The following is a 72,089-nucleotide window of genomic DNA, read 5'->3' as shown; positions in this document are numbered from 1 at the left end:
CAGTCTGAACCTGGCACCTGGAGAGAAAGTACCAGTAACAACACACATATGTGGAGGTTTTCAGTTAGAGCGATGCTACCCTGTGTGTACACTATCAGGTTAATGTTTAATACGACGAGAGCTGTGGGAAAAAGAAGGGATGATGTCACACCGGAGTGTTTAGTGGTGACAGCGTTATAGTATTTCACCATAACAAAATCCATTGGGGAGAGCCGGAATCAATCATTAACCGATGATACAGGAGCACAATAATGATAATACTGTTCCTCTGTGACAGTGTGATTTATACATGAGTGCTGGATTGCAGTGGGAGGGACATCCCTACCATATCATTGTGAGGTCCTCCAAAAGGAATGACAACAGAGCAGTTGGTAGAATTTTGGGACCCCAGAAATCAACTTTGTGATGCCAATATGGGCCCTCGTTTACTATAGATGCACTGCAGATGTCCAATGATCAGTCAATGATCCAGCTTTAAAGTTGTTGTAAATTTCAGACATGAAATATGAACAAAGCATATCCTTCTATTGTGTGTACTTGTCCCAATCAAGAGCACTAAGGGGTTTATTTACTAAAGGCAAATGCACTTTGCACTACAAGTGCACTTGCTAATGCATTTGGAAGTGAGGGGGACATGCAAGGAAAATAAAAAACAGCATTTGTGCTAGTACATGATTGGATGATAAAATCAGCAGAGCTTCCCCTCATTTCAGATCTTCCACTCAAATCTACAGCGACTGCACTTCCAAGTGCACTTGTAGTGCAAAGTGGATTTGCCTTTAGTAAATCAACCCCTAAGTGTAATTTCTGTCTGCTGCTTCATTGCTCTGCTATCAAGCTTCTGACAAGTTTTCCTGACACCAAGAGAAAACTAATATACACTAATATACATGCAGGACACGGGACACATGCATTTCAATTTTTTTTATTTTTTTTAGCACATGATTAAAGCCTGAGGCTCGGCTCCAATTGGCTTCAAAAATGGATGGGCCCTGAGCCCACCCAGTTGTGTAACAGGAATATTTAAATATTATATAATACAAATATATAGTGCATAAAATAACTGGGTACTAACATTTATAGGTAAAGTTGATCCAGAGATAATCTGATTGCCTCTGGGGAGATCAGGAAGGATTTTTTCCCCTGCTGTAGCAAATTGGATCATGCGCTGCTGGGTTTTTTTTTGCCTTCTTCTGTATCAACTGTGGGTGAAGGATTGTATATATTGGATTTATTTTTTGGGCTGAACTAGATGGACTTTTGTCTTTTTTCAACCTGACTAGCTATGTAATTATATATATATATATACAGTGATGAAAATAAGTATTTGAACACCCTGCTATTTTGCAAGTTCTCCCACTTGGAAATCATGGAGGGGTCTGAAATTGTCATCGTAGGTGCATGTCCACTGTGAGAGACATAATCAAAAAAAAAAATTCCAGAAATCACAATTTATGATTTTTTAACTATTTATTTGTATGATACAGCTGCAAATAAGTATTTGAACACCTGTCTATCAGCTAGAATTCTGACCCTCAAAGACCTGTTAGTCTGCCTTTAAAATGTCCACCTCCACTCCATTTATTATCCTAAATTAGATGCACCTGTTTGAGGTCATTATCTGCATAAACACCTGTCCACCCCATACAATCAGTAAGAATCCAACTACTAACATGGCCAAGACCAAAGAGCTGTCCAAAGACACTAGAGACAAAATTGTACACCTCCACAAGGCTGGAAAGGGCTACGGGGAAATTTCCAAGCAGCTTGGTGAAAAAAGGTCCACTGTTGGAGCAATCATTAGAAAATGGAAGAAGCTAAACATGACTGTCAATCTCCCTCGGACTGGGGCTCCATGCAAAATCTCACCTCGTGGGGTCTCAATGATCCTAAGAAAGGTGAGAAATCAGCCCAGGACTACACGGGAGGAGCTGGTCAATGACCTGAAAAGAGCTGGGACCACCGTTTCCAAGGTTACTGTTGGTAATACACTAAGACGTCATGGTTTGAAATCATGCATGGCACGGAAGGTTCCCCTGCTTAAACCAGCACATGTCAAGGCCCGTCTTAAGTTTGCCAATGACCATTTGGATGATCCAGAGGAGTCATGGGAGAAAGTCATGTGGTCAGATGAGACCAAAATAGAACTTTTTGGTCATAATTCCACTAACCGTGTTTGGAGGAAGAAGAATGATGAGTACCATCCCAAGAACACCATCCCTACTGTGAAGCATGGGGGTGGTAGCATCATGCTTTTGGGGTGTTTTTCTGCACATGGGACAGGGTGACTGCACTGTATTAAGGAGAGGATGACCGGGGCCATGTATTGCGAGATTTTGGGCAACAACCTCCTTCCCTCAGTTAGAGCTTTGAAGATGGGTCGAGGCTGGGTCTTCCAACATGACAATGACCCGAAGCACACAGCCAGGATAACCAAGGAGTGGCTCTGTAAGAAGCATATCAAGGTTCTGGCGTGGCCTAGCCAGTCTCCAGACCTAAACCCAATAGAAAATCTTTGGAGGGAGCTCAAACTCCGTGTTTCTCAGCGACAGCCCAGAAACCTGACTGATCTAGAGAAGATCTGTGTGGAGGAGTGGGCCAAAATCCCTCCTCCAGTGTGTGCAAACCTGGTGAAAAACTACAAGAAACGTTTGACCTCTGTAATTGCAAACAAAGGCTACTGTACCAAATATTAACATTGATTTTCTCAGGTGTTCAAATACTTATTTGCAGCTGTATCATACAAATAAATAGTTAAAAAAAATCATACATTGTGATTTCTGGATTTTTTTTTTTATTATGTCTCTCACAGTGGACATGCACCTACGATAACAATTTCAGACCCCTCCATGATTTCCAAGTGGGAGAACTTGCAAAATAGCAGGGTGTTCAAATACTTATTTTCATCACTGTATAATATATATATATATATGTAAATATATACAGAAGGGCTTTTCTATAGCTGCATAGAATTTGTCCCGCAGAAGGTTTAATACTGTACAAACAGCAGCCAGGAATATATTGTTTTATTGCTCAATCATTTCCAAAACAAACTAGAAACAGGGAAGGCCAAGGCAACACATGACACATGATCATTTTATTATTTACTATGTTACTACCTTTGTAAATTAGGCTTGCGCCACTCATTTCTATTATAGAATCACATACTGGGCTTTGTTGCCCTCTTCTGGAACTGGTGAGGTACAGCAAGCAGTAATTACAGGCATTGCTCACCAGCATGCATAAAGAAAAGCATGTAGGGGGACTGAAGGCGTTTAACAAATGCATCCCAGTTGCCTGACATATATATTACCATTTTAATCTTTTCTGTGAGTAATATGCAATTGTATTCTTAAAGTGCCTGACGCCCACAAGTTAACCCTTTCTCAACAAAATGCAGTTTTGTCTTCCACAGATTGAAATGTGATCAGCTGAACCTAAATGATTTTATGAACATAAACCAAGGCTTCTCTGTAAAGTTTGTAGGCCTGTTAAAGCGACAATCAGTGCTCCATTTAACCGATTGCCGACAAATCACATACCTGGTACGTCATTTGACCTTGAGTGGTCGTACCGGGATGATATGCAGCTGCAGGCTTCACCACGGTACCATTTCTCAGAGCGGGCGGTCGGCTCTCTTGTAATAACAACCATAGCGAGCAACCAGGCGACAAACCCCCCACCACCACCTTCTGCAACTTGTTCTGGCTCTCCCATTCCACCGGGAGACGCGAGCTACCAGCTAACATGATCGCCAGCTAGTCGGAGACCCGAAGATAGCTGGGATCGGCTTTGATCGGGTCTCCACTATGGTCACCCGGAAGCAAACACATGACATAATTTCTGGTTTATCGGCATCTTAACGGCGCAATTTTTTGAACATTAAAAGTATTAAAAAAACAGATCCCTCTATAAAGAGTACCTGTCACTGTCTATTGCTGTCACAAGGATGTTTACATTCCTTGTGACGGCAATAACTATGATAAAAAAAAAAAAGAATATTTTTAAAAAACAGTTTTCTTACCTTTGTTGACTCCCCTAACTAGTGGACCTAGAATACGGGGGGTGGCTGGGTATGTTTTACATAGGATAAGTAGACTTTCTAGTATAACTATTATTAGTTTATTTTAATGAAGGAGGTATATTGAGACCGTATATGTGTGTTGTATATGTGTCTTAAGTATTTATGTATTGTAATGTTAAAAAAGATCAATAAATAAATATGAAAAAATAAATAAAGTGCCCCTGCCCCCCCATGCTAGCGTACGAAGGCAAACATGTGCGTCGATCCAGCATGCACGCAAATCGTGATCATCCCACACATGTGAGGTATCGCGGAGAACAACCACTTTACTGTAATTGTCAATAAAAGCTTTTGACACTTATAAAATGCTTGTAACGCGTGTACAGTATACCATAGTAACATCTGACAAAAAAAAAATGTAAATCTAAAAACACTGAAGTAACAGACTTTGTGAAAATTTTGGCCACGGCTGTATAATAACTCCAACTGTACAGGGTTCCCAACTCCGCCCACACCTGCAGGCATTAGGTGACTTTACACTCTATGAATTTACCTTTTTATATATATATATTAAAAAGGATGAAGTAAGAAAAGGTGTGAATCTTCTGGCTTGTGTTCAGATCTGGATCCTTGCTCTGATGTGTTCTAAAGACAGCAAAGGCCAAATGAGAAATTATCAGAAAAAAATCATTTTAACAACAGGGAAGTTCCATACAAAAGCTTTTATTCAAAGAACATATTGCTTTTTTTTACAACGGAAAGATATTCATTTCAGTCTTTTGGCATAGTATAAAACAATACGGAATGCGGCAGTGACTAAAGCGAGAAAGACCTGAGATAGACATATAGAAAGGGCCACACAAGATACCCAAAGCACTGGCAGCATGGAATGTTCAGGAAACATTGAGGCGTTTATTTGGCCATTGTTTCTAAAATTTGGCCATCCAGAAGAAATCACTCCTTTGTAGCCAGAGCTTAAATGATTGCAGAAACAATAAAGGCATTCAACATTGAAAGTTCTGTTCTCAGGGGTCTGACAGGTGCTCTTCAGTTGGGTTACTTCACAATGAACGGTCGCAGGTGACTGATATGCAATTGATCTCAGAATCTGCAAACACTATGCAGAAATACAGCTTTGCTGCACAGGACGCTGGCTCATATCATCTAAAGTGATTACCTGTGAAACTTCTCTGGGTCTTCTCATCTCCAGGCCTGAAATACACCCAACAGGTCCATTTATGAAAATAAATTCCCCGCGGTGGTAATTACTGACTCCTGTGGCTCATGTCAAACTCCAGTGTTGTTAAGGTAAAAATAAACTTTCCTGAAGAACTCTTATATAAATTCAGAGGATTTCATCTGCTGAAGACTTTCCAAAATCCACTTTACTGTTCATTGATCTTCTGGTTCTCAGGTAACTGCAGACAGCTATCCTGAGAGTCTGCAGGTGCCTGACATTGCGATCTGCTGATCGCGGATGCAATGCTCTGCAGGCTCCTTAGAGAAAGATTTTTTTTTTTTACCTGCAAAAGTGGAACTTACCCTTTAAGCACACTTTGGGATGTCCTAAGTGCTTTTTCATTATTCAGGGCTGGGCGTTCCCATCTTACTATCCTTCCAGTAGGTTTCTATTAAAGTGGAGTTCCACCCAAAAGGGGAAGCTCTGTGTGTTTGCTATCTCCCCCCACCCAGTGCCACATTTGGCACCTTTTGGGGGGAGGGGGAACAGGTACCTGTTTTTGATAGGTACATGTCCCCGCTCCTGGGAGAACTGGCTGCGGTGAGGTTATCCGGAAGTTCGGCCCTCCTCCTCCTTCCTCCGCGCCAGTTAGAAAGTGAAGCACGCTTCACACATGCGCATTAGGGAACCCGCAGTGAAGCCACCCTTACCAAGAATGGCAGCGGCAGCACCGAGAGCCAATCGGAAAATGTGCTGGGGTGCCGACATCGCAAGATCCTTGGACAGGCAAGTGTCCAAATGTAGAGTTAGCAGCAACAGTATTTGAAGCTGTTGACTTAATTTTTGGAAGGTGGGCTGGAGCTCCGCTTTAAGCTTGGTGCTAATATTTGGGAAAAGCATTGAGCTAATTGTAGGAGCAGGGGGATGAGGATTCCGATAACCCCATCTATAAACTGAATACTGCTGTCTGCGTAGCAAGGAAGAGAAATAAGTATCAGCTGGCAGTCATAAAAACTATAAGCAGCTGGCGGCAGACTGAAAACGAAAAGGAATTTCTGAGAATATTAACTTATAAAATGGTAGGAGTGAAACTTTATTTACATTGTATTATGTACATTATTTACAAAAGTAATGCAATTTTTTTTTTTTTAATAAGCCCAGCCTGTAAAGAAAAAGGTTAGTGTCCTACTATTGATCTCTGCTCTCCTAAGAAGCAATAGAGTGTGAGAAAGCCTTTGTATCAGACACACTTCTAGGAGGTTGGGCGTCTGGTTCCTCTAAGCTCTGTGTTCTACCTGTTGGCCACTGCAGTCAAAGTAGCAAAGTATTTTATTGAAAAAAATCTAAGACGACCAAATAGCATATCACATAGCAAGAGTTGACGCGCTTCACACCCATTGGTATGAAATGCGTTAACATTTGCTCTGCGTTATTTGATCTTTTTTGATTATTTTTCAATAAACGTAGGGATCTTAGCAATAATAGTGTGCGGTCATCTACCTGCTAAATGTTCATGTTCTACAATAGGAGCCGGACCGGCCCCCTGTGTTTTTGGGGTTAGAAAGAAGTGGACCAGCCTGGAGTGGTGCGTAGTGTTTTGATAGTAGCAATGTAGGGTTTGGAGCCATTGCATGCTGAGGGGACTAGACACCCAACACACCTAGATGTGTGTATGATACAGAAGTTTTATTAGACTGTACAGCTAAAGAAAGTCAGCACAGGCGGTGGGGCAGGTATTACTACTTTTCTATATCAGCTGGACTTATTTAAAAGATATTCAGCTAGTGATGAAGATGCATTAAAGAAATCCTGAGAATGGGACCTGTTGGATGTATTTGTGGACTTGAGTTTGGAAGCACCTTGTAGAAGTCTCCTATCCTCTCCTCTGATGATTCAAGCAGGTAGTCAGGTGAGGCAATCCACCCAACTCTTCATGGTTGGATAAAGAACATCTCATACAGTAAGTGTAGAAACAGGTTAGTACAAGAGGTAAGTAAGCTCATTCAAATATAAAACTATAAGCCATTTACAGTAATTATACAATGTGAATTGTGCACATATAATATTTATGTCATAGAATAAGTCCTTTAAAGCCCAACTACAGCGAGAAGTAACTGGAGTTGGCCTTAAATGAAAACAGGCTGTGATTGTTACTGGTAGGGATGCGCAAATTACGTTTTATTGTCAGATGTAAAAGCACCAATTAATACGGTACAAATTGACAGGTCAAACCACATGACAAGTCGCAGCGTATTGCCAGCAATGGCACCATTCCAATCCGTGCAACGCCGACTTTGCGGCACTGCACTGATTTGCAAGAGGAGTTCCTGCACTACTTTTGCCAGTTTTTGTGTGCGACTTCAATAGACATCTGTGCATGAAGCCACACAGATAGCTTTCAAGTCAGACCCGAAAATGCAGCTTTTAAAATCGGGCGATTTCAGATGAAGTCGCACGATTTCAAAACAATGTTTATTGTGAACGAGGGCTTAATGTCACTTTAAACATTTAACAGGTTCTAGAACATTTGTAAAGTTTTTTTTGGGAACATGTAAGTGCTAAGGAAACAACTTTTGAAAGCCTGGAAAACACTGGAGGCATTTGGCAACTGAGAGAATGACCCGTAGCCTACCTGATTGCATTCAAATTGAAACTCCTAAGGTTTGAAATCATATTATATGGTTTTGGTAAATCTGAAGTAAAAAATCTACAGAAAATAGGATAGTGTGTATCCTGCTTTAGACCTCAGTAAGGAAGACATAAGAAAAACGTGTCCTTCCTTTCAAACATAAAAATAATAAACTGGAAGAACCAACCAGCATTAATTTTCAGCTAAAACTGAACATTCAGCTACTATGAGATATTCATTTTTGTAGAAGAATGACAGCGATATCAAACTCCAAACTCCTATATATATATAGTGATGGCTCCTTCTGTATCACAGAGGAGTCATATTAAATAATACAGCTTGGAGACAGGTATAAAACAAGTATAAAACACATAAGGGAAATTACACAACATGAGAGAACTAATTAATCAATCAATCAACTGGTAAAAAATGAATTTAAAGGATAATCTAATACACCAGGCTTTTTTTCTCAGAGAATAGGTGCAGGAACTTCTCCCTTCTAAGTCACCCTTGACTGCACCCCCTACCCACCTCTGAGCACCGTTTCTTGTTTCCAACCCTTATCCACCTCCGAGTACCACCCCTTTTAGAGAATGCAGAAACAAGTATCATTTTGTGGTGCCAAGTATTTTGTATAGAATTTGTTAATGACAACAAGAAAGGCAGTCAAATAGCAACAATAGCTTCCCCAGCAACCATCATTAATAGACCCTCCAGCAGCCAGCAGATCCCTCCCAGCATACATTGACCCCCTGCAACATAAGACACCCCCCCAGTAACAATAGACCCCCCCCTGCAAAAATAGATCCCCTCCAGCAACAATAGATTCCCCAGTAGCCAGCGTTAATAGACTCTCCAGCAGCAAGCAACAAAGACCCCTCCCTCAACAATACATCTCTCCTAGCAATGACTGACACCCCCCCCCCCCAGCAACAGATTCCCCACGAGCAACAGAAGAACTCCCCAGCAACAATAGCCCCTCTTCCTTTGCAAAATAGATCCCCTCCAGCAACAATAGATACCCCAGCAGCCAGCATCAATAGACTCTCCAGCACACCCCAGAACCTCTTTTCATTACATACATTTCAGTTCGGGAGGAGCCGGAACTGCATTCCCCCACGTTCCTGCTGGAAAAAAGCCCTGCTAATGAATCCCTCCACCACCCCTGGAGAGAAGTTCACTTGGGATTATGTGGTGAAGTGGATAGCTCTGTAGCCGCACATGGAAGCAGACCCACTAGTATAGTGTATGGCATCTTCAGCCTGGGCTCCAATTAGGCCAGGCTCCAAACTCGTTTCGCTCTACCCCACAGAACTTAATCATGATCAAGCTCTGAGGGGTGGAGCGAAACACATTCAGAGTGTGGCCTGGTTGGAGTCAAGGCTGAGGTTGTCATTCACTATTACTAGGTTGCCATACACTATTACTTGTGTGCAGCTACAGGGGTATCCACCTCACCACATATTGACGTTTGGAGCCAGGATGAGCTCTTTCCCCCCCAACGATACTCACAGCAGTGGACTGAGGACTGGTGCCTGAGCGACTCACAAAAGTTTTTTTGCGTATTTACCTTCAGACCAGTTGCAGTGATCTTCCCACTGACAAGGTCCCTGGCAGTCTCTCTTTATACTGTGCATGCGCGCTGAAGCCCCATTCATTCCTACAAGTAAACTGCATTTATAGTGGCCTAGAAAAACGGCTTACCCACTGGAAGGACTGAGTGTGCATGTGAAGTATAAAGAGGGGCAGGCCTCCTCCTCTTATTTATTCTTTACTCCCCGGGCAGTCAGCACTCTACTCATTTCTCCAATGCCCTTGGTTGTGGGTAGATCCTTGTTCTTAGATACAATACACGACTATTGGCCCTGCATTGTATGCCATGATGTCATAGTGTGACTGTCAGCTAGAGCACCGAAGGCAACAGGTTTTGTGAGGAACGGTTGCAGAGCATGGTGGAGCAAGGAAGGCTGTACATCTTATTCCTCTATGCCTAGACTCAACGGGTGGATGAGGTGTTCATTGCAAGGGATTTTTTTTTTTACAAAAAACTTGCAGTTATGCTGGGTCCACACTGGGGCGATGCGGGAAACCCTGCCAATTCCTGCACCTGAATCGCCGCAATATCAAAACACGCTGTTAAAATGTCAAATCGCACATCAGTGTGTTCAGGTGCCATTCATTTCAATGTGATTCTGCCAGGATTGTCGCACGACCAAATGCTCTGCAATTGCACAAGCCGTGACCCCCAGTTCCAGACTATTTTTTAGGCGATGCGCGATTTGTTGTGACAATCACGCAGAACCGCACTGCCTTTTTATGGTGCAATTGAAATGAATGGCACCTGAACACACTGATGAGCAAGTTGACATTTTAACAGCGTGTTTTGAAACCGCGATTCAAAACACCTATGTGTGAACGGAGCCCAAGGTTACATGTACACTGACCACCCCTAAACGGAACTCTCCTGGCAGCAGAAAAATGCTAAACGTTTGCGTTTTTTTTTCTCAAAATGTTTCCCTCCCGAACGCAATTCATGGGAGGGACATTTAACTGGGGCTTGTGCAAACAAATGCCAAAAGCTCCTAAACTCACGTTTAGAAGCTGTAGTGTACATGAAGCCTAAGGCTGGATTCACGCTTGTGCGTTGCGTTTTTGAGCTCCAGTTTCTTTGCCAAGTTCTCAAACAGTTGTTCAGCGGGTCCTTTCCATTTTAACTGCGGATTTGCTGACCTGGGAGAGGGGAGAGAAGTCCTGCCGCTGTTATCATGAGGGGGAACTCCACGCCAAATTTTAAATAAAAAAACCCTGTTCAGAATGGAACACTTGTGCGAATCAGATGCGTGCCCATAGAAGATAATGGGCCTTAATTTTGCACCTGAGCCACACCGCAATGCCTAGAAAACGCACACGTTTTTTGGGCAATGTGCAGTGCGAATGCATCGCACATATGTGAACCAGTCTCATTAAAATCAATGTATTTTATAATGTTATGCAAATTGGATGCGGTTTAAGCCGCAACCAATTCGCATAGGTGTGAACGGTGCCTAAGAGTGAAGATGTCTTTCAAACTTGTCAAACACAAATCCAACCAATAATGTCTGTTATAGCTACCAACAAGTCAACAACTGTTTCTCTATCACTGTAGGAACTTAACCAAACGCACACAATAAATCAATCGCACTTCCAATAACAATCCTATGAACCTGACCTTTTTTGTTCCCATTAAACAACTTACACACCGTCCAATCCTTGAGGAAGGCTGGTCATCATTATGGAGGGTGCTATCATACCTGGCACCCTTGAAATATCTGAATTTGAACATAAAATAAGTTAAAAGCTTAAAATAAATCGAATTTTAAAATAAATTACAGGCAATCTTTTAGGTTAGAATAATATGATAATTTGTTTGTGAAGGTGAAGGCTCCACGGCTGTTCTCTTGCATTACTCTATAGTGAGTCGCTGACCTGGAACAAGTTATACAGTCAGTGAAATCAGCATTTTATCCTTAATACTTGTTTTTAAAACAGAGACTTAAAAGTATAACTAAAAGCAAAACTTTCTAAGTTATAGACAGAGTGGAGAAGGATTTTATTGCTGTCTGTGGCCCTTTATAGAGATTCACCCGCTCTATTTGTTCCGTTAAAAGTGAAAGTTTAAAAAAATAGGGGAAATCTTCCAATGGAGAAATTAGTGGTGACACGCTGGGATTCCCACTTCCTGTTTTGGTCATGGGACAGGAAGTGAAGGGAATTGTACCCCATCGCAAAAATAAAAACTGTCAGGGGTTATAACCCTACTTACTCTATCCAAAATGGAAAAAAAAATGTTTTGCCTTTAGTTACACTTTAAACAGGGACTAAAACTCCATTCACACCTCTGCAGTTTGCTTTTGAGTGTTTCTGCAGTGTTGTTTTTACCGCAATTGGCGTTTTTATGACAACTTTGTTGTTGGGCAGAATAAAAAATGCAACTCGTGGCAAAAATTCACTACATGCTTTTCTGCAGCTTCTCCATTGAACCAAAAAAAAGCCCCATTTTGCATTTAAAAAAAGTCCCTGACCCTTTCCAAAAACGCAGAGGTACAGAAAATCACTGATGTGAACGTGTTACATAGGAACCCATGTTAAAAATAATGTCCTGCGTTTCTGCAAAAAACATTAAAAAAAAAAAACGCATTGGTGTGAACTGAGCCTTAAAGGGCAGTATTGGGCTGACAGCCGGGAGCCTACACCCTTCAAAACACAATCAAAAGTCAGTCATTTTTCTTTACTCACATGTTCACCTAAAACTTTTTTTTTTTTAAAGGAATAGCTTAGAGAGCGTCAATTTCTCTGATCAGCACTCAGATAAAGAACTACGGCCACCTGAAGAATCTTCATAATCAAGACCAGCCTGGACAGGGAAGGAGGACCCAGACGGAGACTCTCTTTTGATGTTGCTCGGATGAATAAAGTTACCAGCATTTGAATTTTTCCATAGTATAGCTGGTCTTTTCCTTTGGGTTTGTGCAGTTTGTCATGCTAAGGATGGGCCCCTGCTGGCATTCAGCACCTGATCTTCCATAGGGGTTGCTAGATACAGGGCTTGGGAAGCAGTGTACCCCATACTTTTTGTAAATAAACGTAATCTGTACAAATGAAAAAAAAACAACACAGAGCCTGGGAAGTGAGCTGCAGGCAGGCCCAGGGCTCTGGAGAAAATCATTGCCATGTCTACATAACAGCTGTAGCAGAAAAAAAAGTCTCTGAAGACGGCACCTCCAGTTTCATCTCAATAATACCGTAGTAAGCAAGGAAAGAGTGCAAAAGTGATGCATGGACAGTACAAAGTTGGAAGACTTGGAAACAGTCAACAATAAAAAAATAGAGCTTCGTCCTTTCCGAATGGAATACTAAGTGCTGGTTGGAGGGGAGGGTCGGACTGAGATACCCGGGAACAGGTAAAGGTCCTTGCACAGCGTGCTGCAATACTCTGACATCTCTTTGCAGCGGTCAAATTCGGTCCCGGGAGCGTGGCCCTCCCGTTTCTTAATGTAAGCGTTAACCTGTGGGAGAAAATGGTAAAATCCTATTAGAACATGTGATAGTGTGGGGCTGATTTACTAAAACTGGAGCACACAGAATCTGGTGCAGCTGTGCGTGGTAGCCAATCAGCTTCTTCAATTAAAATTTGACAATAAAAACTGGAAGCTGATTGGTTTCTGTGCATCAGATTTTGCACTCTCCAGCTTTAGCAAATCAACCCCTATATTTGAAGTGGAACTCGAGCCAAACAGCTGAAAGCTACATAGGTAGCTGAAATACCGTATTTATCGGCGTATACCGCGCACTATTTTGCCCTGAAAATCAGGGCAAAATCGTGGGTGCGCGATATACGCCGATACCCGCTTTCCCGCCACGAGTTTGAATACTGCGCAGTACACTCGTGAATCTTCGGGCAGTCTCGGCGCCTCTCGCACTGACGTCCTGAGCGTACAGGACGTCAGCGCGACAGTTGCCGAGCCTGCCCGAAGATTCACGAGTGTACTGCGCTCGGTATATGCCGGCGCAGTATTCAAACTCGTGGCGGGAAACGAGCGGGGAGGACGACGCAGAAGGACGCCGGACCCGCCGAAGAGGACACCCGACCCTCCGAAGAGGACCCCCGACCCGCCGAAGAGGACCCCCGACCCGCCGAAGACGGACGCCGGACCCGCCGAAAAGGACACCCGAAGCCGCAGAAGGACGCCGGACCCGACGAGGCCGCCGATGGACGCCGCGCAAGACACCAAAACTGTAAGTACAAAAAAACAAAAAAACTTTTTTTCCACAGGATTGGGGGCCACTTTAGGGGTGCGCGGTATACGCGGGAGCGCGTTATACCGCGATAAATACGGTACATGAACTGGAATTTTTTGATTTAAATTGTTTTAACTTACAAAATATTTGCAACTCTATTCAGCTGCACTAATGACTGAGGCCTCGTACACACGACAGAGATTCTCGGCAGAATTCGCCGAGAAACTCGGTCAAAACCCGGATTCTGCCGAGAATCTCTGTCGTCTGTACAGTTTTGGCTCGATGGAGCCGCCGAGGAGCTCGACGAGAAAATAGAGAACATGTTCTCTATTTTCTCGTTGGCCGCGTTGTTCTATAGGAGAAGGCGGCCCGCCGAGCTCTTCGGCGGCTTCATCCCAAAACGAGACGAGGAACTCGACGTGCCAAGCACGTCGAGTTTCTCTGTCGTGTGTACGAGGCCTCACACACCTGCTGCACTAAATAACCAAAGGGTGGCCCCATTATTCACAAATTCAGCTCTGTACAGCTTCATGTATCATCTAAGGCTGGATTCACATCTATGCACTTTTTGTGCTTTTTGCAGATTTGCCCTACAGAACGTGTTCCATAGGAAACCATGGTAAATGGACAGTAGTGCAAATCTGCAAAAGGCAAAAAGCACCAAAAATGCATAGGTGTGAATCCAGACTTTGCCAGTGTTTCTCAACTTTAGGGATGAGCTCTGCAGCCACGCATTGGGACAATGTCTCCCTGCCTGTGATTAGCGCAGCGCCGTGTTGACTTCCTGGCGGGCTCTGCACGTGGACTGTGCGAACATGCCGGAGCTCATCCCTACTCAAGGCACCCCAACAGGTCATGTTTTCAGGCTGTCCATTATTTTGCTCAGGTGATTTGATCAGTTTCACTGCCTGAGGCTGGGTTCACACTTGTCCGACAAACGGTCCTACATTGGGAGCCTCATGTAGCATGACGTGTGAAAATCAATGTTTCCCTATGAGAGCTGTTTTAACTGGTCCGACACAAGTCGGTCTCCCTGTACTACTTTTGGTCCTACATTGATCCTACTTCAGCCCATTGAATATCATTGAAGTCGGACCAAAGTAGTATCCTGTTCATGAAAGTAGGATGGATGTAGGACCAATGTAGGATAAATGTAGGACCGATGTAGCAGAGCAAAGTAGGATGAAAGTCGTGTAGTATAGTGTGAACCCAGCCTTAGTAAATTACCACAGCCGTTTCATATGAGGGAAATCCTGAAAACATGACCTATTGGGGCACCTTGAGGACTGGAGTTGAGATATGCCAATCTAAGCCCCCTCACACTTGTAATACTATTTAAAGGATGAGTTGCAAATAAAATAAAAGAAGTGCATTTATTTAATTTTTTTCTAAGAAGCCTGCATAGCATTGCACCCACAATCACCTGCAATGGCTGATGGTACTTGGGAGGTATTTATTCACAGGAAACTGTGAATGAATGATGTGGGCAGAGCCCCACATGGCTGCGCTGTTTTCAAATTGTGCCAGCGGGTGCAGGGAGAAGATCCCCCACCTGCTGTCACAGGAAGGGGGATCGGGGAAGAGAGGCTGCAGATGCTGAAACATGCAACATGTTCCAAAGGTGAACTTATCCTTTAACCACTTGAAGACCAGGCCTTTTCTGGAACTTTTTATTACAAGTTTAAATGTGTATTTTTTGCTAGAGAATTATTTAGAACCCCCAAACATTATATATATATATATATTTTAAATGTGTTCGTTGCAATATTTCATGTCACACCATATTTGCGGAGCTGTCTTTCAAACACAATTTTTCTTTTTGAAAATTACACGTTATTTAATAAAAAAATAACAAAACACAATAGTTACTCTATTTTTTGTATAATGTGAAAGATGATGTTACAACGAGTAAATAGATACTTAATATGTCATGTCTTAAAATTGTGCACGCTCGTGGAAAGGCGACAAACTACAGTACTTAAAAATCTCCATAGGCGACACTTTAATTTTTTTTACAGGTTACCAGTTTAGACTTTACAAAGGAGACCCTGTGCTAAAATTATTGCTCTTGCTCTAACAATCGCGCTGATACCTCACTTGTGGTTTGAACACCGTTTACATATGTGGGATGGGGGGGGCACTTAAAATTTTATTTTTACTTATTTACTTTACTTTTTATTTTTACACTGTCCCTTTATTTTTTAATCACTTTTATTCCTATGACAAGGAATGTAAACATCCTTTGAAAGAAGGATAACAGGCCCTCTTTATTGAGAAATCTAAAGTCAAAAAGACCTCAGATTTCCCAATTACCTTTAAAAGCAAAAAAATACATTTAAAATTATTATATTATGGCCCGAGAAACAGAAGTGACATCAGGCGTTGCTCCAGTCCTCCAACAGCATAGAGACGAGTGGTGGCCATCTTGGCTTCACTTGTCTCCCTGCCCAGCTAACTGCCGCATGGGATTGTTCTTGGGCTTTACCGATGGGTCAGGTAAGCCCGGGAATGACCGGTAAGCATCGAGGGGGGGGGGGGGGGGGGTAGAGACTTGTGGCAGATGGCTGCCACAAGTCTCTATGCCAGTGATTCTCAACTCCTGTCCTCAGGACCCACTAACAGGCCAGGTTTGCAAGATAACTGAAATAAATCACAGGTGATATCATTTGCTGCTCAGTGATTGCAGTATACTAGTCCACATCTCCCCAAGGTAATACTTAAAATCTGGCCTGTTAGTGGGTCCTGAGGACAGGAGTTGAGAACCACTGCTCAATGCCCTTGGAGCCCATCCTGCCGCTTCTAAAAGTGATCCTGCAGCAAATCCGCCCATGGAACGACTTTTATCTGACACAGAAATGGTCATAGTAAGAAATGATAATGGAGTTATGGCAGTTAGCTGCTGCCATAACCCTGGTAATAAACGTCAAAGTACTGACATATTTTTACTATGGGCCGGTTGACAATTGTTTAAGCCTCGCCTCACTGGGAGGGAATTTCTTGCCCTCTCCTGGAGGTTTGCTGAAAAACCTCCCTCTCCAGCCACCAATGCCTGAAACATGTTAGTATGACACCACTAGGGTTGTCCCGATACCGATACTGGTATCGGGACCGATTCCGAGTATTTGCGGGAGTACTCGTACTCCCGCAAATACCCCCGATACCAATATAGAATACTTCCCCCGCCGCCGTGACGCCGCATCCCGCCGCCGTTCGCCGCATCCCCGCTGCCGCCGACTGTGTAATACGCCGGGAACATTACAGCTTTGAATAGCTGTAATGATTCGCACCACGCATAGACACTCCCCCTCGCTCGGGTGAACTGTCCAATCCCGAGCGAGGGGGAGTGTCTATACGCAGCGCGGCGCCAATCATTACAGCGATTCAAAGTTGTAATGTTCCCGGCGTATTACACAGTCGGCGGCAGCGGGGATACAGGCAAGCGGGACATGGGGGGAGACAATGGCTGGATGGGGGGAGACAATGGCTGCATGGGGGGTGACAATGGCTGCATGGGGGGTGACAATGGCTGCATGGGGGGTGACAATGGCTGCATGGGGGGTGACAATGGCTGCATGGGGGGTGACAATGGCTGGATGGGGGGTGACAATGGCTGCATGGGGGGTGACAATGGCTGCATGGGGGGTGACAATGGCTGGATGGGGGGATACATTGCTGCATAGGGGGAGACAATGGCTGGATGGGGGGATACATGGCTACATGGGGGGAGACAATGGCTGGATGGGGGGATACATGGCTGCATGGGGGATACATGGCTGCATGGAGGGAGACAATGGCTGCATGGGGGGTGACAATGGCTGGATGGGGGAGACAATGGCTGCATGGGGGGTGACAATGGCTGCATGGGGGGGTGACAATGGCTGCATGGGGGGTGACAATGGCTGCATGGGGGGTGACAATGGCTGCATGGGGGGAGACAATGGCTGGATGGGGGGAGACAATGGCTGCATGGGGGGTGACAATGGCTGCATGGGGGGTGACAATGGCTGGATGGGGGGAGACAATGGCTGGATGGGGGGAGACAATGGCTGGATGGGGGGATACAATGGCTGGATGGGGGGATACATGGCTGCATCTGTGGGGGGACATCGCTGCATTTGGGGACACATTTTAAAAAAAGTATCGGTATTCGGTATCGGCGACTTCTTGAAAAAAAGTATCGGTACTTGTACTCAGTCCTAAAAAAGTGGTATCGGGACAACCCTAGACACCACCAATGTAGGGGGGGAAAAAACTTGACAGTGCTCCTACTTTTAGGTTACATGCAGATCAGAAGATTGTTGGAATTTTATGTGAATATAGATTTCAGGAAAGTATACTGTATGTAATACATACTGTAGTCACATCTAGGCTTACCTTCACAAGCATGTCAGCTACATGCGTGTCCTTAGCATGCTTGGAAAACACCTCGGTGAGATCCTGTATGAACCACGAGCCACGTTTTGTGTTACGAAGTGATACAGTACCTGAAAGGGATCGAAGGAAAAAATGTGAACTACTTATAGAGGTTAACTACTTATCCAAGGTTAAAAGGTAACGCTCCTTTTGTGGGAAGAATCTAGCATAAACAATTGCTACAGTCATATTGTAATTGAATGTTATTAAAAAAAATGTCCTTTTCTTTTCAATCTGCAGCGCTGTAAATTTCTGTAAAATTCAATGCAATATGGCAACCTGGAGGTGTTCTGTATACAGATAGTGTACAGAACGCCCCCCCCCCCCCCCCCCCAGAAAGCTAATTTCCTACTTGTGTGATTGGATTTTTCCAGAAGTCTGCACTAAGATACATGTCAGATTTTAGGCATCCCCTGCAACAAAAAAATCAGTTTAAGTGAGATACTCCAAAAGGGTTTATCACTTCTAAACAGATGCTGACATTACAACTTTTCTCATTAGAACACTGCAACATCAGCTGATTATTAACACAAAAGTCACTCCCATTCAGATTCACTTTGACATTGACATAGTCATATAAACAGCTTTTTATTTAGAACAGAAACCAGTAGGAATCTGTAACAACGCATGTTAAAATCCCTGAACCAAGAGGGGAGTGTTTTTGTTTGTTATCGCAAAAAAAGTGGAGTAACTCTTTAAAAGAAAACTTTCCTGAGGCCGACATAGAAGCTGCTACTGCCATTTCTAATCCTGAATATACTAGTTTCCAGGATCTCATGCTTACCCTTGCTTCAAGTGTCCATTACCTGGAATAAACATACAACATTGAGGTCTATCTTTACAGCTATGCATACGTGTTCCAGGTCAGTGCCAAACCTTACTGATCCCAACTGGTAATAACTTTGAAGCCGGCCCTGTGTGAACAGGCACTTACAGTTTTCTGCATGTAGCTATCTCAAATGTTTTGCTGAGTGTTCTTAATTTTGTTCTTCTTAAAGCCCTAAGATGCCGCCCAAATGCCACCCTCCTGAAGAGCCTAAAGAAGAGGTGCCACCCGAGGCATTTATAGGCATCTTATTTACCACAACCAAAATTCATGGATTTTCACAATTCGCGGGGGCTCAAAGACTGTAACTCCGTAAAATTTCTGGGGTTGACTGTATTTTTGTCATTCTCAAAACTTTTGGCCACGGCAGTGCAAACAACTGACGAGTCCGCCAACAAAAGCATAGATCAGCTCCAATTTCCAATTCCTGCACTTTCAGACATCAAGTCAACCCCACTTCCAGCACCATGTTAAGTAAGGGTTTTAAGGGAAGAGGGTAGGTGAGCTTCTTCACATAATGACGCATGGAGTCACAGACAACCTCACTGAAAGTCATGGAGGTGTGTGGACTGCAGGAGAAGAGAGGTATGCCTGGACTTTAAATTGACAATCTAATGAGCTGTCAATTATAGCGATGCTGTATTTGTAGAAAGGAGGGACCCGCCAGAGGAGCCTTGTTCCAGTTGCCACTAAAAATGACATTGCGTGCTGAACCAACCAAATTTCTATCCATGCATGGCCACCAAAAGGCTGCTCATACAGAGCCTGCTATTCACAAGCATTGTGATTCATTACTGCAACATTTTAAGCTGGCCATAGATGGATAGAATTACCAGCTACAAATCTTAGGAAAAGTCTTCTGAAAAGTTGTAGAAAAATTCCCTGAACATTCAAATGTCGTTCAAAAGATTGTGTTTGCTTTTAATTTGGGAATGAATGGACTTTCTTGAATGTTCTTTCCCTCCCCATTATATAGTGTCACAGTTATCACAAAGGTAGAGTTACACTTTATGCAGACATCCGTGTTCCATACTCACCCTGCAGACAGGCATAGGCACAGATCATATCAGACTGGGTGGGCAGACGGACTTTGCCATTTTCCTTTCCTGCATCGCTCTGTTCACAGCTTGGAGAAGAAGCCTGGTCTCTCCCATCTCTCTGGTCAACTCCTCGGTCCGCCTCAACTGCAACACAGAGTATAAGATATTGGTTACAAATGGCTATGAAAGGAACCCTACATTTAGGTCCAAATTTATTTTTATTTTTTTACATGTTTTGAAAATGTATTAGACTAGAAGAATTGAATTACCTGTATAAAGGTTTAAGCATCAAGAAGTACATGGTAGGAATACAAAAAAAAAAAAGAAAGGAAACAAAAGAAGGGAAGAGGAGAGGACAAAAAGGAGAGACGAAGCAAGAGAACAAACAGAGAGTAGGAAAAAGAGGGACGAAAAAAAAGAGAAGGACAGAAAAGATGAAAGGCAGGAGATAAAGTGGAGAGAGGGAGGAGAGAAGTGGAGAGGGAAGGGGAAAAGAGAGAGAGGAGAAGAAGAAAGAAAAGAATAGGGAAATGAAGAGAGGGAAGGAAGAAAGGTGAAGGGAAAAAGCAAAAGCAGGAATAAGGAGGAGATGAGGAGAAGAAAGGTAAAAGGAAGAAGAGGAGGAGGAGGAGGAGGAGGTAAGGTGGGCTCAGATTTTTTTTTTAGAGCTTGTTGCAAGCAGATCATTACCTTAAATCTGCGCCTTACCCAAAAAGGAAAGCTCCGCTTATTTGCATCCTCTGCTGAAAGATTTGGCACTATTTTTAGGGGGGAGCTACCCGCTCCCACTTCAGGCTCAGATCGCGTTGGGGAACAGAGCCAGATGTTTGACACCCCCTCCTTCCCCGCAGTCTTCTTAAACACATAACAGGTCCGAGAAGACTAAGGAAGCATTCACAAGGCACAGCACGGCTTCACTTCCTTTTTCCCTTAATTCAGATGCCGGTGCATGAGTAGCTGAGTGAAGAAGCGGTTCGGGTGAGGACATCGCTAGATCACTGGACAGGTAAGTGGCCTTATACTAAATATCAGCAGCTACAGTATTTGAAGCTGCTGACTTTTTATTTTTTAGGTGCCAGTTCACACCATGCCAGCACAAAAGTACCATGCGATCCGGTGTGGGCTGGTATGACCTGCATTTGGGGTGTTGGTAACTTTATATTGACACTCGCTGCAGGTAATTCAGAAGTGCTGCCCATTCATTGCATCGCCCCAAAGATGCTGCTTGCAGAACTTTTTCTAATGTTCCGCAAGCGCACCGCCCGGGTGTGAAAGCACCCATTGCAATGAATGGGAGGCAAGTTTCAGGTGCTTTACAGGTGCTATTTCTATCGCTAAAACGCCTGAAAATTGCGTCAGTGTGAAAGGGGTCTAAAGGACAGCAGGAAATCAGTTAACTGCCAGGAAGTCCAAAAGCAGTCTGATCTGTGCAAAATAATGGAAATCTTGAAAACATGACCTGTTGGGGCGCCTTGAGAACTGGAGTTGAGAAACACTGTATTAGAAGATATCTGAACCTGGTAGATCTTTGAAAACAGAAGACCAGGTGGTAGCCTTCACCTAATGCAAAAGAGCCCAGGAAGCACTCACAGATCTAGTAGAGTGTGCCTTGACAGGAAAGGGTGTTACCATTTACACAAAGAATAAGTTCAAGTCTGGAACATGTTACATGTTCCACATGTTTTGAGGCCATTCTTTCAGCACAATTGACAATTTTAAACATAGCAAATGTTTACTAAATCCTCAGTCTTTAGCATACAGTGAGGGAAAAAAAATATTTGATTCCCTGCTGATTTTGGACGCTTGCCCACTGACAAAAAAATGATCTGTCTATCATTTTAATGGTAGGTTTATTATAACAGTGAGAGACAGAATAACAACAAAAATATCCATGAAAAACACATTTCAAAAAAGTTATCAATGGATTTGCATTTTAATGAGAGAAATACGTATTTGATCCCCTATCAATCAGCAAGATTTCTGGCTCCCAGGTATCTTCCATACAGGTAACAAGCTGAGATTAGGCGCACTCTCTTAACCACTTCCAGGCTGCCCACCATGGATATATATAGGTACTTTGACGTTAAAGAGGTTATAAACTTCCAAAAAAAAAATCCTGCAGGACAAAAGGCATAATGAGCTAGAATACATCGCATACTAGCTCATTATGAAATACTTGCTATAGAACGGAGCCGCCAATCACGGCACGGCCCTGAAAAAACGGCACCAGTGGGATATTTCTTTGTGTGCATTCGCCGATGGCGTCAGTGACAGCGTATATAGTGAATATCTCCTAAACTGTGCAAGTTTAGGAGATATTGACAGTACCTACAGGTAAGCCTTATTATAGTCTTACCTGTAGGTACAAGTGGTTTAACAGAGATTATAACCACTTTAAATACGTTGTTATGGCAGCAGACAGAGCAAGACTATGCATGCTCAGAAATGAAAGAATACATTACAATACAATTCAATGCATTACATCACTTCCGAAGTTGTATTCTGTCGCATGAGAATTTTCATATGTTAAGTAACCTCATCACGTTCGATATGAAAAAACGGACGATTATTCGATCCGATAATCTCATTGTGTGTACCAGGCCTTAGATTTCATCAGTAGATGATTCAACTTTCTAACATATAATTCAAATTGAATCAAAACAGTTTTGCGAGGACTTTCAAAGAATATAATACAGTTAAGCCTGTTACAAAGATATAATACACTACTAGGCTGTGATATAAATGTAAGCTTTTTAAATAGACTAAACCCTTTTCTTCCAAGGATTCAGCCATGCTATGACAACGCATTCATGAGATACATTCATACTCTTTATGCTGCAGATTCTGTACTGCTGTGCATGCACATACTTAACAAAAGAAATATCGGTATACTACAACAAGCTGATTTGATGGCAGAATGCTGTACGTTTATATATATATATATATATCTATTTATAAAAATTGTTTAAACATATGTTGTCACCATCTGGTTCACATCTCAGGCCCTGTACACACCATAGAATCTATCCGCAGATAAATCCCAGCAAATGGGTTTCAGCGGATAGATCCTATGGTGTGTACACGCCAGCGGATCTGTTTCCGCGGATATATCTCCCCTGGGATGGATTCCAGCAGATCGAATATTCGCTGACATGCAGAACAAATCCATCTGCTGGAATCCATCCCAACGTATGGATCCGCTGGTCTGTACAGACTCACCGAATCCATCCGTCCGAAGGGATCCCCCGCATGTGTCGTAATGATTTGACGCATGCGTGGAATTCCTTATCTGACAGCGTCGCGCACGTCGCCGCGTCATAATCGCGGCGACGGCGCGACACGTCATTGCCAGAGGATTTCGACGCGGATTTCAATGCGATGGTGTGTACACGCCATCGCATAGAAATCAGCGGAAATCCTCGAGAGGATTTATCCGCAGAAACGGTCCGCTGGACCGTATTCGCGGATAAATTCTCCCGTGTGTATGGGGCCTCAGTCCTGGAACAGGTCTTTAGGGCTATACCCATAAGCCTGCAGAAAATAATTAAAATGGTGTAAAACCGGGAGGGAGTACGCCCTATAGAGATAGACTGGAATAATTATGGATTCATTAAAAAAACTAGCACACTAGAGGAAATAAGATAGACAGAGAGAAAAAAGGGAGAGAGAGAGAGAAACAATGAGGAAGGAGACATACAGAGAGATAGAGAGAGAGGTAAAGTGGTAAGGTGACTGGCCTAGGGTGATGCACATAAATGAATGAAATCCTCCTACAGAAGTTGTACCTATTAGAAGTTGCACCCGCAAGGTAACCCCCTTCCCAGAGGGCGTTAGCTCTTGCGGGGAGGAGCGCGCGAAGAGGACGTTTGGGGCGAGACTGTGCAAAACGAACTGCATAGTGGAGGTAAGTATTACATGTTTGTTTTAAAAAATAAAATAAGAAATCTGAACCTTTACTATCACTTTAAGACAGCTCTTTTAGGAAAACATTGATTTTTACATGTGACATGTGCTCTCAAAGTTGGAGTGCATGTCGCACCAGTGTGAACCAGGCCTTTGCAGGGCAAAATCCCAGCCTATTCATTGGTTGAGCAGAGGGGGGGGGCTGTGTTTAAGAAGGTTTCTGGGGGTCTGCCTACAATTCAGTATGCCCTGGCACCATATGACGCCCTCTATTCTGTAAGTGCTTGTTTATAAGTTTCATGGCTAACAGGTTTACTTAAAATACAAACAGTGAGGAAATGTAGAATCATCTGTGACACTCACCTCCCCGGCAGGCCTGGATGAAGAACATTTTCGGTTTGTTCTGTAGCTGCGGGCAGTGAGCGTTATCCAATAACACGAAGATGTCCTGCAACTGTCATAAAAGGAATTGTTACCACTCTCACATAAACACATGCCTTGCAATCTGCAAAGTCTCAATTAGAAAATGAAAACACAAAAAGCTGTGAGGCTTTTGTTCCCCTGTGTTCACTATTTATTATATGGTCACCTTTTAAGAATAAATACTGCAGAACCAAAATGTGCATTTATTCATTTTGTCTGCAGGAGCCTGGAAAGCATTGCACCACGATCAGCAGATCAGGGGTACAATGTCAGGCTTCTGCAGACAAGCCCTGCGGCTTTTTTATCCCATACAGGCTGGCTGTTAATAAGCTGCAAGGCTTGTGAATGAACTATGACAGCACTTGTCGGCACCCTCCCAATAAATTCAGGACTACAAGCTGGCAGCCACCACAGCAGTGGCAGCCTATTCAATTCTAGGAAACTGTATGAATGACGTGGCCGTGTGGGTGGAGTCCTGCACAGCCACGCGGTTTCTGAATTGTGAAAGCTGGAAGAGGACACGCTGCTCAATGTCACACTCAAGCAGGGGTGAGTGAGGCTGCAGGAGCTGGAATATGTTACGTGTTCCATCCTTAATGCATGTAACATATTCCAAAGGGTGAACTATTCCTTTAAAGTATTTGTTACCCCAACACTTCATATGCCTGATATGTGGCTACTGTACCATGAACTTGAATGAGAAAGTATCCTGATCTCTTTGTATTGCTTCCTTTAAGTGAAATCCCGGTCCCTCCAATTTCCTATTAAAAACTGACCACACTAAACAGGAGAGCACACCATAGTCAGTTCTCAAGCTGTGCTGGGAACTCAGCCTGCTCTCCTCCAATGATCAGACTTGTACTGACGCGCCCATCAGTGTGCTGCTGCTGCTTCTCCTCCCCCCAGCTTTTATGCAGCTGAGAACAGAAGGAATGAGGGAAAAGAGAAAAAAAAGTATTTATGTTTTTTTATATCTACACACAAATGCTTGGCCTTTCATTTCTATTTTAAACAGAATGGGTTGTTTTACAAGGTGATCGTTTACAATCACTTTAAGTTTACTAATTAGGAATACATATGCATGTCAGGAGTTATGACTTTACTATCTTTTCTGGTCAGTTACTTATAAAAGGGTACCTATAGAATAACAGTGCAGTGGGTGAGTGCAGAGGAGGTAATTATCTGTGGGTGTCCTAGCCAGTGGCGGCTGGTGCTCAAAATTTTTTGGGGGGCGCATACAAACAAAAAAAAAAACATCAATTGCAGCCTCACTGTGCCCATCAAATGCAGATACTGTGCCAATCAATTGCCACCACTGTGCCCATCAAACGCAGCCACTGTGCCCATCAATTGTTGCCACTGTGCCATCAATTGCTGCCACTGTGCCATCAATTGCCGCCACTGTGCCATCAATTGCCGCCACTGTGCCATCAATTGCCGGCACTGTGCCATCAAACGCAGGCACTGTGCCATCAATTGTCGCCACTGTGCCATCAATTGTCGCCACTGTGCCATCAATTGTCGCCACTGTGCCATGCCATCAAACGCAGCCACTGTGCCATGCCATCAAACGCAGCCACTGTGCCATCAATTGTCACCACTGTGCCCATCAATTGTCGCCACTGTGCCATCAATTGTCGCCACTGTGCCATCAATTGTCGCCACTGTGCCATCAATTGTCGCCACTGTGCCATCAATTGTCGCCACTGTGCCATCAATTGTCGCCACTGTGCCATCAATTGTTGCCACTGTGCCCATCAATTGTCGCCACTGTGCCCATCAATTGTCACCACTGTGCCCATCAATTGTCGCCACTGTGCCCATCAATTGTTGCCACTGTGCCCATCAATTGTCGCCACTGTGCCCCGCAATTGTCGCCACTGTGCCATGCCATTAAATGCAACCACTGTGCCATCAATTGTCACCACTGTGCCATGCCATCAATTGTCCCCACTGTGCCCATCAATTGCCGCTAGTTTTCCCCCTCAAAAACCGCCAGTTTGCCCCGTAAAAATCCGTCAGATAAATTTGACATTTTGCATATAAAACCTCCCAGAAATAGAATTGCAAATAAGTTATATTTAGAGAGCTAAGCAGCCCCTATTATTCCTCTGTTTTTTGTTTGTAGTTCTGCTCTAAATAAATGTTGCAGGAAATCTTACATAAAGAATATGCAGAGATCCATAAATCATTCTTCCTACCTTGACCATTTGGCTGTCAGTTCCATATATAGCACCGTCAACTCCGTGAGATAATACGGCTACAATGGCAGAGTCCACATGGGAGTGTTCAGGCAGTGAGGAGAAATGGACCAGTTCAGACATCATTTTCTGTAACAGGAGAACAACAAGTATAGATAAAAGGATATGTATGACATAACAACATTGTACAGCACTTTTACATAGTGATATGAGAAATGGGACCTGCGGTAACAGCAAACCACAAATCAATAATACATAATCTAGTATTTCATCATTAACTGCAACACTAACTGGAGAATAAGAGGATTTCTGTATTTGCCATAAAATAATTTCCTTGGAGTCCACTGAAGGGCATGGCATGACATATACTGTCAGGTTATATTGCTGCCTTCTGGAGGCTAGCCCGGGTTATCTCCTCCTCTATGCAGCATGCCTGTTTTTAGAAAGCACTACCAAGAACGTGAATGAAATGAAATTAAGCTTCTTCTGATGTGAAAATCTAACATTAAAGTGCAAAGTTCATGAAAAATTGCACTCAAGATCTTCAAAGTGCTTGCATGCAAAGAAAATAACTTTGGTGTAGCAGTTTCTTTAAAAAAATGTTCTGCACCACAAATACCCCCATTGAAGACTGCACTCATCAATAAGGGTTGACCCCCTAAGCATATGTTGAGGAAGGTCGCAGCAGCACTTGTATCACTGGTCAGGTGCTATCAGTAGTACCACCATCCAGCAGTAAACTTGCCCATATAGTTAAAAAAGGGAAACAGAGGGAAACATCACAGCTCATCACCAATTATTATTACTAAAACCCAAATCAATAAAATGTGTACACTAACAAATAAAGTGCCTGCCCAGTACCTGCAATGGTCTTCCAATGCTTGTGGGGACTTGCTGCTGTTCAGGTGTACACTGGAGCAAGTGTGTGTTCCAACTCATGAAACTGACACGGCATCGGAAGCCTCCATCCCTTTGCATATGGTCACATCCAAGGCATCATCAGGAGGTGTGGTCACTGCCATCACTTCTGTATTTTATATTCATTTTGCTTGCCCTTAATTGAATGAATGATTTCCAGATGCCCAATATGGAAACATCAGCTGCGGTGCCGACATCGCTGGACTCCAATAAGTGTCCTATTATTAAAAGCCAGCAGCTGCAGTATGTGTAGCTTCTGGCTTTTAATTTTTGCAGCGGTGGGCAGAACACCGCTTTAAATCGATAGTAAGCCGTCACTAAAATTAGTGCACCCCATACTAGCACAATATGACAGACTTACCTGTAAAGTGGATCCCTCCCATGCAGCGTTGTCACAGTTCCCCAACGCTGCCATCTTCACCCGGTCTTGCTTCCAGGTTTGCAGGCTCCGTCCTCATCAGAACACATGTGTCGTTGATGTCACTGGCAGCACCCCTCAAGCCCTGTACACACGGCTGGGAATCCCGTCAGGAAAAAAACTTTGGTTTTCCTGACGGGATTCCAGGCAAGCTTGCCGTGCATACAGACGGCCATTCAAAAGAACCACCGTTCTTTTAAATGGCAAGAACCCGGTGATGTCATCGACTAGGACGAGCCGGCGTTTGCCACATTCAATGCCGTCGCCGCCATCTTGCTACAGCCCACACTAAACTTGTATGCCACCGCGCATGCGTCAAACTCTTATCGAGCATGCGTGGGTTTAGCATGGAACGGGTAAGCATACAGACGATCATTTTTTTCCGTCAGGAAACACTCTGCCGGGAATCCCGACGGGAAAATAGAGAGCAGGTTCTCTATTTTTCCCGGGCAGTATTCCTGTTGGGAAAACTGCTAGGGAGCATACACACGGCAGGGATTCCTGGCCAAATGCTCTCCTGCCTGCCGGGAAAACCGGACGTTTGTACTAGGCTTTAGTCAATATCTCTTAAACTGTGCAAGTTTATAGGAGATATTCACTGTACCTACAGATAAAAGCTATTATAGGCTTACTGGCAGGTACAAGTTCAAAAGTGGAGTTTACCTCCACTTTAATGTTCCTCACGAAGTGCACACAAGCACTTTGAAGAGTCTGAAAACACTTTTTTCATGAACTTTCATTCTCACATCAGAAGAAGCTTAATTTAATTTAACTCATCTTATATGAAGTATATAACAGTATATTTTTATTTTATTTATTCACTTTAATTTAGTGAATTTTTCCCTAAGAGAGTATTGTTTCTTTTTTTAAGGAAATTTTAATTTAGTATTGCATTTAAGTATTTGTATTTACAGGATAAGTGCGGCTCATTTTGTTTTAGATTATTTGTATTGTATGGTGTATTGGGTCCTTTGCACAGGTGGTTTAAATATTTAATTTTACTACCAAGAACACGATCATACAACAGATGAATGGGACCTGTGTCCCTCAATGGACTCCAAGATAATGGGATTTTTAACTTGTAAAATCCCTTTCTTGGAGTACATCACAGAACACAGTAGAGTTAATTCTTAGGCCCCGTACAGACGACCGAACATGTCTGCTGAAACTGGTCCGCGGACCAGTTTCAGCAGACATGTTCGGTCGTGTGTAGGCCCGAGCGTGCAGGATTCCAGCAAACATTTGCCCGCCGGGCCTTTTCCCAGCGGGCAAATATTTCTGGACTTGTTTTAAAACAGCCCGCTGGAATCCTGCCCGCTCGGACATGTTCGGTCGTCTGTACAGACCTACCGTACATGTCCGAGCGCCCGCCATCCCTCGCATGCGTCGAATGACTTTGACGCATGCGTGGAAGCATTTAACTGGCAGGGCCGCCCACGTCGCCGTGTCATCGTCGCGGCGACGGCGCGGATACGCCCCGTGTATTGTTTACGCGCGGATTTCTGTACGATGGTTAGTACAGCCATCGTACAGAAATCCCCGGGCAGACATGTACGGTGAAAACGGTCCGGCGGACCGGTTTCATCGTACATGTTTGCCCGTGTGTACGCGGCATAAGACCCAAGGGTCAGAACACAATAGCACAGCAGGGGAGATTACTGTACTAACACAGATTGCATGGGGAACTTGCTGGGTAGTTCATTAGCGGACACCATTGCCTTCTTAAAATATTCAGCGTGATCATATGACCATTGTCTAGTAAGGATAAGCTCAGGCGTGTTCGCAGCTCCACGTGCCTGAGCCCACCAGCAAGCTTTTCACTGTGCAGCGCTAATCACAGGCAGTGAGACATTTCTCGTTCCACGGCTGCAGAGATCGGGAAATGTCTCGCTGCCTGTGATTAGCAGTGTAAGCTTCCTGGTAGGCACGTGGAGCTGTGAACACGCCTGAGCCCATCCTTACTAGACAATGGTCATATGATCAAGCTGAATCTTTTAAGAAGGCAACGGTGTCAGCTAATGAACTAGCCAGCAAGTTCCCCATGCACATCGGTCTCCTTGGATCAATTATTAAAGCCCCACCCCAGGCTGAATTTTTTTGTAATGTCCCCCTGACAGTTTAACAAAAAGTAGGTCTGGGTGCAATACTCTTCCAATACTGCAACACCTTGAACTGGAGTACTCAAGAGATATACGTGGCCTACACTGACCCAGCCATCAGAGCAATTTTGGTTGGAATTAAAGCCCAACTCCAGGCACCTTCATTTTTACAATTTGTAACGCCTTCGTATTTTGAGCATCTGCTGTTAAATAGCTAAGAGGTTGTTTACGTGAATAGTCCTCCTCCAGCAGTGTCTTACTTCCAGCTTCACGCAGCATGGGTTTGAGATAGATGCCAGTTCTAGTGTTGTGCCTCTGCCTCACTCTGTTCTTTGTCATTCACAAAGTACATTGTATGATGATGTAAATTATTTTTATTTATTTTTTTTACAAATAACAGGTTTGGGAGAGCTGCTGCAGCTATTTGCCGCTGTGACAGCTCTCTGTTGCTGTCTGTGGTAGTGGGCAGTGTGGTGTGCGATTCAGGGAATTGCACTGCTCCCTTTTTTTTTTTGAACCAGCTTTATTTGAAGTGTATTTTACACTTTATTTGAATATTCTGCGCTGCCTGACATTGCAGTGCGATTTGGGTCGGTGTACTGTGATAAAGCGCAGCATGTCTGCATTTTAGCGCAGCGCTATGCTGCTTTGCAGTGTGAATGGGACACATAAGAAACAATGGTTTCCTGTGTGTCCCTGCAGTGACTGATGTTTACAATGTGCATTGTTTAGAATTAAAGATGTAGAAAAGAAAAACACATATTTCCATAACATACCTGAGCAGTTAAATCACTCCGGAAAATAACCTTATAGTTGAAATGAGCAAACAGGTTTTTCAGAGAGGCCTCATCCACTTCTCCTCCGTAGCGATGACCCAGTTCAGGATCAGAAAACTGGATATTGCTGATGATTAGGGCTAAGCCACGAGGGATAGTGCTCATCTTATAGGCCTGGAGGGAGACATATGGAAGGATTGAAACTTTCACATACTCTTCAGCTAACAAACTACCCAGCTGCATACTGCAATAAAAGCCAAACTTAATGCCGTAATTAACCCCTTGGAGGCAGTGCCTCCCGGCTCTTTAAGGGGTTTCAGATGCCAGGAGGTGGGGCAGGTTTTCTGATCATGTGACCACCATGATTGGCTGTCACAGCGGTCACATGATCGGAAAGTTGTCTATCGTGTAGAGATCGGAAGCTTCTAGCTTTTAGCCACTGGTAGCTGTGCCAGGAGCGCAGTGCGCACGCTCTTAGCACAGCTCTGTTTATCTTTAGGTACGCATATATGCGGCCTCTCTGTGTTAAGGCCTGCCCGCTGAGAGGCTACTGCATAACACTCCTTCATGTACCAAAATCTGACATGATATCAGTCCCCTATAAATCAGAGCTGAAACTGGGAAGAAGCAGAAAGGGGAGGACAATACCTGAGTGTTAGTGGCAGAGCTGTATTAATCCTAGGACTGGATAATGATTTGGCACTAATCAATTAGGATTTTCATCTCTGTATTTAATTTTGTATTTTTTTTATTAAAGGACAACTTTACCTTTGGTACAAGTTGTCCTTTAAGGCATGCATTTACCCCCTCAACTTTTTTGTAAAAGTGGTTTTCTATACCATCTGCATGTGTGTCGTGGCCCCATTCATTCCTAAAGGAGGAGCTGTACTCTGCAGGATCGCTGAAGGCTACTATGAGTATAGCTTGCCGTAGGAATGAAAGCGGTAGTAAACCATGTTTAAAAAATACCACATAATAGCATATTATGACAGACTTACCAAAAAAGGTGGATCCCTTGAGCAGTGCCCTGTCACCGCTGACAGGGAATAGATCTTCACCTGGTCTTCCTTAATCTGGGATTATGGGCTCCAGCCATTAAATGGCCAAGTCACGATGAGGTCACTCCTGCACATGTGTGTGGGAGTCATGGCCGCGGCAGAGCTCTCTTAATGGATGGCATGCCATTTACTATGAACGTGGTTTGCATGTGCAGGTGCCATCACCGGCTGCTACACATGTAAATATTTACTGTACCTAAAGGTAAGCCTTATTATAGGCCTAATCTGTAGGTATAAAACAACAAAAGGGAGTTTAATCTCGCTTTAATGTGGCCCTGGTTGTGCTTTGTGGTCCACATCAGCAGTGAAGCTACAGAAGGGCTATAAATGGCACACTGTACCCTCTGTGATACTTTTTAAACAAACTTTTCAGGACAGCCTTTTTAAGGTGTACCACCTTTTTTTCAAGGTTCAAACTAGGGTTGTCCCGATACCACTTTTTTAAGACCGAGTACAAGTACTGATACTTTTTTCCAAGTACTCGCCGATACCGAATACCGATACTTTTTTTCCAATGTCATTTGGCAGTTTGACAGATGGGGACTGATAGGTGGCACTGACAGGTGACTGGCACTGATAGGCGGCACTTATGGACACTGACTGGTGACTGGCGCTGATGGGCACTAATTGCACTGATAGGTGGCACTTGTGGGCACTGATTGCACCGACAGGTGGCTGGCACTGAAATACTGCGAAAAATGACACTGAATTTATAAAAAAAAAAAATGCTGCAACGCCTATCTTGGTACACCCTGCACTCCGCTGCAGCAAGCAGCAGCAGACATCTTGTTACACCCAGTCTATATAGCTCTGGCTGGGTGTAACAAGATGTCTGCTGCTGCTTACTGCAGCAGAGTGCAGGGTGTACCAAGATGAGTGTAGGGACGTTCAGCTGCTGACATGTTACACAGACCCCTCCCCCTACAGTGCAGACCCCCCTCCCCCTACAAAACAGACCTCCTCCTTACAATATAGACCCCCCCCTACAATAAAGACACCCCCCCTCCTACAATACAGATCCCCCCACTTCAGACGCGTAATGTTGTGCACCTCGGCTGCTCAGATGACCAGCGGGCGGCATGGCGGTGACAGGGAGGCAGTGACACACAGGCTGAAGCCTGGCTTTGCGGGGGCGGTCCGTCATTACACCCGGGACCCAGCCGCGGCTCTGACAAATCTTGGCTGTGACTGTATCACAGTCACACAGCCAAGCAGACCGCAGCCGCCTCCCCCTCCTCTGTGTATACTACAAGTGCTGTGCGCTGTGCCCCGCGTGTGATGACGGACCCCCCCCCCCCCCAGTCAGTCCAGCGCGGCTGTGACGACGGACCCCTCCCGGAAAGCCAGGGTTCAGCCTGTGTGTCACTGCCTCCCTGTCACCGCCATGCCGCCCGCTGTCTCCACGCTGTCCTCTTCAGTCGCACCAAAAAAGTGTGCTTGTAAGACCGCTGCGCAAATACGGTGTGACAGAAAGTATTGCAACGACCGCCATTTTATTCTCTAGGGTGTCAGAATAAAAAATATATATAATGTTTGGGGGTTCTATTTAGAGGAAAGGAGATGGCAGTGAAAAAACACATTAGAACTGCTGTTTTTTGCTACATGTAATGTAATGTAACCTGTAATGCCAACGGCCACCACAAGATGGCCACTCCTAGATTCTTTCTGCAGGCCTCAGCTTCCTTCTGTGAAGGCCGCAAAACTGCGGCCTCAATTACCGGCCGGCGCGGGCCCGCCGCAATCGCGCCCTGTGCCGGTCTGTAATTGAGGCCGCAGCTTTGCGGCCTTCTGCAGCCCTAGGCTTCCCCAGGCGCCAGGTCACAATTTCTTGTCGCATTTGCGACCTGGCCCCCAGATTTTGTTGAGGCCTGTTTTATGGGGCCAAAATTGTTCTGGAATCGCACCAAAGTAGTACAGGAACCGTTTCCAAAATGACACTGTGCTAAGTTGTATTGATATGAATGGGCACCATTGAAAACAATATGATTTCCTCATATTGTTCATGCAGTTCTATGCGACTTCAGTTACACTGGGGTTAACAGAGTCTAACTGTTAGTGCAAATTAAAAAGCATCATGGACAGAACTCAATTGTGTGGTTGCAAGTGCACTAATTGGACTATAATCACCTTAAAACTATAAAAGGCAGAATGTTTCCTATTTTATGCAGGAACCCATAAAGGTGTACTAACCTGTTCATGATGAGAAAGGAAAAAACCCACGCTGGTGTGACTGACGCTTACTGGACCATCTCCATCATCTATGCTCATCTCAAAGCATTCTGGGAAATACCAAAAAAGGCCATAGTCACGGAAACAATTCATTCAACAAGAACAGATCAGCAGGAGTGCAAAAAATCATAGCTACAGTTCAAGGGATACTGTCATGAAGCAAAACAATTGTGTGATCAGGCTCTGAGGGAAGCAGTCGTTCCCTATACCATGCATACTACTTTCAGGACAACTATTTGTGTAATGGCAGTGGTGGACTGACTCATCGGGCACTGCCCGAGGGTCCGGGACCAGTGGGGGGCCCCATGAAAGGCTCCTGGGGATGAAGCCAGTGCCAGACCAAGTTCCGAACTTCCTGCCCTGCGCTCAACCCAGTGAGGATTCCTGTCAGCTGCACCTTTGTTGTCATGTTTGTGTGCTTTCTGCCTTCAGTTCTCTGGCTCCCCCGCCCAGCGCCTCTCTCCCCGCCTGCCTCGATGACCCACTTTGCATTCGGTGTACACACTTTTTGCAGTTGTACACACACGAGGAAATAAGCTGTAGAGCTGCTCCCCCTTCCAACGTGCAGTGGTACCCGATTCCCGCCGGTAAGGCAATACAAGTGGAGATTCTAAAGAGGGCACGGGGTGCTGCTATAAGGGTGGTATCTCTGATCTCTAGAGGTCTCTAAGGAGGGGGGGGGGGGGGACACTGATACAAGGGGACTGTGAGCTAATGGGGGTCTCTGGGGGAGGGGGGGGGGTGCTAACTGCTGATCTAATGGTTGTTAAACAACCATTGGATCAGCAGCACCCCCACTTACAGGCCCCAAAAAGATCAGAGTATCCTTATATCAGCGCCAAAGGGGAACTGACCATTCAGGGGGAGCTCAGAGAGCAGAGGCTGCGACCGTGGCCTAGTTACTAATGACAACACACATTTTGCCAACCTCGTGAAGGCTCCTGGGGCAGAACAATGTGACCATAATCATCAGTCATGAGTGAGCTGAGCCGAAACTAGGCGATCAGCTTCATAATCAGGAAGGGGGGGCTGGGTACCGAACCAGCAGATGGTGGTTCATTTCCAGCCCTTGCTGACCAACTCGCCCCCTGGTGAGGCCCACAATGCCACCTGCCAGCTCTGAGGAGAAGATCAAACAAGAGTCCAGTACCAGAGAGGAGATTGGAGGCTCTGTACTGGGAGTCATATATTATCTAGGAGTACAGAGGGTCTGGTGGGGGGCATAGAGGTCTGTTATCTAGGAGTGTGGGTATAGGGGTCTGGTGTTATCTAGGAGTGGGGGTATAGGGGTCTGGTGTTATCTAGGAGTGAGGGTATAGGGGTCTGGTGTTATCTAGGAGTGGGGGTATAGGGGTCTGGTGTTATCTAGGAGTGAGGGTATAGGGGTCTGGTGTTATCTAGGAGTGAGGGTATAGGGGTCTGGTGTTATCTAGGAGTTGGGGTATAGGGGTCTGGTGTTATCTAGGAGTTGGGGTATAGGGGTCTGGTGTTATCTAGGAGTGGGGGTATAGGGGTCTGGTGTTATCTAGGAGTTGGGGTATAGGGGTCTGGTGTTATCTAGGAGTTGGGGTATAGGGGTCTGGTGTTATCTAGGAGTGAGGGTATAGGGGTCTGGTGTTATCTAGGAGTTGGGGTATAGGGGTCTGGTGTTATCTAGGAGTTGGGGTATAGGGGTCTGGTGTTATCTAGGAGTGAGGGTATAGGGGTCTGGTGTTATCTAGGAGTTGGGGTATAGGGGTCTGGTGTTATCTAGGAGTTGGGGTATAGGGGTCTGGTGTTATCTAGGAGTTGGGGTATAGGGGTCTGGTGTTATCTAGGAGTTGGGGTATAGGGGTCTGGTGTTATCTAGGAGTTGGGGTATAGGGGTCTGTTGTTATCTAGGAGTGGGGGTATAGGGGTCTGGTGTTATCTAGGAGTGGGGGTATAGGGGTCTGGTGTTATCTATACTGGAGAAAGTGTGTAGCCTGTCCACTCCCTCTTCTGAAAATACTAGTTGCCTGGCTCTAATGGGAAGCAAATGTCTTGAGTACCTTAGTGGCTAACCCGTAACAAGCATGTGGAAAATAATTGATGACTTACAATCCAACTATAGGCAAAACGTTTTTCATTTTGAATAAAGAAAGGGAAGGTTATAAGCCCTTTTAGTTTTTTTTTTGCCATCTGTGTCTCTATTGGGGAGATTGCCCTTAACTTCCTGTCCCATAGCCAAAACAGGAAGTGAGAGGAAATCTCTCCAAAGCCAGGACATCTAGTCACCAGAACTAGTGTCCCCATTGGTAGAATCTCCCTATAGTTCTGATGTGAACCCAAAATTTGGGATTTTCTTTTACTTTCGATAACGGTAAAAAAAAAATTCTTTAGTTATACTTTAATTTGCTGTGAGCTTGTTCTGGGTCAGTGACTTGTAAAGTGTTAAATTTAGAGACTGCCAAGCAACTAGCATTTTAGGAAAGAGGGTCAGCAATGGTGGTCTGTATACTTTTCTTAGTGCAGGTTTCCTTTAATGTACTCGATCAGTAGTGCTGAGTAACTGCTCTCTAACATTGAACTGAAAGTCGTCTAAACTGCTCAGCCTGAACATCTGCCAGAACCTCACCTAGTGAGAAAGGTCTTCCTCTTGGAACGGTTTCTTGCACAGACAATGGAAGCTGTTTTTCCTGCAACCGGAGAGAACAGAGACTAAATACTTAACAGGATGCCAACAAGAAAATGATTACAAACCTATTAAATAAGTGTAATAATAAGTGTAGTATTATAACTGGGCAAACTATCTGGGGCTGGTATAGGAAGGTTAGTTGGCTGTGCTGCTAACACCTGGCAGTCAGATCACACATTATGGCCCCTTTCAAACGGAGCGGAATCCTTCCAAGCGGATCCGCCTGCTCAGAAGGGAATCTTTCTGCTGATCCCTGCTAAGCAGGTGGAAGACAGGTCCATGTCTGCTCCGCTGTGCAGAGCGAACACAGCCCGCTCTTCTCTATGGAGCGGTCGCATGGTATTTCCATCCATCTGTTTTTAGTGGACCTGAACGAATTGGATCCACTGTCCCATAGAGAACAATGGGTGGTCCGATCAGGTCCGCCTGAAAAATTAACAGGTGGACCCGATCGGCCAGATGCAGTCACTATTTAAGTAATGTAACAGCAGCAGAAGCAGTGGCTGTCAATATGCTATCATAAATCATCATATACTATCATATACTGTCAATATACTATAGCCTATAGTTGGAGACTCCTCCATCCATGCAGTTTAGCGATATGAGAGAAATCTTAACATGTATGGCTAGCTTAGCAATCTCACTGGATAATGGCCAGAAACAATACAGATACTTACTGCAATGGTAGCTAGCCATATAAATATTTGGTAAACAAATACACTGCAGCCTGTTTTAAATGGATCTTTGACTGGATATATATTTCCATTCTAAGTGCAGCATAAGTAATGCGCCTGTATTTATTACCCTTCACAGAGATTGCAGTACAATGAAACCTCGGACTGTGAGTAACGCAGTTTACGAGCGTTTCGCAATACAAGCCATTTAAAAATAAATCCTGACTCGATTTGCAAGCGTTGTCTCGAAAGACAAGCAGGATTCAAGCTGCTTGGGTGTGCAGTACTGTATGTGGCCAGAGGTATGGGGGCGCCGGTGACACTTGGAGACGCTCCGTTCCCGAGTGTCTCCGGCGCCCCTGCGCCTCTGGTCACATGCAGTACTGCATACACCGGCGCCTCCCGCACCTCTGGCCACATACAGTACTGCATACACCAGCAGTCACTGTGGAACAAATTATCTGAGTTTCCATTGATTTATATGGGGAAACTCACTTTGATATATGAGCGCTTTGGACTACAAGCATACTTCTGGAACAGACTATGCTCGTAATTCAAGGTACTACTGTACTCCCATTGGCAACGCCTTCATTTTCCTTTCTCTCCAGAAGGTCAAAGCCATTGTTATTCAGGCATCCTCAAGGGTCACTATCTACTTCCTGCACTGGGATAAAGCTTAGTACACACGATTAGAAAATCAGACGAAAAACACTGCTTTCTAAATGATTGTACGATAATCTGATGGTTAGTACACACCTTTTTGAGAGCCGATCAGGACAGTTCATCCAAAATTATCCAAATGGACGAACACAAACTTTCACGTACGATACCAGATTGTACAATTTTTGTTTTAATCGGTACAGTATTTGTCCGAAAAAATATATTAAAAACGAGGCTGTGCATGCTCAGAAACGCCAGAATACACTACAATACATTACATCACTTTCAAAGTGGAATTCTGCCGCATGCAAGTCTTTGTAAGTTTAGTAACCGCTTCATTTTCGATACGATACTAACATGCATAAAAAATAAATAAAAAACAGCGATCACTTGTCAGATAGTCTCATCGTGTGTACGAGGCTTTAGGCTGGCCATACATTATACAATTTTCTTGTATGATTTTCCTTTAGATTTACCAAAACCATATAATATGAGGTCACACCTAAACACTTTCAATTTGCATGCAATCAGACAAGCCTTTTCACTACAAACAGTAGCTGAAGGTAAATCTAAAGGAGATTAAACAATAAAGTTGTATAATGTATGGTCATCTTTACTGTATATTGTGATATGCCATAAATGTGAAGTGAATGAATGGCCGACTCTAAAATAAATCAGTTTAATCTGAATACAAGATTAGAAAAGGATGGTGTTTATACTGAAGGTAACCTCTCTTTCTGCATTTTTCCATCCATCATACGCTCAGGCTGCGCAGGTTTGTGACAGGTCTACTTCATGCAGCAAGCTGCAATGTATTGTATAATGTATTATAACAATAATGTATTATTTACTAAATATTTATACGGCTACCTTTGTGGAGTAAATCCTGGACTGAGGTCTGGGTGTAACCTGGAGGTGAGTGCCAGGAACAAGCCCTTTTGTACACAAAGAAACAACTGCTATCAAAATGTACTGCATAGCAACAGGGTATGGAGTTCATAACCAACATCACATGGAAAGCAGAAACACAGATGGAAACATTTCACGTTCTATTCCAGTCTACTGATCGTCAATATAGAACAATTAAAAAAAATGTACTTCTAGAAAGCTCAGAATTACTGCCTTATAAATATCTTCCTAGGTGGGTCAGGACATATATGTAGGCATGAATAAAGGACAAGGCAAGGCTGTACTTTTCCTGTGGATCACAGGAGTGCAGTTCGTTCTGCACTCCTGTCATCCGTTTTGAGCAGACAGCGGGCTGAACAGCCCTGCTGTCGGCTGATGTCACAGAGCCGGTCCAGGCTCTGGAAAGATCGCAACCATATAGTCAAGATCCGCCCACATGCCTGTATCGGTACCTGGCTCAGCCTCTCAGCAAGTGGCTGAGAGCCTGAGCCGGATGCTCCCGTCCCCTCCACACCCCAGTGCTCCAGTGAGCGTGGGGGGAGGGGGCAGAGCAGAGAGTTGGTAACTGACAGTCAGCAGATCTCTGCTCAGGAGGCTCCAAGAACTGAGCAGGGGACAGATGCAGCATAAGAAAGTAAGATTAAAAAACAAATCCCATACTTCTCTTTTAAGCGCTAATGAGCAGGGCCCCCCCCCCCCCCGATTCCTCCTGTATTGAATTGTATTGTAAATCGCTGTGCAAACTGTTGGCGCTATATAAATCCTGTATTATAATAATAATAGTAATTATTCAGCTACTGAGGCATCCCTTCTGTCCATCAGATCCCTAAACACAATGTCTGACATATGGAATCTTTTATTTAAAGTGATTGCAGGCTAAAGATTTTTACCTCAATGCATTCTCTGCATTAAGGTAAAAAATCTTCAATGCTTAGCTCCCCCCCAAGCCCCCTTAAATACTAACCTGAGCCCTACCTCCATCCAGCACTGTACCTCTCTCTCTCCTCACAAGACTCAGCAGAGGTAGCCATTGGTTCCTGCTGCTATCAATTAAATCCAGTGAGAAGGGAGGGGGTTGATGGGGCCAAGTTGCTCTGTGTGTGTCAACAGACACACACAGCCCATTTTAGGATCGAGCCCACTTGCATTTGGAAGAGAGGAGAAGCCGAGTGCGCTGGTGGTGGGGGGACTCCAGAAGAATAGATTCAGGGCCTCACTGTGCAATGGTTTTCCAAAGAGCAGATAATTACATCTTTATGATTTTAAGGGGGGGGGGGACTTTACAATCAATTGGTGGCCATAGATGGATCAAAATTTGGGATGGTTCAGCAGGGACTCAGTGTGTGGCCGCCCTGTTTGACAGAAGTCGATCGTTAGATCAATTTCTGCTGAACAAACATGTTGGAAAACATTTGGCAGCTGCGCCGAGTCCCGCTGTCTGTATACAATGGCCGTCTTCTCTCGGATGTGCATGCTGGAAAACCAGCAGCCGACCGACTCCCCATCAGCGCTCTTAGCCAATGGCAGAGAATGATGATCGGAGTGTTCTGGTGGGGGGGCCGTCCCCCTGTCAGAACACAACAGCTCAGCAGGGAAGATCACTGAACTAACCTTGCATGGTCAGTACATTGGCTCCGACCAGAGCTGTCATTTTTTTTTTTTGTGCACGAAAAAAAACTGTTAGTGTGTACCCGGCTTAAGTCTTATGGAGTAGCGAGGGAAGGAATGACATGTCTGGCTCTGGCTAATCAGGAAGGAAAAGCAGCACGGTACATTAGTGGTCAGCACTTCTACCTTGGTCCTTAGTTTGAATCCAAGCCAGGACACTATCTGCATGGAGTCTGCATGTGTGCTCCCTGTGTTTATGTTGGTTTCCAGTGGGGTATTTTAGTTTCTAGTATTTCTCTATGGATCCTTCTTTGGTGTAAAATAAAGGAACACTTACTTTTGATTCCCCAGTCTTCACTAAGGCCTCCAGCTGCCGCGCTAAGTGCTGCTGTCCGGTATTCTGCAGAGCGGCACAGAAGAAAGAGAAGGCATGGGGACCTCTGCTTGGAAGTAAGTCCAGCAATGTGGTGTTCTGTTTAAAGCGCCTGTTGTTGGACTGGAGACCATAAATGAAAGCAGAGAAGAGAAAACTTTCATTAGTTCAAGAAATTCCAGCTGTTGAAAGATAACCTATAAGACCTCAAGCACACGGATGCCAAAAACACATTGAAAACTCCACACCACACAGGAGTGAAAACCTCTAATGCCGCATACACACCATCACTTTATGTGATGAAAAAAAAAACGACATTTTAAAAAACGTCAATTTAAATGACCATGTGTGGGGGAAAACGTTGTTTTATGTCTTGTGAAAAACGACAAAAAAAAATTGAAGCATGCTTCAATTTTATGTGTCGTTTTTCAAAACGTTGTTTTTTGTTTCACAAGAATTGACAGTGTGTAGCAAAAAACGATGTTTAAAATGACGTTTTTAAACCCGCGCATGCCCAGAAGCAAGTTATGAAGCGAGCTTCAATGGAAAAAAGTGGTGAACGTAACCTCGCTTTGCTAGAGCATTGTGAGAAAACGATGGTGTGTAGGCAACTTCGTCTTTGAAAATTGAAGTTTCAAAAACGTCGTTTTTTACTTCACAGAAATTTCGTTTTTTTTCATCACATAAAGTGATGGTGTGTGCATAAGGGTGCATTGCTTCTAACAACTTGTGTGCTAGTGCTGCAATTCATGACTGCCTGGTATATGGCTAGGCCCTTCACTCCAGTGGCCGTTCCTCTCCTGTTCGGGATTATGTGGGTTTCTCCCACTGATAGCTCACATTCTCTACCATCAGCATCCCTTATTTACCTCTCTTATTACCTCACTTCTTCTCATGAAGTACAATGTGAAACGCACGACCACGTCCACAACCAATACATCAGCTTAGTGTTGGATGATCATCTTTCAATGCCATCAGCGGTGATATATTGGGCCAAATCCTCAAAAAACCTGCCTAACTTAACTTTCAGCAGTTAAGTTACACAGGCGTTAAATAAATTTCTACCTAAGTGCCCGATCCACAAAGCACTTACCTAGAAATTACACGCCGTGTAACTTAAGTGCCTCCGTCGCAAGGCAGTCGTCTGATCGAGGGGGCGATTCCTATTTAAATATGGCGCGCTCCCGCGCCGGACGTTCGGCGCATGCGTGTGACGTCATTTTTCCCGACGTGCATCGAGCAAACGTACTTTACGTCTGGCTGTGTGGATTGCGACGGGACAATAAAGTTGCGTCGGGTAAAAAAAAAAGTTACGCGCCGGAAAAAAAAATTCTAAATTTAAAAAAAAACGCGTCGATCGAAAAACAGTTTAGGCCTTGGAAAAGCATCCCTAATTTTACGCAAAGCGGCATTTCGACTCGAAATGCCCCCAGCGGCGGATGCGGTACTGCATCCTAAGATCCGACAGTGTAAGTCTATTACAGATGTCGGATCTTCTGCCTATCTTTGGAAAAATCCTTCTGAGGATCGTTTCCATAGATAGGCACAGGGATACGCAGGCTGAACACCAGTTCCGCCTGCGTATCTCCTTTGAAGATTTGGCCCAATGTTCCTGATATATATATATATTAATCTTCATAGACAATGCCTATGGGCTGATCATTATGAGGTGTATTTTGAAATCTACTGTAATATCAACAAGAGAATGCAATAGTTTTGTTTTTATGAATGTGACTTTTATTTCATCATTTCTATGGTACCATTATTAAAATGAAAACCTTTTTTAACATTATTTGCCTGTTTTTAGGTAATTTTTTAAGATGGAGCACCTTAACCACTTAAGGACCGGGCCTGTTTTTCAAACTTGTTGTTTACAAGTTAAAATATATTTTTTTCTTGTTGGATTCCTCTACATCCACAGAACCTTGCTACGCCTCACGTCCGGCCGCGCATAGGCACCTCCACTGCCTCCGGCGCTTGTAGCATTGCGCCACGCTTTGTTGTTTATGTGAATGCACGAGATTGGAAGGTGCATGCTGGGTAGCCAGCAGCGCAGTATCTCGGATCTAGATATTAGTGGGCTTCAGCTGCCCACACTGATGATGGGAACGCACTGGAGGGGGACTGCAAAGTACATTTTTAAAGCTAAACTACATTTACAAAGCCAACATTTTCTAGTAATGCCGATTGATGTAAGATTAACTTCAAACAACATGGGGGTGTTTAAAAAAAAACAAAAAAACGATGGTACTCTTTAAAAAAAATTATCCCTTTTTCCCTCTTTCCATATATGATTTACATGGATGTGCTGCTTGTCCACTGAAATATCACATTGGGATTGCAGATGAGGCTTCTTTAAGGTGCTTTACATGCGCTTTTTTAACGTTAAAGCGCCTGAAAAACGCCACATTGTGAAAGGGGTCAAAAGGAGAAGTACAACCAAAGCATGTACGTTCTGCCCTCCTGTGACCTGTTGTCAGCTGTTGGCTGATGTCAAAGAGCCGGTCCAGGCTCGGGCATGATTGTGATCCGCCCACACGCTTGGACTTGCACCCAGCTCAGCCTCTCAGCGAGCCACTGATAGCCTCGGCTGCCTGCTCCCACCCCCTTCACAGCCCAGCTCTCCAGTGAGCGTGGGGGGGGGGGGGGAGTGTGTGTGGGCGGAAGAACAGAGAGGTGCGGAGCCCTGACCCTGTGGTCAATGTATGTGCCTCCATCATCCGCAGCTCTGCTCCCTGCTCTCCTCCTCCCCGCTCCCTGCCTGTCAGCTCTGTGCACTCCACGATCCTCCCCTCCTGCTGTAAAAATAATAGTGGTTTCTTGCTATAGTTCCCTCTGCTAGATAACATTAAGCTCTCCAGTGTATGCGATTTTTTCAAATATGCTGCCTAATACCTTATTTTCGAGTGCCGCTCACGTGACTGCCCGATGGTCTCTTTCTCACCTCTTCCTGGCTGACGTTAGCGCCCAACACCTTCCCCTGCAGCTAACAGATTGGGAGAGGAGACCAGCAAGCAGTCACCTGAGCGTGGAGCGGCGTTCGGAAATAAGTTATTAGGCGGAATATTTTTTATAAATCACATATACTGGGGAGCATAATGTTATCAAACAAAGGGAACTATAGAAGGAAAAAAATTGGCTTAACAACCATTTTAATTAAGCCGTGTACACGAGCTCCAGCAGCCTGAGAGAAGCCAACACCTGAAATTTTAGCATCATTCTTTCATAAAAAATAAATAAAAAAAGACCCAATTCTACCATCTACATCTACTTGATCGATATGGATGGGGAAATCCTTCCCGCTGAGTCGTTACATTCTGACAAGCAGGGAGCTTTCCCCCGCTATCAGAATACACTGATCACACACTATAGTCAGCAGCACTGATCGATCGGGAAAAACTCAACAGACTGGTTTCACAGAAGTCAATCGGTAGATCAATTTCTGTACAACCAGACTGCCCATACATAGATCGAAATTCTACCAGTCCCTGCTGAATTTCAGTCAATGTATGACCGCCTCAAATATGTAGCATCTTAATTTACAGGCTGCACTTACTTTTGTTTTGACCCTTTAAAGTGGAATTACAGGATCGATCTACTGTAACTAATCTTAAAAATGCACCCTCCCACACTTCTAACCTTAATACTAATTAGATTGTGTTAGAAAGATGCATGTAGTTACCTATTTTCAAGCCACCCCAGTCAAGTCATGAGATCGACCCCCCTTTTTGTCAGTTAGCAGCAGCTTCAGGGGAGAAAAGGGAGAGCCGACAACAATTGGCCCATAGTAGGCCAATGGGAGGTTTTAAAGTTCAGACATTCCAGCCATTGTCAGAGTGCTCTCTCCTCTGCCCTTTAGCCGGCACTGGCTGACACAGGGGAGATTGTGTGACGGACTCTCCCTCCTCATTGGTTGAGACAGCAGCGGGAGTCAGTGAACCAATGATGAGAGAGAAGGGGCCTGAATGGACCTGCAGAGTCACAGCTCTGGAACAAGCTTGATCGGGTGCCCCCATAGCAAACTGATTACTGTGGGAGCACTTGGCAAGAGGGAGGAGCCAGGAGAATCAGAGGATTTGGGCTTTAAACGGACCTCTGAGACTATCACAGTGCAGGTGCATTTATACGGAGACTTGATTACACACAGCTGGATTCTTTTTATCATCATTAGTCATTTGAGTCAACATTGGATCATTCAGAAATCCTCACTGAACTTCTGGAGAGAGTTTGCTGCACTGAAAGTAAAGGGGCTGAATAATTTTGCACGCCCAATTTTTGAGTTTTTTATTTGTTAAAAAGTTTGAAATATCCAACAAATTTCGTTCCACTTCATGATTGTGTCCCACTTGTTGCTGATTCTTCAAAAAAAATACAGTTTTATATCTTTATGTTTGAAGCCTGAAATGTGGCAAAAGGTCGCGAAGTTCAAGGGGGCCGAATACTTTCGCAAGGCACTGTACACACACATATTATAGTTATATATAATTACCTTGCTATCTTGTCCATTCAGACATCACTTTACCCTGAATGGACAAGGTGACAGTGTCTCCCTTAACACCCCAAAATTACATGCTGTTCCTGGTTCCTTACCTCAATGTTCTCCTTCATAATCGGCGTTAAGACTCCGTCAGCCAGTAGGTGTTCCAATAACTCATCTGGCACCAAATCTCTAGCCAGAGACACCCTCAGTTTGGTGAGGGCATCTATGTGACACTTTTTCATGCCACCCAACATCCTACAAGACAAAGCAAGAAAGGTAAAATAAGTAAGACATGGATTTCCATCCAGTAACTGGTCAGCACATAGCTTTGTACAGAAGGAGGATAATAATTAGGGAAATACAGTGATTAGTAATGAGATACATATTTTACTGTACATTCCCTGGTCTTCATGAAATGCTCTCAGTCCATTAACTACTAAGAGACGTGACTTTATTTTCTGTTAAAAAAAACAAAGGACCCAGTGCAGGTGTATCTATAATAGCCAGAAAGACTATACAGAAGGGACAAGGCACTAGGGCTGAAACCAATAATCGACATTGAGTTCAGTAAGTATGCTGTTTGGACATTATTATGGACTTCTACCTTGACGATTTAAAGTAGAACCATAGGCAAAACTTTTTTTACAAGACTTAGAAATTAAAAGTTCACTGGTACAATTGGGATCCGGGGTGAGGGGGGTTGTAAGTCGGGATGTTGGAAATGATGTGGATATTTATTTAGGCTTTACAAATGCGATAGATACGATCCCTCATAAAGCCTGATAGAAGTCATAGATTAGCGGAAGTTAGGCTTTAAAGCTATTTATCTGGGCAGCAAACTCAGCAAAAAACACTAACAATGACAATTAATGTTATACTGTAAGCAGCCAAAACTACAAGCTGCATTTTGCTTTTTTGAAAACGTCTGTATAATTTCTTTCATATGATGGTGCGGTGAGCTCTTCCAAGATTTTCGCTGGACTTACCACAACTGTTATTTCGGTTTTGGCTGCTTTGTGCTCTTCTCCTGTCCAAGTGTTCCCACAAAGACTGGGCTCGGTGCTTACATTGGAAATTACACTTTTCCAATCAGAATTTTTTTGAAATTATTTAAAATGTATTTATATTTCTTAACTTTCTCTGTTTTATCAAACTTCACCAGGTCTGGCTGAACATTTGTGAAGCATCCATTCAGACTATGACCGCACTTCAATGTTCCTCCCGCCAACTCTAGGTATCTGTGCAAACCAAAGACTTCACATTCATTGCTATAGGAGACACTCTGCCACTAATTTCCAATCTGTTCTTTATGAATTTTCACTCATTGTATTGTTTTCTGCTTCTTTCCTTTCTGTAATAAAGGTTTATTAGTTGCACTATGCCCTACAAATATCAGAGAAGACCTTGAATGAGCATTAAAAATTATATTGAAATGTGACTAAAAACTTTTGCTTATTCCTTGCTTTCCAGCTTCTCTGCTCCTCCCATGATAGAAGCCCGATTTGTGAGCATTACCAACATTGCATTACCACAGCCATAATATTCATTGAGCATGCCTGGGGGACAAGGTGTATAGGATAGAGCAGGGGTCCCCAACCCCCGGTCCGTGGCTTGCTGGGGGGCCGGGCAGCAGTGGGCAGGCAGCAGGCGAGCGAGTGAGCATAACCTGAACTGCCACCCTCCCACCACCAGAGGGCACCCACTCCCTTTCTCCCAGCACTACCACTCTCTTCCCTCTCTATGGTCACCTTACCTACGGAGGGGGGGAGCTGTGCCGGCCTAGAGGTGACAGGCTGCAGAGGTCCCCACCCCCCAGAGGTGAAAAGTTATGGCGCCCCCTCCCTTGCCCAAGGTGACATGGCAAAACACACATACAAGAGAGCTCACATGCTGTACACCACCAGGAGGTGAAAGGCTGGTTCAACAACCCCCCCATCCCCTAGGTGACAGGCAGCACACACCGCCCCAGCCCCCTAAACCCCCAGCCGCCCCCCTGCCCCAGGTGACAGGCAGCACACATACCACTCCAGCTCCCCCCACCTTCCAGTGGAGGGGTTTTAGTCGCTGAGGCTGGTCCCTGGTGCAGGGAAGGTTGGGAACCGCTGGGCTATAGGACTTTAGGGCTCCCAGACTGTTTTCCTGTTCCATCGCCTCTGTCTTTATTTGTTGCTAGGACACTGGTGGGCCCTTCCGCATAGCATCCTTGGTTGCTAGGACACGGGGCATCTGCCACCTAGTGTAATTGGTTGCTACAATGCAGGCAGCCAGGCTGCATAGTGTCATTGGTTGTTACAGTGCAGGTGGACTACTGTGTTCTAGGAAACAAGGATGATGTACAGCAGGGTGGAAAGGGGGGAATGGCATGCCCCTCCCTCTATAAACCTATTGATGGTGCTTGGCTTGGGGAAGTGTCTGGTTCCCATGACAAGCATTGTCAATTAATGCTCATAAAATATTCATCTCCTTGCTAGATGCATGGTTAGAAAGCGATGGGAAAAGGGAGGAAGTAAGCTCAACAATGAGACTAGAAAGACTGAGCAAAGTGCTGACAGGAACAATAAAAAAGCATAGTGAGACTTTGGGGTCGATTACCTAAAACTGGAGAGTGCAAACTCTAGTGCAGCTCAGCACACAAACCAATCAGCTTCCAGTTTTGTTTTTTTGGTCAAAGTTTAATTGAACAAGCTGAAGTTAGAAGCCGATTGGCTACCATGCACAGCTGCACCGGATTTTGAACTCTACAGTTTTGGTAAATCTCACCAATTCTAATTTGTTTCCTACAGGAAATTTAAATGAGTAAGTAAACGTACACTTGTATACAGTTTTAGGACTTCTGTGATGAAATCTAATAAATGGGATGCTGAAAACACTTTTGGAAACCAAGGCTGTGTTCCTTCAGCAATCCAATGTATATTGCCCATCAGGGAAGCACACTGCGGACACTTCTAGCATATTAGATGGAAACAACAGGGATCAGGAAAGATCTTCCAATCTAAATAATCTCTGCCTCCTAACCATGGCTGACAGGGATAAGGTGCCTCCTGATGTCCTACAGACATTATAACAGCACCCAATCTGCCTAGAAATGGTCAGATCTCAAAACTCATACAGTATATAATGACTATAGACAGCCTAAAGCAGGGTATGGCAATTACTGGCACTCCAGCTCTGGCTAAACTACTAATCCCATCATTGTTATGCCTCTGGGAGTCATTGCTGTGGATGTCAGTCTTGGAATGCCTCTTGGGCTTGTAGTTGCACAACACCCGTAATGCCCATGGTTGCCCACCCCACAGCATGCCATTTCCTGGTACAATTACTCTGAGGCACACTTTACAATAATAACCCAAACTGGATGCCAACTAAAAATACACAGCGAGTTAAGGTCCCCTTTAAATACTTCCACCATATCCAAAAAGCCCAGCATCACAACGCAGGTAAACTGTTCAAACTTACAGCAAGATTCCACTTGTACATGTTACAGGACAGGAGGAGGACAGGAGGAAACGTGAAAAGATGCATACTTAGGACAGTTCCTCCGTGTCTGCCTTTCAATGCAGAAGAAACATTATGACCCAAGAAAACCCTCGGAGAAGGAAAACCTTCCTGGACAAAGCAACACAATGCGCAAGAGGGAAAGCAGAACAGGAAGCGAGTAGTAAAACCAGATACAGATCAGACATCAAGTAAAAGCAGACAGAGCAAGAAGAAAGCAAAACAATGAGGGATGGGAAGTGTGTGGGTTGTGTTGATGAATTCTTAAAGGGACAGTAGAGTGTATTTTCAGCAGAAAGACGTTTTGAGTAATGTTTGCTGCGCTTACCTTAAAGGTCAGATGTACCTTTAAAGTGTTTGTAAAGGCTGAAGGTGCATTCTATGCAAGGAAGTAAAAAAACAACTTCTGTGTGCTTCCCCACAGCCCCCCCCCCAATACTCACCTGAGCCCCTCTCAATCTAACCATGTGCACAGGAGCCTCGGCTGTCCTGGGTTTCTCTCTCTTCATTGGCTGACACAGCGGCTCACTCAATCACAGCCAGTGAGCCAATGAGAGGGGGGGGGCAGCACTGCTGGGGTTGTGCCCCGATTATCTTTGCAGCTCTCCTGTAAAGAAAATTCTGCTGATTGGCTCTCCTCTTCTCACATGCTGTCAGTGGGAGAAGAGGAAAGTTGATAACCGGCATTTCCTTGTTTATATGTGATCATCTGTGATTGGACAGCTGATCACATGCGTAAAGCAATCAAATGTCATCAGCTTTTTACCGAGATTGGGTAGGCGATGTGTCCCAGCGCGCCAAAAGTGGGACAACGTCATATGACTTTGTCCCAGAACTAGACAGCCACCGTCATTTACCCATACAGCGAGCAGGAGATGGTAAAAAAACAACAAAAAACGTTTAATATCATTTTAAACCCAACTCCGGGAGCATTACAGGTTAAAGCAGACAAACATTCCTCAGGAAGTCCAGCTTCCAATGTATTTCTGGACCATTCTGTCTGTAAGTGGTGCAGGTCTCATAGGCTTCAGTGTTATGGTCACATCTCCGCCTTCTTCTCATCCTCATTAACAAAACACACACATTTTGTGAATGGTCTGGAGGGAAGAAGGATGGTGATGTGCCTGTACCATTGGGGTCTATGAGAATTGAAGCACTTACAGCCAAAGCAGACCAGAAGTTCTGCAGGAGCTGGACTTCCTCCGCCATATAAACTCCTCTTCATCGGGTGCCCCCAAGTAAAGCCACTTTCCCTGGGGACACCCGTGTGAGCTCGCTCCCAAGTCCCCCTGCTGAGTCCATTGACAGACAGTGGGAATTGCCCCTGCGTCACTGAACTTGACTGACAGTAGTGGGAGCCAATAGCCAATGAGGAGAGAGACAGCGGCTTGAGCCGCTGTGCTCATGCACATCACTGGATCAGATCAGGCTCGGGTAAGAAAAAGGGGGGGGGGGTCTGGGGGGAGCTGCAGCACAGAAGGTTTTTCACCTTAAAAGGAGTTGCAAAGGTTCGTTTTTATTTTCTAAATAGGTTCCTTTAAGCTAGTGCATTTTTGGTTCACTTACCTTTTCCTTCAATTTCCCTTCTAAATGTTTTTTTCTTTGTTTTCTTTGTCTGAATTTCTTACTTCCTGTTGCTCCTCAGTAAGCTGTTCTGGCTGACTAACCCCCAGCCAAAACGGCTCAGATGATGGGGGCAAGCTAACTGAGGAGAAACAGGAAGTGAGAAATTCAGACAAAGAAAAAAAACATTTGGAAGGGAAATTGAAGGAAAAGGTAAGTGAACCAACAATGCACTAGCTTAAAGGAACCTATTTAGAAAATAAAAAACAAACCTTTTCAATCCCTTTAATGCATAGAATGTGTTGTGTTGAAGCTCTTCTGGTGAAGCTTCACATTACTAAAGTATGATTGGGGCCCAAAAGAAACTCCTCTATTCCATCTCCATCCCTCCTCAATTACCCTGCACTGCACCCAACACTACAGCATCCCCGTAGCAGAGCTGTGCAATGTTTATCCCACCCTGGGGCCATGAGCAGCTCCTGTGTCCCATTACAGCCCCATACAGGCCTATGAGGGCTCACATTGCAGGTGCGGCTAGTGAACAAAGCATTGTTACTATTGGGTAGGTAGGAAGCTGAGGTGGAGTTGTCAGTGAAGGTTAGTTCAGAAGAGGTGGGGGGGAAGTGTCCTTTCAATTATTTTTATGTCAGTTAACTATTTTCCATAATGTATTGTTGCAATGAATATGTAAATTAACCACCAGAATGAGGAGAGATCAAACAATACAATCACTCAGCTTCCCCACTTAACAGCTGTCGAGCGATCAGTCACATAGGGAGCACCTTGTGTTCAGCGGCTCACACAACCCACACACTTGCAGTATGATAACTATCATTACAATACAACCATTGTGTAGAACAGCAAAACCAAACACAGAGCATGGTAATGTAATGAGCTCATACGGCTGCACATGTTTACATACAGAATGGCCAACCACATATTAAAAAAAGGGATCTCTTTTGCATGTATTAAAAAAAAATTAAACGCTATATAGATTTTTTTAAAGGGATTGTAAAAGCATATATTTTTTAACCACTTCCTTACTGGGCACTTAAACCCCCTTCCTGCCCAGAGGACTTTTTGCGATTCGGCACTGCGTCGCTTTAACTGACAATTGCGCGGTCGTGCGACGTGGCTCCCAAACAAAATTGACGTCCTTTTTTCCCCACAAATAGAGCTTTCTTTTGGTGGTATTTGATCACCTCTGCGGTTTTTATTTTTTGCGCTATAAACAAAAATAGAGCGACAATTTTGAAAAAAAAATATTTTTTTTTAATTGTTGTTGTAATAAATGGCTCAATTTAAAAAAAAAAAACATTTTTTATCCTCAGTCTAGGCCGATACATATTCTACATATTTTTAGTAAAAAAAAAATCGCAATAAGCGACTGGTTTGCGCAAAAGTTATAGCGCCTACAAAATAAGGGACAGAATTATTATTTTTTTATTATTTTTTTTTTTACTAGTAATGGCGGTGATCTGCGATTTTTATTGCGACTGCGACATTATGGCGGACACATCGGACACTTTGACACATTTTTGGCGCCATTCACATTTATACTGCAATCAGTGCTATAAATATGCACTAATTACTGTATAAATGTGACTGGCAGGGAAGGGGTTAACACTAGGGGGTGAGGAAGGGGTTAAATGTGTTCCCTAATTAGTGTTCTAACTGTGGGGGAAGGGGGGTGACTGGGGGGGGTGACCGATCTGTGTCTCTATGTACAAGAGACACAGATCCGTCTCCTCTCTCCCCTGACAGCACCGCTGTCTGCGAGAGCCGGGAATGAGAGATGATCTCATATGTAAACATATGAGATCATCTCTCATTGGCCGCACAGATCGCCTAGGAAACGGCCGCTCCGATTGGCCGTTCACGGCGATCTGTGACTGGCTGTGTCCAAGGGACACGGCCAGCACAGAAGTTCCCCGCTGCGCGCTCGGGAGCGCGCGCGGGGAACGCGGAAATGAGCTGCTGTCAATTGACGGCGGCTCAGAGATTTAGAACCACCCTGCGGCCGTCAATAGTCGTACGTCCGTAGGGAAGTGGTTAAATAACAAACATGTTATACTTACCTGCTCTATGCAGTGGTTTTGGTGGCACAGAGCCACCCTCTGATCCTCCTCTTCTCGAGTTCCCTGCTGGTTTTCCAGGTTCCTCCGGCCACACCCAATGCCCCCATAGCAAGCCACTTGCTATGGGGCCACTCATGCATGCTCACTCCATAAAATACACAGAGCATGGCTCAGCCCCGCCCCCACTTCCTCCTCACTGGCTGTGATTGACAGCAGCAGGATCCAATGGCTCCCACTTCTGTCCCTGTGCCAATGAGAAATAAGAGAGCAAAGAGAGTCTATGCTCTTGTGCACATTGCTAGATTGAGAACTGGTTAAATTAAGTAAAAACAGGGGGCATGGCTGCTTGCAGCTTCAGCCTCTAGATTCTAGAACCACTTCAAAACGTCATTGCAAAATGCGATCTTTAAAGCGGGGGTTCACCCCAAAAAAAAATTGTAACATTACATTCAGCCGAGTTGTCAGAATGACATTAGGCTGTTTTTTTTTTACTTTCATTGCCGTACATACCGTATTTTCACTGCCGCTTCCGGTTATGTAATCTGCGGGACTGGGCGTTCCTAATTGATTGACATCCTTCCGACCGGCGCATAGAGCGCGTCACGAGTTGCCGAAAGAAGCCAGACTGCGAGTCGGCTCTATACGGCGCCTGCGCACCGACGTTCTGCTTCTTTCGGCAACTCGTGACGCGCTGTATGCACCTGTCGGAAGGATGTGAATCAATTAGGAACGCCCAGTCCCGCAGATTACATAACCGGAAGCGGAAGTGAAAATACGGTATGTACGGCAATGAAATAAAAAAAAACAGCCTAATGTCATTCTGACAACTCGGCTGAATGTCATGTTAAGAAAACATTTTTTGGGTGAACCTCCACTTTAAGAAAAAAAGGCTTGCTGCCTTTTTTTAGGTGCCTTGTCCAGCAAGTGTATCTTTTATACATATTAACTGCTGGATTTAAAATGAAAAGAAAAAAAACAGAACAAATAAAAGTTTTAGGGCTCGTTCACACTAGGAGGTGCATCTGCGATGACTTTCTTTGCACATTCTTACGTGTTGCTTCTTAGGGCAGCCCATTAGATTCAAGGGACTGCCCTATGAGCAAGAAACAAGGTGCCGGCAATGTTTTAAAATCACGCAGCACCAAATGGTAAAGGTATTCATTTTTAACTACTTCAGACCCAGATGGTTTTACCCCCTTCCTGTTCAGGCCATTTTTTGCGGCACTGCGTCGCGTTAACTGACAATTGCGCGGTCGTGCGACGTTGCACCCAAAAATATTGACTTCCTTTTTTTCCCCACAAATAGAGCTTTCTTTGGTGATATTTGATCACCTCTGAGGTTTTTATTTTTTTGCTCTATAAACAAAAAAAAAAAATACACTATTTTGTACTTTCTGCTATAATACATGATAAAAAAAAAATAAAATAATTTGTTCATCGATTTAGGCCAATATGTAATCTTCTACATATTTTTGACTAAAAAAATCCCAATAAGCGTGTATTGATTGGTTTGTAAAAAATGATAGCGTCTACAAAATAGGAGAAAGATTTATGGCATTTTTTTTTTTTTACTAGTAATGGTGGTGATCAGCGATTTTTATCAGAACTGCGACATTGTGCAAGACAGAGCGTACACTTTTTTGGGACCAGTGACACCAATACAGTGATCAGTGCTATAAAAATGCCCTGATACTGTGTAAATGTCACTGACAGGTAAGGGGTTAACACTAGGGGGCGAACAAGGGGTTAAATGTGTTCCCTGGGAGGTGTTTTTAACTGGGGGGGGGGTGTTACACTGGAGGAAAATAGAGATCGTGATTCAGCACACCACTGATCTGTCTCTCCTGTATCCAATCACAGCGGGAGCAGCGCACGCCCCCTAAAGCTGTAAACATACAGGTACGTGATTTTGCACATCCAGGCAAAGAACCCAACAGAGGCATGTGGCCCGCGGCGCCCTCTGATGTGGCCCGCCACCTCCTGCTCTGGGATGGCCAGTTTGCAAGCCCAGATCACTGGTTCACAACCTGCCATTCCCAAGCGTCAGTGTGAAGAACAAAGCCAGCGCTAGAGGAAGCAGAGCCGATGCTTCCTGTATAGAGCCGGCTCTTGTCACAGGTGGAGTGATACCAAATGTACTCTGCATTAGAGCTGCACGATTCTGGATAAAATGAGAATCACGATTTTCTTGCTTAGAAGATGGATCACAATTCTCTCACAATTCTCACAACGTAACATCATCTTTCACATTAAAACAAAAAAAATTGGGCTAACTTTACGGTTTTGTTTTTATTCATTGAAGTGTATTTTTTCCCCAAACATTGCATTTGAAAGACCACTGGGAAAATACAGTGTGACATAAAATATTGCAGCAATTGCCATTTTATTTCCTAGGGTCTCTGCTAAAATATATATATAATGTTTGGGGGTTCCAAATAATTTTCTAGCAAAAAATATTGATTTTAACTTAAAGCGGGGGTTCACCCTATAAAAAATTTCTAACACTACATCCAGCCCAGTTCTGCAAATAAAATTACACTGACCTTTTTTCTTTTTTCGCCGTAGATAGCGTTTATCCTTAGAATTCACCGCAGCTTCCGGGTAGGGAATCCCGCGGGAGTGGGCGTTCCTATTGACATGCCAATTGATTGACATGCTAAACGAGGGCGCATATAGCGCGTCACGACTTCCCGAAAGAAGCTCGGGTCGGCTCTATTCGGCGCCTGCGCACCGGCGCCGAATAGAGCCGAGCCAAGCTTCTTTTTGGGAAGTCGTGACGCGCTGTATGCGCCGTCGTTTAGCATGTCAATCAATTGGCATGTCAATAGGAACGCCCACTCCCGCGGGATTCCCTACCCGGAAGCCGCGGTGAATTCTAAGGATAAACGCTATCTACGGCGGAAAAAGAAAAAAGGTCAGTGTAATTTTATTTGCAGAACTGGGCTGGATGTAGTGTTAGAAATGTTTTATAGGGTGAACCCCCGCTTTAAGAAAAAAGTGTCAGAAAAAGATTTTGACTCTAAGGCCGCGTACACACGGTCGGTCCAAACCGATGAGAATGGTCCGACGGACCGTTTTCCTTGGTTCACCGCTGAAGTGGCCCGACGGGCTGATGTGTGTACACACCATCAGTTCAAAAACCGATCGGGTCAGAACGCGGTGACGTAAAACACACAACGTGCTGAAAAAAACGAAGTTCAATGCTTCCAAGCATGCGTCGACTTGATTCTGAGCATGCGTGGGTTTTGAACCGATGCTTTTTTGTACTAACCATCGATTTGGTCCGATCGGGCAGCGGTCCATCGGTTCGGTTTTTAAGCATGTTTTAAAATTTTGGACCGAAGGAAAACAGACCGATGGGCTATACACACGGGCGGTTTGGTCTGATGAAACTGAACTTCGGTTCATTCTCATCGGTTCGGTCCGACCGTGTGTACGAGGCCTAAGTGGTTAAACTTCCTGCATTTACACACAGAGGTTTGATCTAAGAAGGAAGTTAGTTACAATGTTTCATGTTGTTACAAACTTGGCAGACTGCCCAGATTCTTTCTTTACACACAGAAGTGTATCCCTTTGATCTAAGAAGGAAGCATTAGTTACAATGTTTCCTGTTAAGAACTTGGCAGACTGCCCAGATGTTTTCTTTTGACAGCTAATAAGTCTCTTCAATTGTTATATGAAAGAATCAGCAAACGCTGCATTGGAGATGTCAGGGGGGTTGAATCGTGTTTGCGATTTTTTAACAATTAATTGTGAAGCTCAACTCTGCATGTGACAGGAGTGATACAGGAGAGCTTTGCTCTCTACTGCAGCCGCATGCTTCCTCTAGCGCCGTCTCCTGTCACACTGATGCTCAGGGATGGCGGGTCGGGAACCAGCCAGCAGTACCCACCAACAGTACCCTCCAGCACCCTGGAGGACAGCCAACAGCAGCCACCAGCCATACCCACCTGGGGAACAGTAGCAGCCAGCTATACCTAGAGGAATCCTGAGGAAGAAGTGAAGATTGAGGTCATTTTAGGTGCAGGTAAACCGCAGTGCATTAGTGTTAAAGCAGCCTTAGAGTAGACCCCTTTCACACAATCGGTCCGATCGGGTCCGCCTGTCCCTTTTTCAGGCAGACCCAATTGGACCCTCCATTTACCGCTATAGAGCAGCAGATGTAAATGGACTTGTGTCCGTTTACACTCGCCTATCTCCAATCTGATTAATTTAAAAAAACTGAAGGGGGTCCGCCCCCTCCTGTCTGGGAAGATCGGATCAGAGGGCCCATAGAGTAGAGTGGGCTGTGTCTGTTTTCTCTGCATATGCAGATTGGACACGGACCTGTCATCTGCCCACTCCGCTCATTGTGGCCCACGACCAGTAACAGAGTCGCTAAAGTGGCCCTCGCTCCTCAAAAAATTGGGTACCCCTGCTCTAAAGCCTGGTGCCCAACATGCAGCACGCCCAATAGCTCTCTCTGTGTGCCGGGATTTGCTCCACGTTCCCAATCTGGCACTGAAAATAAGTAAATAGAGTGCGATCTCCACCCAATAGAAGTGGTCCTGACCAGACATCAGCGAGGAACGAAGGCATCATGGAAACAAGTGATCAGGTAAGCAGAAGATTTGTGCCGATGCTGAATTGTTGGATTATCTGAAGCACAACTGAAGCTGCCTTCCAAAACCACCTTGTAGTTATCATGTGACTGTATTCACCATCCAAACTGCTGGACCCATACGAATACAAGCCAAAGGAGCCGATTTACCAAATCATATGGTATTTGGGGCTTTTCATGGTGTAGGACAGTAATGGCGAACCTAGGCACCCCAGATGTTTTGGAACTACATTTCCCATGATGCTCAACTACACTGCAGAGTGCATGAGCATCATGGGAAATGTAGTTCCAAAACATCTGGGGTGCCAAGGTTCGCCATCACTGGTGTAGGAGAATCTTGTGATCCTGACTATAATATGATCTTTAAAGCTAAAATTGAAAGTTTATATTAAAGGAAACCTGTCATAAGAAAAATACAGCCTGTCATTGCAGACCTTTCCTTCTCAAGGTGCTACTGGGGGTTATTACTGGGAGCACTGACACCGATGCTGGGGGTTATTACTGGGAGCACTGACACCGATGCTGGGGGTTATTACTGGGAGCACTGACACCGATGCTGGGGGTTATTACTGGGAGCACTGACACCAATGCTGGGGGTTATTACTGGGAGCACTGACACCGATGCTGGGGGTTATTACTGGGAGCACTGACACCGATGCTGGGGGTTATTACTGGGAGCACTGGGCCAAATCCTCAGCCAGGCGGCGTATCTTAACTTTCAGCAGTTAAGTTACACTGACTTAAAGTTTCTACCTAAGTGCCTGATCCACAAAGCACTTACCTAGAAATTTCAGGCCGTGTAACTTAAGTGCCGCCGTCGTAAGGCGGTCCTCCTCTCCGGGGGGCGTTTATAATTTAAATGAGGCGCGCTCCCGCGCCGGCCGTACTGCGCATGTGTGTGACGTAATTTTCCCGACGTGCAGCGCGCGAACGTAATTGACGCCGGGCGGCTTTGTGGATTGCGACGGGACACTAAAGTTGTGACGGGTGAAAAAAAATATACGCGCCGGGAAAACAAATAATTATAAAAAAAAATGATAACGTCGCTCAGCATGCATTCCTGAGAGGGAGAACTCCATGCCAATTTTCAAAGAAAAAAACGGCATGGGTTCCCCCCCCAGGAGCATACCAGGCCCTTGGGTCTGGTATGGGTTGTAAGGAGACCCCCCCACGCCGAAAAATCGACGTAGGGGGTCCCCCTACAATCCATACCAGACCCGTATCCAAAGCACGCTACCCGGCCGGTCAGGAAGGGAGTGGGGACGAGCGAGCGCCCCCCCCCTCCTGAGCCGTGCCAGGCCGCATGCCCTCAACATGGGGGGGTTGGGTGCTCTGGGGCAGGGGGGCGCACTGCGGGCCCCCCCACCCCAGAGCACCCTGTCCCCATGTTGATGAGGACAGGACCTCTTCCCGACAACCCTTGCCGTTGGTTGTCGGGGTATGCGGGCGGGGGCTTATCGGAATCTGGGAGTCCCCTTTAATAAGGGGGTCCCCAGATACCGTCCCCCCACCCTAAGTGAATGGATATGGGGTACATCGTACCCCTATCCATTCACCTGGAGGCAAAAAGTAAAAGTTATTAAACACACAACACAAGGGTTTTTAAAATAATTTATTATTCTGCTCCGGAGGCCCCCCCTGTCTTCTTTATTAGCTCTATTACCAGGGGGGGCTTCTTCTTCCACTCTCCGGGGGTCTTCTTCCACTCTCCGGGGGTCTTCTTCCACTCTCCGGGGGGGTTTCTTCTTCCGCTCTCCGGGGGGGGGCTTCTCCGCTCTCCGGGGGTCTTCTTCTCTCTTCGCCGCTCTCCGCTGTTGACTCGGCGAACCCCGGTTCTTCTCCAGCTGTCCGGTGCCTTCTTCTTCAGCGCTGGCTGCCTGCTATCTTTGTGTGTTAGCTCAATTAGTAACAGGCAGCCGGCGCGGTCTTCTGTGACGTCAGGGTCTTCTCTTCTGTTCTTCTCCCCTCTTCCGATGTTGCCTCGTCGCCTCTTGTCACTGTAATGATGGAAGCGCGCCTTGCATCCCGTTTATATAGGCATCACCGCCCACGTGGTGGGTGCACGTGGGTAGGCACCCACCACGTGGGTACCTGCCGGAGCATGATGGGACGGTGATGCCTATATAAATGGGATGCAAGGCGCGCTTCCATCATTACAGTGACAAGAGGCGACGAGGCAACATCGGAAGAGGGGAGAAGAACAGAAGAGAAGACCCTGACGTCACAGAAGACCGCGCCGGCTGCCTGTTACTAATTGAGCTAACACACAAAGATAGCAGGCAGCCAGAGCTGAAGGAGAAGGCACCGGACAGCTGCAGAAGAACCGGGGTTCGCCGAGTCAACAGCGGAGAGCGGCGAAGAGAGAAGAAGACCCCCGGAGAGCGGAGAAGCCCCCCCCCGGAGAGCGGAAGAAGAAACCCCCCCGGAGAGTGGAAGAAGAAACCCCCCCGGAGAGTGGAAGAAGACCCCCGGAGAGTGGAAGAAGAAGCCCCCCCTGGTAATAGAGCTAATAAAGAAGACAGGGGGGGCCTCCGGAGCAGAATAATGAATTATTTTAAAAACCCTTGTGTTGTGTGTTTAATAACTTTTACTTTTTGCCTACAGGTGAATGGGTAGAGGTACGATGTACCCCATATCCATTCACTTAGGGTGGGGGGCCGGTATCTGGGGGCCCCCTTATTTGAGGGGACTCCCAGATTCCGATAAGCCCCCGCCCGCAGACCCCGACAACCAACGGCAAGGGTTGTCGGGAAGAGGTCCTGTCCTCATCAACATGGGGACAGGGTGCTCTGGGGTGGGGGGGCCCGCAGTGCGCCCCCCTGCCCCAGAGCACCCAACCCCCCAATGTTGAGGGCATGCGGCCTGGCACGGCTCAGGAGGGGGGGGGGCGCTCGCTCGTCCCCACTCCCATTCCTGACCGGCCGGGTAGCGTGCTTTGGATACGGGTCTGGTATGGATTGTAGGGGGACCCCTACGTCGATTTTTCGGCGGAGGGGGGTCTCCTTACAACCCATACCAGACCTAAGGGCCTGGTATGCTCCTGGGGGGGAACCCATGCCGGTTTTGATTTTACAAATTGCCGTGGAGTTCTCCCTCGGGAATGCATACCAAATGCCGTCGCTTGAATGGGCTTTTACATGGTGTTACTAACTTTACACTTTGTAAAAGCAGCCCTAATTTTACACTTGGCAAACTAAAACTTACGACGAAAAAACTAAGCAGAAAAGCTTTGTGGATCGCCCTAAGTGCTAATTTGCATACCAGAAGAGGCATTTCGATTCGAAATGCCCCCAGTGGCGGATGCGGTACTGCATCCTAAGATCCGGCAGTGTAAGTCCCTTACAGATGTCGGATCTTCTGCCTAACTTAGGAAAACTGCTTCTGAGGATCAGTTCCAAAGTTAGAACCAGAGATACGACGGCTTACGCCGGAGTATCTCTTTTGAGGATTTGGCCCACTGACACCGATGCTGGGGGTTATTACTGGGAGCACTGACACCGATGCTGGGGGGTGATTACTGGGAGCACTGACACCGATGCTGGGGGGTGATTACTGGGAGCACTGACACCGATGCTGGGGGGTAATTACTGGGAGCACTGACACAGAAGCTGGGGTTATTACTGGGAGCACTGACACCGATGCTGGCGGTTATTACTGGGAGCACTGACACCGATGCTGGGGGTTATTACTGGGAGAACTGACACTGATGCTGGGGGTTATTACTGGGAGCACTGACACAGAAGCTGGGGTTATTACTGCAGCAACTGGCACATGATGGGGCTTAGTATTGTGGTCACTGAAACAAATGTTGGGTTTAATTATTGCTACCAATGCAGGGAGTTGCTATTACCAACACTCACACCAATGATCCTTCAACGTGCATTGAGGTAAAATGACAGCAGGATCACAATTTCCAAGCATTGAGGTGAATTACAACCCATTCATTTCTTATAAATACCTGCTGGTTGTTTATATTAGATGGCTGGCAGCCTGTCAAGAGTCTCATACATCAGAAAGAAATAAGCCTCATGCACATTGGCCACACTGCGGTGAGCTAGGAGGAGTTTATTGATTCACGGTTTGTGGATGGTACGGCCATAATGTTTTTACGCAATTCTAATTAATTCATCAGTTACCCCACACTCCTAACTAACTCCAATGAATGAGGCACTATTCCTCCCACTGACTCCAACGATGGGGCACTATTCTTCCTCCTAACTAACTCCAATGGACAAGGCACTATTTTTCCCACTGACACCCATGATACGACACTATTCTTCCCACTGATTCCAATGATGGGACACTATTCTTCCCACTGATTCCAATGATGGGGCATTATTCTTCCCAACGATGGAGCACTATTCCTCTGACTGATGATGGGGCACTATTCCTCCCGCTGACACCAATGATGGAACATTATTCCTCTTACTGATACCAATGATAGGGCACTATTATTCCCACTGACACCAATGATAGGGCACTATTGCTCCCACTGATACCATTGATGGGGCACTATTGCTCCCACTGACACCAATGATGGGACATTATTCCTCTTACTGATACCATTGATGGGGCACTATTCCTCCCACTGATACAATTGATGAGGCACTATTCTTCCCACTGACACCAATGATAGGGCACTATTCTTCCCACTGACACCAATGATAGGGCACTATTCTTCCCACTGACACCAATGATAGGGCACTATTCTTCCCACTGACACCAATGATAGGGCACTATTCTTCCCACTGACACCAATGATAGGGCACTATTCTTCCCACTGACACCAATGATGGAGCACTATTCCTCCTACTGAAGTAGCGAAATTTCAAAGCCACAGCAGTGTAAACGGTTCCTTACTACTTGTATATATTGTGTACCTAGAAAAGAGATTTTTCTGAATTTTGCAGAACATCTGAGTGCAATATGGGAAATACTTTTATATGGAATTCCTTATGTTTTCATTCCTATTTCTAATACTATTTCTTGTCATCTGCAAACCACAAATATAAGCCATGTTTGCAAGATTGCAAGGCGCAGATGAATGTCATATGAACAGAACCTAAGTGCGGGTTTAAAAATAAATTAAACATTTTTTCTCTTTTCCCCTTTAAGGCAGAAAACTGCAAACATGTGCAAAAGTGCCTCTAAACACAAGGCAGGCGTGTTGATCCCCAGGCCGAGCTCCAGCTGCCCGAAAACCTCCTCTGTTGTGTGAAACTCTAACAGATTTTCAGCAAGTTCACATGTGACTCATTACTATAACATCTGCCTGCGTGTAACAATAATACCGATCTCATATGTTAGGTTATACTCATTATATAATGATTGCTAGATTATCCACTTCACCTCCAGAAGATTTACCCCCCCCCCCCACTTTATGACCAGGCCATTTTTTGTAATATGCCACTGTGTTACTGACATGCAACGTTGTACCCAAATAAAATGTATGTCATTTTTTTTTACTACAAATGGAGCTTTCTTTTGGTGGTATTTGATCACTTCTGCAGTTTTTATTTTTTGCACTATAAACAAAAAAGGAGCGACAATTTTGAAAAAAAAAAAAAAACAATATTTGTTACTTTCCGCTATAAAACATATCCAATAAAAAAAATGTATTTATTTATAAATTTTGGCCAACTTGTATTCTGCTACATTCTATTGGTAAAACAAAAAAGAATCCCAATAAGTGCATATTGAATGGTTTGTGCAAAAGCTATATGGGATATATTTATGTTTTTTTATGTATTTATTTATTTTTTACTAGTAATGGTGGTGATCAGCAACTTAAAACGGGACCGCGATATTGCGACGGACAGTCGGGACACTAACTGATACTTTTTGGAGAACCAATGACACTAATATACTGATCAGTGCAAAAAAATATGCACTGTCACTGTACTGACCCTGGCTAGAAAGGGGTTAATTAACATCAGGGGTGATCAAAGGATTCAATGTGCTCCTTGCCTGGGTTTTACTAAATTTTGGGGGAGGAACTTGTACTAAGGGAAGGCATGGATCCTTGTTCCTGCTTTGCAGGAACACAGGATCAATGCTTTTCCAGCTGACAGAAAGTCAATCTGCCTTGTTTACATGCAGACTGCCATTCTGCCTGTGTAACAAACAATTGGTGGGTGCCGGCGGACATCCGCTGAACGGCTCCCACTGTGAATAGTCACAACGGGAGAAGGCCGCGGGCGGCACACACCCAACCCGGAAGTGCTGGGTCACATACTAGGTACATGATCCAGTGCAGAACAGCCTCCTTGCTGCTATATATATATATATATATATATGTTAAACGCTTGCCAACCTTATGCTGTGTGTGTGTGTGTATATATATATATATACACAGTACAGACCAAAAGTTTGGACACACCTTCTAATTCAAAGAGTTTTCTTTATTTTCATGACTATGAAAATTGTAGCTTCACACTGAAGGCATCAAAACTATGAAGTAACACATGTGGAATTATACATAACAAAAAAGTGTGAAACAACTGAAAATATATCTCATATTCTAGGTTCTTCAAAGTAGCCACCTTTTGCTTTGATTACTGCTTGGCACACTCTTGGCATTCTCTTGATGAGCTTCAAGAGGTAGTCACTTGTGGCAGCACCCCATCACTCCCCTTCTTGGTCAAATAGCCCTTACACAGCCTGGAGGTGTGTTTGGGGTCATTGTCCTGTTGAAAAATAAATGATGGTCCAACAAAACGCAAACCGGATGGAATAGCATGCCGCTGCAAGATGCTGTGGTAGCCATGCTGGTTCAGTATGCCTTCAATTTTGATTAAATCCCCAACAGTGTCACCAGCAAAGCACCCCCACACCATCACACCTCCTCCTCCATGCTTCACGGTGGGAACCAGGCATGTAGAGTCCATCCGTTCACCTTTTCTGTGTCGCACAAAGACACGGGGGTTGGAACCAAAGATCTCAAGTTTGGACTCATCAGACCAAAGCACAGATTTCCACTGGTCTAATGTCCATTCCTTGTGTTCTTTAGCCCAAACAAGTCTCTTCTGCTTGTTGCCTTTCTTTAGCAGTGGTTTCCTAGCAGATATTCTACCATGAAGGCCTGATTCACACAGTCTCCTCTTACCAGTTCTAGAGATGTGTCTGCTGCAAAAGGTGGCTACTTTGAAGAACCTAGAATATGAAATATATTTTCAGTTGTTTCATACTTTTTTGTTATGTATAATTCCACATGTGTTCATTCATAGTTCTGATGCCTTCAGTGTGAATCTACAATTTTTATAGTCATGAAAATAAGGAAAACTCTTTGAATTAGAAGGTGTGTCCAAACGTTTGGTCTGTACTGTATATATATATATATATACACACACACAGTATAAGGTTGGCAAGTGGTTAACGGTCATGTTGTACCTCTCGCTACTTTATGGCCAGAGGTCACTGAAGCCTCAATGTCCAAATCGAATTCAGCATCAGTATGTCATTGTTACCGAAGATGTTCACACCACGACGCAGTGTGGAAGATGCATTTCCTGCAACATGCACAATGTGGTGCCCTTCCTAGACATGCACAGGTGTCTATAATTGTTATTGGCACCTCAAACCCATCTAGCAAGTGCAGTGCATTGGCAGACATCAAACCGCATGATACCACAGTACCAAGCAGTTTGGAGCAGAGCCATTTGTAAAAGTAGTGCCTGCAATACTTTTTGTGTGTTCTTGTGTAATTGGCACTGAAATTAGCTGTGCATAGCTGCATCTATTCTCCCCTCTTTTCCTCTTTACAAAGCACTGGAGCAGCGGTAGGAGCCATTGGCTCTTGTTGCTGTCAATCAGATGCAGTGAAAAGGAAGTGGGGGGCAGGCCTAAGTCCCGCTTTGCAAGTCTATCGAGTGTGACTTCATAGACACACAGGTCGGGAGCGCGCAGACTCTGCTCTCCCCATGGCAAGTGGCTGACTATGGAAGTCCCTAAGAAACAGAGGAGAAGCCAAGATCGCCGCCGGGGACCCTAGAAGAGGAGGATTGGGACCACTCTGTGCAATACCACTGCACAGAGCAGGTAAGTATAACATGTTTGTTATTTTAATGAAAACATTTTTTTTTACTTTAGTAACTCTTTAACCACTTCCCGCCTGCCATATGACGCCGCAGTGGGGATCATTAATCTGACTGGGCGTCAGATGACGTCCAGCAGGCTAGGGCGCGTAGTGTGGTGTGTCGCTGTGACACACATCTCCAATCTTGGTAAAGAGCCTATGACGGAGGCTCTTAAAGCGGAGGTCAGGCGGTACAAAAAATAAATAAAAGTCAGCAGCTACAAACACTGTAGCTGCTGACTTTTAATAAGCACACTTACCTGTCAAGGTTGCCCGCGATGTTGGTTGGCCGCCCGAGGCAGATCTGTCCCTCGGACTGGGTCCCGGCAACACCATCCTCACCAAGGGAAACAGGCAGTGAAGACTTACGGTTTCACTGCCTGTTTCCTACTGCGCATGCGCGAGTCATGCGGCTATTTGTGAATAAGAACACCGTTCTGTGTGTCCCAGAAGGCAGCGCATCTCCATTTCCCATGAGGCAACGGCGAGGAGGACACAGAACCTCACCGCGGAAGAGGCAGATTAGGATGATCTGCATAGTAAAAGCAATTTCTGGTGAGTATAATTTTTTTTTTGAGACTATTTAGCATTTTTTTTTTTTTTTTTGGGTATGCCTCCACTTTAACCATGTGATCAGCTGTGTCCAATCACATGGTTAAAGTGCCCATTTCAGGGATGCCAATTAGTTTCCACCATGGATGCCAATCAGTGCCCATTTCAGAAATGGCAATTAGTTCCCACCGGGGATGCCAATCAGTGCCCATTTCAGGGATGCCAATCAGTGCCCATTTCAGAAATGCCAATTAGTTCCCACCGGGGATGCCAATCAGTGCCCATTTCAGGGATGCCAATTCGTTTCCACCAGGGATGCCAATCAGTGCCCATTTCAGGGATGCCAATCAGTGCCCATTTCAGGGATGCCAATCAGTTCCCACCAGGGATGCCAATCTCTGCCCATTTCAGGGATGCCAATTAGTTCCCACCAGGGATGCCAGTGCCCATTTCAGGGATGGCAATTAGTTTCCACCGGGGATGCCAATCAGTGCTAATTTCAGGGATGCCAATTAGTTTCCACCAGGGATGCCAATCAGTGCCCATTTCAGGGATGCCAATTAGTTTCCACCAGGGATGCCAATCAGTGCCGCCTCATCGGTGAAGGAGAAAAATTACTTATTACTTACAAAATTTTATAACAGAAATTAAGATTTCTTTTTCAGAATTTTTATTTGTTTAGCAAAAAAATGTAAAACCCAGCGGTGATTAAATACCACCAAAAGAAGGTTCTATTTGTGTGAAAAGGATGATAACAAATGTCATGTGGGTACAGTGTTGCATGACTGTGTAATTGTCATTCAAAGTGTGAGAGCGCTGAAAGCTGAAAATTGTTCTGGGCAGGAAGGGGGTGAAAGTGCCCGGTATTGAAGTGGTTAAAGTAGAACTAAAGCCTCCTACACACAATCAGAATTTCAGACGACCATTCGTACTTCTTTTTTTTTATTCCATGCTGGTCTCATGACGAAAATTTTCGTACAACAGAATTCAATTTCCGAAGTGACGTCATGTGTTGAATAGGTTTGTATGTATTCTTACGTTTTCTGAGCATGCTCTTACGATTTTTTTTTCATACTAATGAAACTAAATTCAGACAATGAGTTCTCATCAGACAATATTGTTATAGTCTGCACATCCAGCTTTTATCGGATGAAAAAAATAAATTGGATGTCGAAAGCACCATCTGAAAATTGGCAGAACGTTCGCCGGACGAAATTTGTCTTCCGGTTTTCGTATTGTGTGTACGGGGCTTTAGGCTTGGTTCACATATGTCTGGCCGTAGTTTCCCTGCATTTTTAAAAGGAGTCCCATGCAGTATTGTTCAGGTGCGATTTAGGGGTGAATTTTTACTTGAATTAGCACCCGAAACAGACTGAAGAATGCACAGGACTCTCTTTAAAAATGGACCACAGATATGTGAAACGACTCCATAGAGAAGGCTGCCAGCTTACCTGTCATGCTAATTGGATGTGGTTCAAAACGCATCCAATTCCCATACATGAGAACCCATCTTCAGGCCGGGATCACACTAGTGCGGTGCGAATTTCAGCTCTCTTATCTCTGCAGAGAGATGAGAGAAGTGTTCAGCACATCCACTGCGTTTTAGCTGCAGATTAGCTGCGAATTTGGAGACCTGGGAGGGGGGAAGCGTATTGAGCTCAATGAGAGAAATACTGAAGAGAAATGAACACATCTGCGATTCAGCAGCGTACCCATAGAAGATAATGGGACTGAATTCGCACCTGAGCCGCACCGCAATGCCTAAAAAACGCACAAGGTTTTCCGGCAATGCGCAGTGCGAATGCATCGTACATATGTGAACCAGCCTCATTGAAAACAATGTATTTTGAAATGTTCTGCGAATTCGCATAGGTGTGAACCCGGCCTAAAGGTAAACTTTTTATTTAGTTTTTGATGGAGTGGAAAAGGGGTTAGAACCCCCATCTGTGCCCCATTTAGGGAGATTCGCCCCCTCTGTTTGTCCTATTATTTTATAAAAATGTTGGGTTGTCCCCAGAAAGGTAATAGAGAGGAAATCTTCCAATGTGGACACTAGTTCTGGGGATCTGGGGGGGGGCTTTTATTAGCAGGGATTTCCTCCCACTTCCTATTTGGTTATGGGACAGGAAGCAAATGGAAATCTCCCCAATGGGACACAGATTGCAAAATCTGACAGGGGTTATAACCCTCCCTTACTCTATCCAAAATTAGTTTTGCCTATAGGTCTACTTTAAAGTGGAGTTCCACCAAAAAATGGAACTTCCGCTTTTCGGAACCCTCCCCCCCTCAGGTGTCACATTTGCCACCTTTCAGGGGGGAGGGGGGTGCAGATACCAGGTATTTGCACCCACTTCGGGGCATAGACTCCCGTGGAAGTCACGCCAAGACCCCCCCCCCCCCCCCCCCGTCTCCTAGGAGACACACTGGTCCTCGCATATGCACAGTAGGGAACCGGGCAGTGATGCCGCAATGCTTCACTTCCTGATTCCCTCACCGAGGATGTCGGCGGGGGCAGGTGAGAGATAAGCGATTGATCGGCCTCGGCTGCCGTCATCGCGGGCGCCCTGGACAGGTATGTTTTTTAAAAGTCAGCAGCTGCAGTATTTGTAGCTGCTGGCTTTTAAAAAAAAAAATGGGGTGGACCTCCGCTTTAATTTCACCCCAAATGCATCTCATAAACACAGTGGGTTTGCAGACCCCAATGCACACAGTAATATGCATGGATGGTGCAATTTGTAAAAGTGGTGCTTGCCATACTTTTTACACCTTCCCGTGCATTCTGCAGCCTGGTGAAATGGATGGGATGCCAAAGTCGGTGCACATAGGGCGCAGGGTCTATTAATATTGAAGGGCCCTCATTGGAGATTAAGGGGCTGCCAACATTCTCAGAGCAACGCACAAACATGCATGGCGGGATGCTGCAATACAGGTGCACTGGGGGGTGCTGTGTAATGGACACAGTGAGCACTGCACACAGAGCCCTCAAAGGAAAGCAGATTGTACAATGAGACATGCAGCTTCCTGCTTATTATGGAATTACATATCCAAAGTACCCAACTTGAACAACTAATCACACCCATGCTGACACTGAGAAACTACCAGCCGTTGCCAAGGGCAACACATGTCCAAGCTGCAACAACCATTCACCAACCCGCGCATGTGCAGTACCATTCACACCGGAGGAGTGACGTCACGCTCACCTGGCGAGCTAGTTGAAGGCAGTGATGAAGCCCGGCCCACACCGGTCACGTGGTGTCATTAACAAAAAAAAATATTTCCGACGGGCTTAGCTGGAGCGCCGGGAAAGACGTTCACCCCTCCTGGCTGTAGATGGCGCCCACCTTCCTTCTAGGTGGTCCCGGGTAACCCTTGGCTCCACCTACTTGCGGGCGCGCACGGTGTACCACAGACCCGCTGGGATCCCTCAGAGCGCCCTCGGAAGCGCCTGCGCACTCTGACCGAGCTCCGCCCCTCCGCCAGACAACAAAGGAGTGATATCAGGCGGGGATTCGCAGGCTCAACGCTGATTGGCACGGCCCGATTTTCCCGCGCTTTTCGTACTGAGGTGGTGAAGGAAGGAGGAAGTTTGCCGAGTGTCATGGCGAGCTGTCCTTTTTTTTCCTCAGTACAGACACAGTGTGTGGTGACCCGTGCTGTTCAATTAACAGTAAACTATGGATGTATAATTGATTAAGACATGTAATAAATAAAGATATGAGCTATGTTACTTCAACATACAGAATAAAGAGAACCTGTCACGTCACACAAGTGCTTACACTATTATGAAGTGTGGTGTGAGGAGGTAACACCATTAGGCCCCTTTCACATTGAGGAGTTTTTTAGGCGGTACAGCGCTAAAAATAGCGCTGCTATCGCGCCTGAAAAACTCCTTCACTGCAGACTCAATGTGAAAGCGGCGCCGCTATTTTTAGCGGCGTTATACCGCCACCGCAGCTCCCGCCTCAGTCTGAAAGGGGCCTAACTGAGCCCACACTGCTCCCTACTACTCATATTCTACGTTTTCACTGTCCCAAAACTGCCAGAATGGGGGTACTTCAATGAAATATCGCTATTTTGGTAAGATGCATTAGAGGAAGGTTGTAATAAAACCCTAATAAACTCTATTGGCATCTGTACACTTGCAATGGAGATGGGTGGTAAAACCCTGCAGATGGCCGGTTTATTTGCTGCCCCTCAACTGCTCCCCCCTTTGCTGCAGAGGCAAGGTCTGGAGATGCACACATACTGCTGTCACCATGCAGTGCCTCACAGCATGACAGGAATGATACCCCCTGGCGCTCTGGGCAGTACTACCTGCTGAGCACAACTCATTCAAGTGAATGCAGCCGCACTACAACCGCACACAATGGGCACAGTTGCTGTGCAGTTGTCCGCTAATTAGGGGGTTAAAATAGGTAATGAGGAGGTGATACAACACCTGCCTGTCATAATATTCTCTGTCAAGTTCTTTGAAGAGAGACCTGAACGTGCAACGCTCTTCAAAAGACAAAGCAGGTGTAAACTAAGGCTGGCCAGCGACCATGCACTATATACAACTCTTGTTCAACTTTCCTTTAGGCTCGGTGCACATATGAGCGCCGCATGCGGCTCACAGCAGGGGTCCGGTGCGTGCTGGTTCACCGTTTCAGGTCCGATTTCAGCCCAAATTTTTGAATGCAATTAGGCCGGCCCTTGCACTACATAGTTGAAGGTAAATCTAAAGGAAATTGAAAAAGAAAATTGTTCAGTGTATGGCCAGCCTAAGGCTAAGTTTATACTGGCAAGATTGTTCAGTCCAGCCTAATGCCGCGTACACAAGATCATTTTTAATGGTCTAGGAAAAATGATGTTTTTTTCAACCCAATTATTGTTAAACTGGCCTTGCCTACACACGATCGTGAAAAAAAAATGCTCTAGCAAAACCGCCGGCTCCAAACACTGGGGAATTCTCTTTGGAACCAGCTCCCTCATCAGCTCCGAGCATCCTCCTCCTTGATGGCTTTCCGTAAAGGCTTGGAAACACTGCTTTTTTCACAAGTCTACAGATAGACACTTGGCCATCCAAGCTCTTAGCAGGACGCTGCCTTAATCCCAGGCTGCGGTCCATGATCAGGGAGTAGGGATAGGCTCCTTGGGCTAGATTCAGGTAGCTGTTACGGCGGCGTATCTCCAGATACGCCACCGTAATTTCAAATCTGCGCCGTCGTATCTTTACGCCGATTCTCAAAGGCAGATACGTTCAAAAAATAGGCTTCTTCCGCCGACGTAACTTGAATACGGCGGTGTATTATTGTGTGCAATTTTACGCTGGCCGCTAGGGGCGCTTCCGTTGTTTTCGGCGTAGAATATGCAAATGACCCAGATACGCCGATTCACAAACGTACGTACGCCCGGCGCAATTTATTTACCTTGTTTACGTTAGGCTTTTTCAGCGTAAGGTTGCTCCTGCTATTAGGAGGCGCAGCCAATGTTAAGTATGGACGTCGTTCCCGCTTCGAAATTTTAATTTTTTATGTCGTTTGCGTAAGTCGTTCGCGAATAGGGCTGGACGTAATTTACGTTCACGTCGAAAGCAATGACGATTTGTGGCGGAATTTCGAGCATGCGCATTGGGATTCTTTCACTAACGGCGCATGCGCCGTTTGTAAAAAACGTAAAATACGCGGGGTCACCATTAATTTAAATAAAACACGCCCCCTCATCATTATTTGAATTTGGCACGCTTACGCCGGCCCCATTTACGCTACGCCGCCGTAAGTTAGGAGGCAAGTGCTTTGTGAATACAGCACTTGCCTCTCAAACTTACGGCGGCGCAGCGTAAATACGATACGCTGCGCCGCCGTAAGAATTGGCACAGCTACCTGAATCTAGCCCGTTGTGTACTGCCCCCCCCCCTCCTCCCCCTTATTTTTATATTTCTGTTTATTTCTTGTCTGTTCTTGTCTTTTACTTAGATGTCCTAGTCTCTTCTCTTTGCTCCTGGGAACTAGATACCCCCAGCTTGTTGGTAAGCGCTTAGACGCGAGTTTCACAACTCGTATTAGGCACCCTATAAGCATTTATTCCAATCCAATCCAAAGCGCGGTGACGTACAACACGTACAACGGCACTATAAAGGGGAAGTTCCATTCGGATGGCGCCACCCTTGGGGCTGCTTTTGCTGATTTCGTGTTAGTAAAAGACGATTCACGCTTTTCAGTCTGTTACAGCATGATGAATGTGCTATCTCCATTACGAACGCTAGTTTTACCAGAACGAGTGCTCCTATCTCATAACTTGCTTCTGAGCATGCACGTTTTTTTTACGTCGTTAAAGCCCACACACGACCATTTTTTACGACGTTAAAAACAATGTGAAAATTTAGAGCATGTTCTTAATTTTTAATGGCCATTTTTTACGTCATGAAAAAATGCCCTGGAGCCCACACACGATTGTTTTTAATGACATAAAAA

At 45.0% G+C, this 72,089-nt stretch overlaps 1 protein-coding gene across 3 annotated transcripts; it reads right to left on the bottom strand.

Moving 5' to 3' along the window:
* Nucleotides 1–11,738: 11,738 nt before the first annotated feature.
* Nucleotides 11,739–69,110, bottom strand: CASP2 (caspase 2). 3 transcript variants are annotated; one of them, XM_040361667.1, is made up of 11 exons: nt 68,838–69,110; nt 45,386–45,530; nt 40,760–40,918; nt 36,512–36,572; nt 33,877–33,965; nt 30,629–30,802; nt 26,418–26,546; nt 24,157–24,247; nt 19,888–20,034; nt 17,986–18,095; nt 11,739–12,878 (listed from the first exon to the last, which is right to left on the bottom strand). In XM_040361667.1, the coding sequence occupies exons 2-11, from the start codon at nt 45,527–45,529 to the stop codon at nt 12,726–12,728; spliced, it is 1,257 nt and encodes a 418-aa protein (XP_040217601.1). In that variant the 5' UTR covers nt 45,530; nt 68,838–69,110; the 3' UTR covers nt 11,739–12,725. The 3 variants fall into 3 exon arrangements, with proteins under 3 accessions (XP_040217601.1, XP_040217603.1, XP_040217602.1); XM_040361669.1 differs by lacking the exon at nt 68,838–69,110 and adding an exon at nt 67,089–67,191; XM_040361668.1 differs by lacking the exon at nt 68,838–69,110 and adding an exon at nt 48,800–48,969.
* Between the last annotated feature and the right edge of the window lie 2,979 nt (nt 69,111–72,089).

The sequence above is a fragment of the Rana temporaria genome, chromosome 8 (assembly GCF_905171775.1).
Source record: "Rana temporaria chromosome 8, aRanTem1.1, whole genome shotgun sequence".
Taxonomy (NCBI): Eukaryota; Metazoa; Chordata; class Amphibia; order Anura; family Ranidae; genus Rana; species Rana temporaria.
This window is presented reverse-complemented; position numbering and strand designations above follow the sequence as displayed.

Bases quoted from the DNA above. Each gene is read 5' to 3' on its own strand.
- CASP2 (XM_040361667.1), bottom strand. From the start codon at position 45,529: ATGTTGGGTGGCATGAAAAAGTGTCACATAGATGCCCTCACCAAACTG. The intron at 26,547-30,628 runs GTATGTTATGGA...CTCCTGTTACAG, and splicing joins GGAGTGATTTAACTGCTCAG to AAAATGATGTCTGAACTGGT. The intron at 24,248-26,417 runs GTAGGAAGAATG...CTTTTATGACAG, and splicing joins CTGACAGCCAAATGGTCAAG to TTGCAGGACATCTTCGTGTT.